Raw genomic sequence first — 51,884 nt, 5'->3', positions numbered from 1 at the left:
TTTTTTTTTTTTTTTGCAGTACGCGGGCCTCCCACCGCTGCGGCCTCTCCCGTCGCGGAGCACAGGCTCCGGACGCGCAGGCCCAGCAGCCACGGCTCACGGGGCCAGCCGCTCCGCGACATGTGGGATCCTCCCTGACCGGGGCACGAACCCGCGTCCCCCGCATCGGCAGGCGGACCCCCAACCACCGCGCCACCAGGGAAGCCCTTTGCTGTTTCTTAAACATACCAATCGGGTCTCCTCCTGAGGGCCTTTGCACATCCTACTCCCTCTGCCGAGATAATCATGAGGGAGGCTCCCTTGCTTCATGGAGGTTTCTGCTCAAATATCACCTCCTCGGAGAGGCTGTCCCTACCATCCTGGCTTCCTTCCTGTCCCTTTCAATTCTTATATGCTTTTTATTTTTCTCTGAGCACTAAGTATTCATGAAACCGTCACTATTTATCTGTTTGTGTGTTTATTGCCTGATCTGCACTCGGTAGAGTCAGCTCCATGAGGGGAAGGACTGTGTCTCCATTCACTGCTCTATCCCTGGCCCTTAGCACCATCTGACACATAAGGAGCACTCAGGAGCACATGGTCAATGAACGAATGAATAAGCGAATAAAGAGGTCAGCTGTTTTTGTCCATGCTGCGGACATGTTCATTCACCCAGCTCTTAAACAAGTACTATGTCAAACACCTACTGTGTGCCGGGCACTGTGCTAGGCACTGGGGATAGAGTGGTGAGCACAACAGACCTGGTGCTTGCCCTCAGGAAGCTCACTGTCTGGTGGGAGAGACAGACTCTAAAGATGCAGCTTCACTAATTACCATGTAATCACAGCGCATATCAACAAGCATCTCTACCTTACCACTCTGAAACTGAACTCCTGATTTTCTCCCCAAACCTGTTCCTCCACACCGTCCCTGTCTCAGAAAATCACAACTCCATCTGTCTAGCTACTCAGAACAAAACCCTTGGATGTGTCTCCTGCCCTTCCACCCCAGAGCCATCATATCGGGAAATCCTATTGGTTCTATCCTCAAAATCTGTGCAGAATCCGCCCCTTCTCTCCACTCCACCACCACCCCGAGCCGAGCCACGGCCATGTTGCTGTCTTGTGGAAAGATCCTCTGCCTGGCCTCTCTGCTTCCATTCTTGCCCTCCCGCAGCAGCCAGGGAGAGCTTTCTAAACCTTAGAGCAGACCATGCCTCTCCTCTGCTCCAAACCCTCCAGTGAGTCCCCATCTCACTCAGAGAAACCCCAGGCTCTTCCAGAGAATCTGCATGATCTGACCTCACCTCCTGCCACTCACGCTTCACCCACAAAAACCCATCTGGGTCACTCCCTTACTTCCTTCAGGTCCCGCTCAAACGTCATCACATCAGTGAGACCTTCCTGATACCCTTAATAAAGCAGCAACCCAGCCCTCCTCAGCATTCTGGCCTGCTTTATTTTGTCCCTTAGTATTTATCTCTACCTGACATATTCTATATTTTCCCTCTGCCCCCAGCTATAATGTAAGTACCCTGAGAGCAGGGACTTCATCAGATTTTCACATGATGTAACCCCAAATCACCTGGAACCAGTCCTGCTACAAGAAGATACTACTGGGGGCTTCCCTGGTGGCGTAGTGGTTGAGAGTCCGCCTGCCAATGCAGGAGACATGGGTTCGTGCCCCGGTCCGGGAAGATCCCACATGCCGCGGAGCGGCTGGGCCCGTGAGCCATGGCCGCTGAGCCTGTGCATCCGGAGCCTGTGCCCCGCAACGGGAGAGGCCACAACAGTGAGAGGCCCACATGGACCAAAAAAAAAAAAAAAAAAAAAAAAAGGAAGATACTACTGGCTGCCAGAATGAATGAGGAAGGAAAAGGGTAAGGTGCTATGGGAGCACCTGACCAGGAGTGCCAGTTAAGACCTGGGCATCAGGGAAGTCTTCCCTGTAGAGGTGTCATGGGAGCTGAGCTGGAGCTAACCAGGTGAAGAGAGATAGAAAGGGCAGTCCGGGCAGGTAGAAGGACATGGGCAGAGGCCTTGATTCCAGAAGGGGTTTGATTTATTTGAGGAACAGAGAGAAGGCCAATGTTGCTGCGGCTTAAGGAGTAAGGAGGCTAAAAGGGCAGCAGGACCCAATCATTCAAGGCCCAGAAGTTCACATTACAGATTTTGATTTTGTCCGTCAAAACAGTGGGACAAAGGGTTCTAAACATGACTTGGTTGATGTTTTTAAAAGGTCACTCTGGCTGCTGTGTGATGAATGGATCACAAGGAACAAGAGCCGAAGCAGGCACCAGTGTGAGGGCTGCTACGACTGTCTGGGTGAGAGACAGCAGGGGCTTGGACCAGGGGCTGGCTGTGGGGAGAGAGAAATGGACACATGTGAGATATGTCTGGGGAGAGGCAGAGGGCTGGGGAAACAGATTTTCCTAATGCTGCCATAGAGCCCACTTACCCAGACGGGCTGGGAGACGCCCTCCACGATCTTCCTGCAGAAGAAGCCTGGGTCGGCCTGGCGCTTCTCCTCCCCCCAGCGGATCATGTCCCTCCGAAAGGGCTCCTTGTAGGTGCTGGCATCCAGGAGTCTCTGGAAGTCTAAGCCGTGCTCCTGCCCAAAGCACATTCTGTTTATGCCACCACCCTCTCAACCTCACTTAGGTCTTCCCTAAAACAGAGGGAGGGCCACCCCTCCCCTCACCTGCCCTCCCTGAGGGCTGCCGCAAGGACTCGTGAGGTTGCTGCCAGGCCAGAGGCCTGCAGGGGAATGGGCCCTTGAAACTAAGAACTCCCAAACACTGGCAGATGGAAGAAACACCTTGGGATAATCCAGAGATTGTTTCAGTTTGTCTTTAAATGTGTGATGTGGTTTTCTCTTTTGCAACAGTTTTACCTTCCCAATTATCTCTGGCTTAAACTAAACCTGAAATTAGTTTACCTCCCTTGGGCACAGGCTTAGTCTTCAACTAAAGTGGAAAATCTGAAAACATCACATTCTGTGTCCTTCCACAACCCCTCTGGGATCGTTTGTCCCCATCCCAAAGCCCAGGAGACTTGGCTTCCCTGTCTCTCGCCCCTTCCCCTCACCCCCTTCCTCATCCCCAAATTCCTGCCACCTTTGCTGCATCAGCATCACTACATTTGGCTCTGGGCACTCCTGGACCCCTGGAGCAGGAGGAGCTATTCTGACTACCCGAGGGAACCCTTCCAGACCCAGCCTTCTCTTCTCCAGGGACACTGACAAGCAGGAGGGTCCATCCAGTGGGCCCAAGGATGGGAGGGGGTCTGAAAAACATCACTCAGTTCAGGTTTCAGCTCCCCTGGCATTCACTGCAGCAAGACCCTCTCCCGAAAGACTCAGTTTCTTCATGTACAAACTGAAGGGGCCGTGACCCAGCAAGTCAAGTCACCTACCTGCACCCTATTCCAAGTGGGGCCAGCAGCCATCTCCCATTTATAAACTATAAACTACTTTGCCATGTACTTTTTTTTTTTTTGGCTGCTTTCTCTAGTTGCGGCGAGCGGGGGCTTCTCTTCGTTGCGGTGCACGGGCTGTAGGCGCATGGACTTCAGTAGTTGTGGCACGTGAGCTCAGCCGTTGTGGCTCATGGGCTCTAGAGCACAGGCTCAGTAGCTGTTGCACACGGGCTTAGTTGCTCCGCGGCATGTGGGATCTTCCCAGACCAGAACTCGAACCCATGTCTCCTGCATTGGCAGGCAGATTCTTAACCACTGCACCACCAGGGAAGCCCTGCCATGTACTCTTTACCACAGGGGAAGATTAGCCACCAGGAGCATTATGGTCTGCTTGTCAATTATATTCCCCATTGCAACTTAAAAAATCAATGCATTAACATGTCATTTTGAATTTGTTTTCAAATGGGAGTAATGGATGAAGTGGTGCTGGACTTAAAAACAGCGGGCGCAGGCTGGCCTATCCGTCTCCTACTGGGGTTTTAGAAATGCAAACTCCTGCCCACTCACCTTACCCCACGCTCCAGCCTGGCTCACTGGTCTGGAGTGGGGCCTAATTTGGGAAGTTTGGAAGCAGATCAGTGGTTTTCAAACTGCTCCTCTGAGCCCTGGGGTTTGGAGGTGCCCAAGCCCCACTGGGGAAGGCTGAGTGCCTCCGCTCCACTCAGAGTCGCTCCCAGTCTATCTACTGGATACAAGGAATTTCTGCATCCAATTTCATTTGGGAAAGGTTCCCACTAAAAAAAAAAAAAAATTGAAAACCACTGAATCTGTTATTCCCAGGATCCCCCAGGCTGCCATCCTACAAATGGGTCTGTTTAGGTGGTGGGAGAAGACCCGATGGTACAGGAGAATGCTTCCCATGGAGGTGGGGCTGTCATATGGAAGGAGGGGACAAATTCATTTTGTGTGGACCCAGAAGTTCAGTCTCAGGCCAACTGACCAAGGGGCCATGAGCACAGGTCCCTGGAAGGGTGCACCTAGAGGTCAAGGACAGAAATGTAAGCGAAGATCAGGCTCTTTATTGTGTGTGGAGCTAATCCCACCCTCCAGGCTCCCTTTCTGAACTCTAAGATCCTGAGAGTTCCTATTTATTTTTTGCAGTCCTATTTTTTTTTAATCTACATGGTTCAAAATTCAAAAGGTAAACATCGTTTACAGGGAAAAATCTCTCTCCCTCCTCTGTTCCCCAGCCATGTAGGTCCCTTCCCTGGAGGCAGCCAATGGTCCAGTCTCTTATGTATCCTGCCCAGGCTTTTATACATCCCAAGCACCTAGAACGGTGCTGAATGCACCCCATAAATATTTGTTGAATGGCTAAGTATATGAGCAAATATATTTACAATTTTCCCCATTTTTATACAGATGCAGCATTCTCTATACACTGTTCTACATCTTGCTTTTGTCATGTGATTAAATTTCTAAGGGGAGAATTCCAAGGGTTGTTGCAGGCCAGCTTTAATGTGGGGGAGGGGGGTGATGTGTGTCATACTTTTTGAATAAGGGGACAGACCCTTACCAATAACACGGCATCATGGCTGCCAACTTGCGTCTACAGCCTTTTCTGGACACACTTTCCTGAACACGCTCTAGGGAGGTGGCCTGAAGTGAGTAAGGCCAATGGGAAAGAAACTTAAACAGAAGATGCCCCCAAAAGGTCCACTTATAGAAAGCGGAGAGCCGTCTGCCACCCTGCCAAAAGGAGTCAGAGAGATGCTGCTAGTGACTCAAGCAACAGCACAGCAACCAAAGCTCAGGAGCTGGCTTCTTCCAACCCACCAGATGCCACAGAACCACCACCTACCTGAGCATACTGCTCCTTGAGTGGACCGGAGAGCCGGAGGACAGCACACACGTCAGCTCCAAGTCTGTGAGACAGGGAGATCCGAACCCCGTTAACCTAAAGCTTCCAGGCCCCAGAACAGTGAAGCCCCATTTCTGCTACTGGCATCTATATAACTTTGTCAGGTCTCAACTTCCCTGATTTCCTCATCTGTAAAATGGGGATAACAATTTCTTTTCTGTCTCCCACAGGATTATTATGAAACTCGAATGTGAAAGAGCCCTGAAACTAACAGGGAAAACAAATAAAAGCATAATTATAGTGTGAACATCCTGGCAATATTCTGGCTGGATTCAGTTACTGCTGGGCCCCTGAACTAGTTCTCTCACAGCCAGGGAGGGGTATCTCAGTCTCAACTGACCTGGTCACCACACATAAATAACTCATTCATTCAGTTGTTCAATTTACTCAGCCAACCATTTGTTGGGTTCTATATTTGGATCCAGGTGATATGAATGTGAATAAGATACATGATTTCTGCCCTGACCTTGAGATGCTTACAGATTCACTTAAACACTGACATGGTGAGATAGATGTTCCTATTTCCATGTTTCAGATGAGGAAACTGGGGTTGAGTGAGGAAAACTGACTTACCCAAAGCACCGTTGCAAGTAACAAAGCCAATATGGGTAAAATAAATATAAAAGCCAACATTTAGTTCCTATGCCTTTACTAAATGCCGAGAATTGTTCCAAGCCCTTCATGTGCGTTATCTCATTTAATCCTCACAATCACCCTATTATTATCTCCATCTCACAGATGACAAAACTTTCACATGAGAAACTTGTACAGGCTTCCCTGGTGGCACAGTGGTTAAGAATCCGCCTGCCAATGCAGGGGACATGGGTTCGAGCCCTGGTCCGGGAAGATCCCACATGCCGTGGGGCAACTAAGCCCCGTACGCCACAACTACTGAGCCTGCACTCTAGATCCCACATGCCACAACTACTGAGCCCGTGTGCCACAACTACTGAAGCCCACGCACCTAGAGCCCATGCTCTGCAACCAGAGAAGCCACCGCAATGAGAAGCCCGTGCACCACAACGAAGAGTAACCCCCGCTCGCCACAACTAGAGAAAGCCCGTGCGCAGCAACGGAGACCCAACAGAGCCAAAAATAAATAAATAAATGTATTTATTTTAAAGAAAAGAAAAGAAACTTGTACAAGATCACACTCGAATAAGTAGTTGAGTCAGGATTTGAATCCCAGCAGTCTAATTCCAGAGCCTGTGCTTCTGATCGCGAATTGATTTATGTGTTGGGTGGTAAGAAGAAATGTTACTTAGGAAAAGGTGGTAGATACTTAGTGGTGAAGGATTAGGGTGGCAAATTCTGCCCTGGGCTTTTCTGCAACCTCTTAGAACCCCCATGGTGCCCCAAAGCAGCCTCCTGTTACCCTCACCACACTGGCTTTCAAGAGGAGAGGAGCCCCACTCCACGTTCTCAGGCTTCTGTGCTCTCCTAGCCCAACAAAAATGCTCCCACACAGAACACCTTGCTTTGGGAGAAAACCTGAGCAAAAGGTATTATTAGGAGAAGCAGTGAGGTAAAGCAAAAAGAACCCATTCCTTGGAACCCATTCCTTTGTGTTTCTGACAAGTTTGGGTTTGGGTTTTTGTTTGTTTGTTGTTTGTTTGTTTTTAACTTTTCAGAGTCTCAGTTTCTTCATCTGTGAAATGGAGATACTGATTAATAATACCACGCAGTACCTAACAACACTGTGTGACAACACAATAAAGGCTCAGTAAACCGCAGCGATTAGGTGGTATGTTGGGCAAGGATTCGTCTTTGAAGTCTGATATAACTGAGGTGTGGTCTGAGGCAAATCCTTTATCTGTGACTCAGTTTCCTTTTCTGTAACCATCACCTCGCAACACTGTCTGGAGGATTAAGAATGATGTATAAAAAGTGCCTTGGTAGTAACTGTTACTAACGCTTCTTGGAGAGACCTATAGCTTACAGTCTTCGGAGAGGTGGCCGCCTGGTTCTTTGAGGCGGGCGTGTGCAGACTGCTGTTTTACGTGACGGTGACAGTCCTTCACTTCTCGCCGCCCAGCGCTCCTTTTGCCCTGCAACCCGAGGACCTCAACTCCAAAGCTCACTCCATCACACCCCAACATACCCCTCGTGTCACGTGATTCGGGGTCGCCCCGGTCCTCCCCCTTCCCCGCCCCGCGGACACCTGCTCTGCAGCGCCTCGGTCACGAAGTCCTTCCCGGATTTCCTCTTCCCGCTGAACAGCAGCACCAGCCGCGGGGCGCCTCCCAGCGGGGCCATGGGGCCGCCACCCTTTGAGATCCCTAAAACTGACACTTTTCCCTACCCCCTTAAATCAGGCCACCGGGCCCAGAATGGACGCGGCCACTCGGTGGAGTGGCAACAAGGAGGGGTTCCGCCCCCGTCTTCTTCATGGCCGTGGAGAGGACTGTCAGCCCGCACACGTGCTTCCGTGCCTTTAAATTAAAGCCTGCACAAATGGATTATGGAGAGAAAGAAGGTTACTTCCTAGGGCAGCCTTCTAGCCTGAAGAAGCTCCCCTACCAGAACTCATTTGGAACCGTCCAACCCGCCCAGACTCTGACGTCACGGCCGCCTTCTTGGTCGCCCCGGTCCTCCCCCTTCCCCGCCCCGCGGACACCTGCTCTGCAGCGCCTCGGTCACGAAGTCCTTCCCGGATTTCCTCTTCCCGCTGAACAGCAGCACCAGCCGCGGGGCGCCTCCCAGCGGGGCCATGGGGCCGCCACCCTTTGAGATCCCTAAAACTGACACTTTTCCCTACCCCCTTAAATCAGGCCACCGGGCCCAGAATGGACGCGGCCACTCGGTGGAGTGGCAACAAGGAGGGGTTCCGCCCCCGTCTTCTTCATGGCCGTGGAGAGGACTGTCAGCCCGCACACGTGCTTCCGTGCCTTTAAATTAAAGCCTGCACAAATGGATTATGGAGAGAAAGAAGGTTACTTCCTAGGGCAGCCTTCTAGCCTGAAGAAGCTCCCCTACCAGAACTCATTTGGAACCGTCCAACCCGCCCAGACTCTGACGTCACGGTCCCGCCTTCTTAGCCGACACGCGTGACACGTGGGGGGGGGGGCGGGAATTGAACGCAACTATTTTCCCTCCGAGGGGGGGGGGTGACGTCTTAAAATTTTCTAAGTGAACCTCACATTGCCTTCCACACAACCCTACAAACATGAAAAAAAAAGAATAAACGTGTTCATGTTGAGAAAGTTTTCAAAACTGCCTGTTTGTGCATTTTAATGCATGTGCTAAAGCAAATCCGTATATGCCCCACAGGGAAAATAGGTCTTTCTGGATATGAAATGAGGCGAGGACTCGAGGGGTGTGTCTGGTGACGTCATGCTGGGGAGGGGCTTAGACAAACGAGTTATTTTTTCGTTAAACGGGTTTTGTAATTGGAGAGGCCACTACAGTTCGACCTTTAAGCCCAGAGAGAAGATTCACATAGCTTTTCTAGCCTCAGCCTCCTTTCCAAAGGTTTTCTGAAGCGAGAGCTTGGAATGACATCAACAGAATAGGTTTAAAAGGGACTTTGAAGCCACCCGTGGACGAGATTACCTAGTTGGGTTTTTTTTTTTTTTTTGGTTTTGGTTTTTTGGTTCTTTGTTTGTTGAGATTACCTAGTTTTATCTGGAGTCTAGCTCTCAGCCAGGAGTTCAAGGGGCAAAAATAAGTGGTGGTGATCTGCCTCTTCCCTGAATTCCCACTTCTGCCCACAGCAGCTGACAGCTAGTCCCAGTTAAGTAAGTGGAGTCATCTTTAGCTATGACTCGCTGCCCTGTATCTCTCTGAGCTTGTCAAGACAGAGCCTGCAACCCATTACTGCCTCCATTTTACAAGCTATCATATCAAGATAAGTGAGGTTTTCTTTGGGAAAAAACATTAATTCTCTGAATATTGAAAAGATGGCACAGGAGAAGCTAAGGAAAGTAGAATGGTCAATGGTCAGGTGCACAAAGAATGGACTTCAGGAAGGTCTTTTTTCTTGTAACTCTGAAAGCACTGTACATATCCATGCACTTAGAAGGCAGCATGGAGTTGTAATCCCGGCTCTGACACTTCGCAGGAATGTAGCCACCTCACAGGGTTACAATAAGAAGGAAATGAGGAAAAAAATGATAAAATACAATAAAAATGCTTTGTATATTCTCGTGTCATCCAGATATGGAGTTATTTATTCTGAGCATTGTGTGATTTCAAAGTTTATACTCCAACACAGGATCAGATTTCCCAGCTCACCTTCAACAAGCATTTATTTGGGACTCCACTGAAAGCACCAATCCCACCTCTGCCAGCAGAGACTAGGAAGGATTAACTGCACTCACCCTCCTGCTTTCCTGAGTCATCACTAAGAAGTCAGAACTCCCAGAGTCTCTTCCCTCACCTGACCAAACTACACCCCACCCCTTCCCCACACCCCACCCCTTCCCTCACCCCTCCTAGAATAAAGCCCCCTGGAATTCCCAGTGATCAGAAAACATCCCCCACACCCCAGCCTCTTCTCAGTAGCTCTCTCCTGCTCCCTGCCTCAACTGAACCTCACTGTCCCCTATTACCCTCCCAGTGGAGGCCTCTTATTCTCCCCCAGCCCTCAGACCTCAGCATACATAAACTTGGTGTCTGTCATCTCCCTCTCGCCCCATTTCAGCTTCCAGACCATTCCTCCTCTGCTTCTTGGAAAACTCTGGCTTCTCTAAGACTCATACCACCTGGCTGAGCTACCCTTTTCCCCTCTTCAGTGTTGACAACCACCAATCCTGATGCTCGTTCTCATGTACTGAGACTCAGCCACTGGCGCCTTGTCTTCTTGTCCACCCGGTTCCCATCGACATTCTCAGTGATTTCACTATCCTAGTGGTCAGCCCATCCAACACCCTGACAGCCCAAAGCCTTGACCTCAGATGTCCAAAGTCTTTTTTCTTCCTCTGCTCCTCAGACACCAGCTCCCATGGACACACCCTGGGACTTGTCATCACCAGAAACCATTCAACCTGCAAATTCACACACCCATCCACCCTACCCTCCAAGGTCACTTGCTCAAGCACTCCCCAGAGGAGTGCTTCCCTCCCAGGGCCCATGAAACTCTTCATATGTTATATAACATCGGCTCCTCCTTCCTTCCACAACCAAAGGGAACATCAAATAAGTGAATATGTGTGGAAAGCTTTCCTGATCTGTACAGGACTGCACAAATGTGAGGCACTATTTTTAGGGTAGAACAGGCTGGTCTAAAGGCCAGGCTGCTGCAGAGGGTGAGGCAGGAAAGGGGGAAGGAGCAGGAGTGTCTGACAGGAGCAGAGACCACCCAGGAAGGGAGCGGCCAGATTTCTTGGGGACTGAGATTGGAAGCCAGAGATGCCGGACACTGCTGCCCAATGAGGGTTCCGGAAGATGACACCTGAGGAAGCCAGTGCTGGCCCCCAAAGACAGAGAAGTACCCCCAGAACTCAGGAATACAGTTACCTCTGAGAGTCACCCCTCACTAAAGGGGCAGACCATTTAAAGAGAGGTTTGCCTCACTGACCCAGAAGACAGCTTAGAAGGAAGCCCTGTTTGAAGGAAGCCTGCTCACTGTATTAACACACCCAGAGACAGGATGAGCCTGCAGGGGAGCAGCTCATACAGCTCTGCAGAGCCTAGAAGAGGGAGGAGCTGGGCTTGTCAGTGCCCCTCCAACCCTGCCCAGGCAGAGGAAACCCCGAACAGGAGGTACCAAGGTCTGCCCGTCCCGGGCAAGCCTGTCCCACAGTGGAACCAGACGCCATCCTGGCTCAGCAACACCACCAGTTACCCTTGCTTCAGCTCCATGCTCTGGTTCCAGTTTATCTTCCCATGATCGTTGTCCAACTGACCCAAGCATTTCCCTCTGCTGGCGTGGTCAGTGTAAATGTGACTTGTGAATCAGTCCTCATGTGTTTGACGATCACTGCTTCAGGGGCAATGGAGCCTGGCAGATGAAGGTCAGAATGCGGTGGGGTTGTAAGAAAGTAGTACAACAGGGAAAGAAAAGAGGGGGAGTCTGAGTCTATGAGAAGATGATGGAGAGAAGTCCATTCATTCATTCATTCAACATGTATTTAAATTTCTAAAACGTGCCAGGTACTGCTAGAGATGCAACAGTAAACCAAACAGAGACTACTCTCAGCATTTATTCTCATGGGAGACAGGCAATCTCAAGACAGCTTAAAAAGGGAGCATGAGGGACTTCCCTGGTGGTGCAGTGGTTAAGAATCCGCCTGCCAATGCAGGGGACAAGGGTTCGAGCCCTGGTCTGGGAAGATCCCACATGCCGCGGAGCAACTAAGCCCATGTGCCACAACTACTGAGCCCACGTGCTGCAACTACTGAAGCCCACGTGCCTACAGTGCGTGCTCCACCACAAAAGAAGCCACCAAGATGAGAAGCCTGCACACTGCAACGAAGAGTAGCCCCTGCTCGCCACAACTAGAGAAAGCCCTCACGCAGCAACGAAGACCCAATGCAGCCAAAAATAAATAAATAAATTTATTATTTTTTTAAAAAGGGGAGCATGAGAGGGACTTCCCTGGCAGTCCAGTGGTTAAGACTCCGCCCTTCCAATGCAGGGGGTGCAGGTTCGAGCCCTGGTCTAGGAACTAAGATCCCACATACTGCTCAGCATGGCAAAAAAAAAAACATGGGGCATGAGAGCCTTCATCCCAGAATTGGAGAGGGAAAATTGATATAAATTACCACTTGCAGGATGCTCTGGTATAAACTGGAAATGGCTCTATGCATCCTCATAGATGTTGTTCCCTCTGCCTGAAACATCCTTCCCATCTTTTTGCCGTGAAACAAACTCCGACTTGTACTTTAACACTTAGCTTGTCTTGCGTCCTTCAGTGAGCCTTCCCTGACCTCCCATCCCATCTGACGTAGACACCTGTTTTCTATGCTCCTGATTGACATACCCTATGCTCACTCCTACATAGCATCTTACACTACATTGTAACTGTCAATTTACTCACTTCTCTCCCCCTAGATAGCTAATAGTTAATATTTATTGAGCTTTTACTATGTGCCAGACCTTTTCTCAATCATATGACATAAACAATACTACCCCTACTTAAAAATGAGACAACCGAAGCTCATTATAACTAAGAGATCTGCCCAGGCATTCACCAAATAGATTGCTGTACATTGCCCCCAACCCTGGGATCCCACACCAAAGAGAAGGGGCAAAACAACTTCCAAACAAACAACTAAAGAATCTGACACTTAGGATCCCACTCCTCTCATGAACCCCCTCCCCCAAATTCTTTAAGTACCCAGTGAGGATGAAGCCAGAGAAAATATAAGGTATGGCCAGCTCTCACTTTGTCTGGTTCTCTAACTTTAAGAAATGCAGCAGGCAGAAGATGTCCCTGGAGGTGAGAGGCTGCTTGCTCAAGGGGATGCCAAGGGAGCAACCAACCTCCCACCAGACAGTGTGCCCCCTCCAGCAGACCAATGGAAAGTTGGATTCTCCTGTTCAGTCCTTGGTCTACAAATTATTTCCATCACTGTAAGGTAGAGATTTTACCTTCATTTTTATGGCTAAGGAAACTGAGGCACAATTCAATGAATATTGTACAGCCAAGATAAAATTTGAGCAATCTGTAAATTAATATATAGAAAAACAGGGGCTTCCCTGGTGGCGCAGTGGCTAAGAATCCGCCTGCCAGCTCAGGAGACATGGGTTCGAGCCCTGGTCTGGGAAGATCCCACATGCCGCAGAGCAACTAAGCCAGTGCGCCACAACTACTGAGCCTGCGCTCTAGAGCCTGTGAGCCACAACTACTGAAGCCCGCGCACCTAGAGCCCATGCTCTGCAACAAGAGAAGCCATGCAATGAGAAGCCCGCACACCACAACGGAGAGTAGCCCCCACTCGCCACAACTAGAGAAAGCCTGTGCGCAACAACGAAGACCCAATGCAACCAAAAATAAGTAAATAAATTTTAAAAAATAATAATAATAAAAAATTGATTTTAAAAAAAGAAATTATTAAAAAAATATATATATAGAAAAACATGCCTCTAGCATTCAAAGAGCATCTACAACAGCCGGTAAATACTTTTAACTTCATACTCCTGTTTTATCATGTCCATAATGTAGGCAAAGCGCTATGCAAAAAGTAAATGAAACATAGAATGACCATTTGATGAGCAAGTCCACTTCTGGTTATATATCCAACAGATTTGCACGTAAGTCTCAAACAGATATACAACTCTCGTTCATAGCAGCACTAGTCACAATAGTCAAAAGATGAAAACAATTCAAATGTCCATCAACAGATGAATGAGTAAACTAAATGTGACACATATTTACAATGGAATATTATTCAGCCTTACAAAAGAATAAAATTCTCATACATGCTATAATAATAATGATGCTGACGATGATGATGATGTAGGCAAAGCAAGGATCCTCCAATTTTCAAAAGAAATAAGCTCCAAAAATTGAACTAGCGTACCCAAGGATGGTGGCTACATCTAAATCTTGAATACAGTGAGAGAACAGAGATTCTTCTTTAACCAAAGATTCATGACTTTGAGACATAGTTTTGTTTTTCCATTAGATTATTTTGTGGTGAAGGTAACCTTGTAGCTGGGGAACAAACACCACTTCAGCTACTATGAAAGAGTGATTTAGGGGAGTTCCCTGATTGCCTAGAGGTTAGGTTCTGGGCTTTCACTGCCGTGACCTGGGTTCAACCCCTGGTCAGGGAACTGAGATCCTGCAAGCTGCGTGGGGCAGCCAAAAAACAAAAAAGGAGTGGTTTATTGATTTCATCTGATTTATTTAATAGTCAGTGATAAAGGTTGATGTTTATTTTCTCTTTTTTTGATTTTTATTTTATATTGGAGTATAGTTGATTTACAATGTTCTGTTGGTTTCAGGTGTACAGCAAAGTGATTCAGTTATACATATACATATATCCATTCTCTTTCAGATTCTTTTCCCATAAGGTTATTACAGAATATTGAGTAAGAGTTCCCTGTGCTATACAGTAGGTCCTTGTTGGTTATCCATTTTATATATAGTAGTTAATCCCAAACTCCAAATTTATCCCTCCGCCCCCACCTTTCCCCTCTGGGACTGTTATTTAACAATCTTAGTGATAAACGTTGATGTTTATTTTCCAAAGGATATTGAGACACGTGCCTCAGAGTCAGGAGCTAGAAGTGGTGGAGCCAAGTCTGTGTGGCTCCAAAGCCAGCATTTTCCCAGCCAGGGCAGCCCCCTGGACCTGCAGGTCTGGCCTCAGCAGGCAGTGGCCACTCCTTCCCATGTTCCTCCCCCCAACACTGAACTCAACACCCACCAGGTTGCTGGAAAGAATATCAAGTGGTACCAGCCCAGGGCCAGGCACAGAGTATAAGTGCTCCGAAAGTGATTGACAAATAACTAAATGAGTGAATGAATGGGGGCTCTTAGGCGGAGAGTTGGGGGGCCTGGATTCACTCCTGAGGCTAGAAGGGCCCTTTATGGGTATCCTCAAGCCTGAGACCTCATAACCCCACACTCAGTTGCTCTGGTTCCAGGGCTGCTCTCAGAGGTCCCTCTCTCCCTCTCAGCCCAGTCCACCGCAGGGCCACCTTCCTGTCCCTCCCGCTGCTGCCCCCCTGTGGCCACCACCAGGCATCTCTGCAGAAGAAGCCATGAGTGAAGTCAGTGCTCATGGGGCAGCAGAGGAAGACCTGCCTTGGAGCAAGCCGCCCCTCCAGACCTCACCTCAGAGCCTAAGTGCCAAGCACGAAGAGCCAGAGAGAGGAGCGGAGGCAGGAAGAACAGGGGACTCTTAGTCAGGCGTCAGCAGCCCTGGGCTCCGGTCTCCACTCTGTCCCTAGCAAGCTTTGTGACCTTGGACAAGTCACTTCCCTCTCGGGGCCTCAGTTTCCACCTCTGAACAACAAAAGAGGTAGGACTGATGCCCATGACAGGCCCTTCCAGGGCGGGCCTTCTACCCACTAGCTGAGGCCAATCAGGTGGCAGCTGGTGGTCAGAGAGGAAATGCCTCCAGGGCCAGGTGCCCCAAGTAGCTGAAGTAGGGGACACACAGGCCCAGGGAGGCAGAGTTGGTTAAAGGGACCCACAGATGGGAGCTCAGATATTGTTTCCAACCCCTGGGTCAGCTCTGGGGAAGGGGGTGTGGCAAGCAGCAGTTCCAGACACTTCAAATGCCCACTGGTGTCCTAAGGGCTGCCCAGGGGCCAGTCTTCCTCCACTGTCACTGTCCAGCTATGATGGGACCTGAGGCAAGTCACCTCCTCTCTCACTTTCAGTTCTTCATCTGTATAAAAGAGAGAGATTCATGGCCTTCCCTTCATTAAGGTCTACTCCGTGAGATAAAAGGTAGAGAAAAGGCTCTGAAAGATCCCAGCCCCAGGAGATGAGAGGGGTGGCCTGTTTTTCTGCAGACCTCATGCCACGGTTCCTGCACTGGGCCCTCCCTACAAAACTGCCCCAACGAGGGCCCAGGCCACATTCCAGATGAGCAAGCATTTCTGGCGGATCCGTTTGGCCCACGAGTGACTGAGCTTCCAAAGGGGGCCATCTAACACTTCCCTCTGCACGGTGCATGGCTTCAGGCTTCTGCCCATCCTGCCCCACCCAATGACCTGTCTCTGACTTTGAAAAGGGTCTCAGTGATGACCTCAGTGGACGACTCACTCCCCTCTGCTGTGTGTCTCCCATCAGGCCCAGTAAAGGTAAGTGTACAGACTGGTAAGAATTTCTCCAAAGGGCCCCTGCCCTGGAAAGGAACGTGGGCGTGGGGTGGGGGGTAGGAGGGACACAAGGACTGGGAGGTGGGGACGTGCAACTTGATGGAGCAGAGGGGAGACCTGCCGGGAGGCTGGCTCTATCCCTATTCCATATCCTGTACAATCAAGCCCAGCAGCTTCCCCGTCCCCACCCTGCCCACACACCCCACCTCCACTTCACCCCCATCCCCGCCCCTACAAGACCAGCTTCGGCCTTTCCTTCTTTCCTGATATTGCACGAGGATGCAGTCATCCACCTGTCATGAGGCTGGGAAGCTCCGAGTGTCCTTGACTCCTCCCTCTCCCTTGTCCTTGCCCCATCCAAGGCCAGTCCATTCTAATTCGCAGCTCTAAATCAGGCCTGTGTGATCTCCCTCCTGAGCTGCTGGCTGACACCTCCTAACTACCTCCAATTTCACATCTCTCCATTCCACCCTTCCGGCTGCCAGCTGCCCTGCACCCATGTGTATCTCCCTTTTCGTGCCCCCTGCCCCTCAGTGCCTTCAGTGGCACCCCTCCCCATTTGCTATGGTAAAGCTCCCTGCTTAGACTTGCAGGCAGGCCTGGGGGAGAACTTGCTTCCTTACAGAAACATGAACTTAACACCGTCTGCCCACCGGGCTGTTCCACCATCTGAAATCCCCTCCCCATCACCTATCCTATTATCTTCAAGGTCCAGCTCAAAGGCCACCCCCTCTTTCCTCTCCACCACCCTGGCACCTTTAAGAGAGTACTTTTAAAACTCTTCTCGGTGTTAAACTAATCCAATTAGCCTCAGGAGCAAGGATTGTGGTGTTGGGTCTTGAATGCTAGTTGGCATCCCCCCCCCCCCTGCCGCCAGCTCCTACCACATGGTTTGGGAACCAACACCCTCTGCTCCCATATCAGTAGTTCACCCCCCCCCCCCCCCTCCCGCCAGCTCCTACCACATGGTTTGGGAACCAACACCCTCTGCTCCCATATCAGTAGTTCACAGAGGCCTCGGCTTCCCCTTAGAGGTTAAGTAAAATAAAAATAAAATTTTTTGACAGTACTCTATAGTTTAAAAGTCTTTTCCTTTGTCTTTGGGTGACTCACTCCATCATCACAACAACCCGCGAGGGGGGATCCACAGTCTCACTTCAGTGATGAGAAAGCCTAGCCCTAAAGCGAGGAGGCCCATAGGTGCACAGTGGTGGAGACCAGAGACGGTTTCCTGATTGAAAGCTTGCCCAGGCCACAGGTCTAGCTAGTTAGAAGAGACCTGGCCCAGGATAAAGAACGGGTGAGCGGGGAAGGGGCCTGCTTTGGTTCTATATGGGCAGGGCCTATTCCGGAAGCCAAGGGCTACCAGAGAGATGGGCAGCAACCTTAAGGGAAGGCTCACAGAGGAGGTATAGGGAACTCGGACAACTCACCAAGAATTAGTTATAAGGAGCTTCTGTGGCTCAGATGGCTAAGTGGTGAAAGCAGAGAGGAGGGACCAGATGTTATCTGGGTTCAGGGCAACAGCCCCATACCCACACCCAGACCCTCTGTGAGCATGTGAAGTGTGAAGGGACTGGGAACGTCTGTGACCCAGAACAAGATGGGAGGAGGAGACGTCCCGACACCAGGGTGGCCCTGGGAGGTTACCATGGCAAGAGCCCACCAATCCAGCATGTCCCTGGGCCCAGCAGAGAGGGCAGAGGAGTGGTTCTCAAAAGGAACACATGCCTCTGACCCTCAAGGAGCTTATGGCGTGTTGCAGGCCTGAAGGTGACCACCACCGCACTCTAGCCGCCACCCCCATGCCCCCATTCACCAGGATGGGTGGGAGTGAAAGGCAGGAGGGAAAAGCCGGGGCCTGGAGGAGCTGGGGAGGCAGGAAGAGACGGAGAAGATCCTGGAGGAGGTAAGGGCTGGAGGGGGCAGTGGTGAGAGAAGGCTGAGCTGAGGGCAATGGGAAAGGGGGTGAGGCTGAAGAATGAAGGGCAGGGATGGGAGGGAGGAACAGCAGGTTGGGGGACAGCAGGGAAATAAGTTTGGGGAACTGGCCAAAGGAAGCAGAATTTTTCCATTTGGGAGGGAAAGGCCCAAGAGGACCCGCTGGGCCGCAACTCCAGTGATTCCCCGAAGGCACCCCAGAGCTGAGCTCTTAGCTGGGGAAGTTCCCAGAGGAAAGGGCAGAAGAGCCAAGTGCTTAAAATACCAAGTGCTTAAATTGGAAGGGCCCAGACCAGACCCTGGAGGCCAAGCCGGGCCGTGTGGCAGAGTCCAGGGGGTCTACACACAGGCTCTCCCCGCCCCTGCATGGCCAGGAGCTGTCCCCCGGCCATGTGGGAAGGAGGGAGCACTGTCCCCCAGCTCCAGCCTCCCTTGGCTCATCTCCACATACTGGGCCTATCACCAGAGAGCATCCTATGATCTGGGACTTGGGGTCCCCCCACTTTACCAGTGCTGCTGTGGGTGCATGGGTGTGACGGAGAGGGTAGCCTCATGGCCTGTGATGGGCATGAGGATCACCGAGACAGGGTAACCAGAATGGCCAGTGTCCCTGGTGTCCTGGCCCCTCCCCAACATACCCCTTGGGTTCATAGCTTTTTCTTCCTGATTCAGCAGTGTCAGAAACCTCCAGCTCAGCATATCTACTTCCTGAGTGGCTAAGAAAGAGGAGGGGGCTTGGGGGAACTTCCTAGCGTCCCTGAGAGTTCGTTATGCAAATGAAGGAAATGGGCCCTAGAAATGAAACTGAGAAGCCCCAAGCAGCCCACACCCTCTGGGAACCCAGGGGGCCAGTTTGTGTCCCCTCCCCTGAGCACAGCCCCCTCCCAGGACACGGAATACTAAGGCCTAGCCTGAATCCAGGCAGCATAAATTTTGAGCACCTGCAGAAGGTGAGCAATGTGAACCGAGTAAAATCGGCCTGCTCATGTGGACAATGTTCCACAAAGCCAGGATGCCAAATCCAGACCCTGGCCCCGGGCCAACCTGTACTTGCTCCTTCTGACCCTCTCTCCAGAAATAGAAGCCTCCTTTCCTAAAGCCCCCTTTCACTGACCCTCTGCCTTGGAGGAAGTTCTTCCTTAGGTCTGACTGCAGTCCCTCATGCTGCAGAAAGCAGGCTCCACTGGACTATAAACTCGTTAACACGCCTCTGTATTCTCAGTGCCTCACTGCCTCTGGTACACAATAGACTGCAAATGTTTGCTGAATGAGTGGACCTCATTCCATGCCCAGCCAGCCCCACCCCACCCCACAGCTGAATTAAATGAGCTAATACACTTAAAGCCCTTTAACAGTGAGTGGGCCATCAGTCGTAGTGTTACAGAAGCACTTGCTTCCCTTACAGACCCCTTCTGGGCAGGGCCCCTCAGCTTTACTAACACACTCCTCTGACCTGGCCTGAAGTCACACCATCATTCTGTCCCCTACACTCCCAAGGTGCTTTCCAGGCCAATCAAGAATCCCAGTCAGGAAGGACTTCCTAAAGAGAAGCCCAGAGGAATCTGGGTCTTCCTGGGAGAGCTAGCCAGAGAGACGGCCCAAGTCAGTGGAGTGGTGGGGGTCCAAGATCTGGGGTACTAAAGTAGTGAGGGAGGTGATGTCTGGAGCAAATGTGGAGCCGAGGCACCACCCAGTGTTTCCCTCACCTCCCCAATCCTGGGGGAGGTGCGGGGGTGGGTCGGGGGTCCCCTTCTCCTCCCTCCTCCACACCCTGAAGGGAGTGAAATCACTTTTGAGTGCCAAATACAAGACAGGTATCTGGTTTACACTGCTTTATTTAATCTCCTCTCCAGCCCCTCAGTCCCCTTTTTTGAGGGTTAGAAACCCAAGGCTCCCAGGGATTAACTTGCCCAAAATCACTCAAACTGGATTTGAGCCCGAGGCTCAGACTCCAAAACCCATTCGCATATTTCTACATCTCCCAGGGGTGCAGCCAAGGCAGCTGTGAGCAAAATGGGGAGCTCCAGCCCAAGAGGGCCTGAGGTTTGCTGCAAGGGTGAGGTGACTGGGAGAGGAGTATATGGGAGAAGGTGAGCACCAGTGCCTACAAGGCGGTGGGTGTGGTTGTCCCTTGTGCTTAGAAACAGACCCAAGTGACAGAGCCTCCACCCAATGTCGCAGCTCCAACAGCATTTTATTGGGATCTGAGTCTACAGTTCACGTGGGGAGGTGAGCAGCAAGGTTTAAAAGGGGGTTTTACACCCCTGGGGACAGCTCCTTCCAAATCTAACAAAACACCAGGGGAAGCCCTCATGCTGGGCCCCCAGCCAGCCAGGCTAGTCAAATCCCAGGGGGCCCGGGTCAGTGCGTGCAGCCAAGGGGCCCACTCCCCCCCTTCCCCTCCCCTCCCCGACACACACACACACACACACGCACACACACACACACGCACGGAGGAAAGCTCTCTGGCTTCAGAATTAGAATTGCCCCCATCCCCCCTACCTCCACCCCACCCCCAAAAAAACAGGCTTCTCTCCCCTCCCCGCTTCACACTGGCGTGACACAATCAGGCTGCAAGGGTCACGGCCCAGGGTCCTGAGCATTTGCATACATTTGCATAGATAGCAAGGCAGGTCCAGCTAAGACCTTTTTCTAGCAAAAGTGGTTTCAGTTTGGGGCTGGGTGATTTCCGCTCTCCTCGGTGAAGGATATCCAAGGACACCAAACGAGCCAAGGGAGGTGGCAGTTTAACGGTTCCCAGGGGACAGACAGCACGGGGCCTCAGCCCTGGCGCTGGTGGCTGTGTTCCTCCCTGGGCCCCACAACTCTGGGGTTCCGCCAGTGTTTCTCCTTCCCAGACCTGTGGAGAGGCATGGGGGGTGAGGTGGGCATTAAGAGGCCTTTAGACAACAACACCACATCCACATGATGAGAAGGCGCTCCCTGAGGAGAGGGGACCCTGTTCCTCTTAAGACAGGCGACACAGGCAGTCACCATCAATCATAGGGGGGGCGGGGGAGGGGAGTGTGGCCAGACCTGGTCTCCCAGGATGAAGGCCCCAGCTGGGCAGGCGGGAAGGTGGGAAGCAATCTCTCTTGCAGGTATGGGCAGTACAGGGTAACTCGGGAGGAAAAATCCCCCCCAGCGCAAAAGGGGACTCCCCAGGACCACTCTGGGGTGAGCACAGGCAGCTTCCTGACCCCAAGGGAAGACAGGAAAAGTACTGGCTAGGGGGGAGGGGAGACCTAAAAGCAGAGATAAAACCTCAAACTGAAGAACACCCCGCCACCCCACCCCGACTCAGGGCCCTGGCTCCTCCACACCCCCTACCATCACCTCCTGCCTCCTGCTCCCACCGACCCAACTCCCCCACAGCTTGCCCACCTCTTCTTCAGTGCTTTGTCTCCAAAGAAGTGGCTGAAGATGAAGTCCTCAAAGTCATCCACCTCATCATCATCACCTGTCTGTCTCACTGCCACCTCCTCCAGGCTGTCCTCCAAGGCATCTACAAAGTCCCGGAAGCGGAGGCGGTCGTGGCGGAAGATACCATCCTCACCAAAGTAAGCAGGAGAAAGGGGTAGCTCCTCGGTCAGTTGCCTGGCCCAGGGCAGCCGCGCCAGGTACGTCCTCAGCAGAGAGGCCAGCTCCTGTTGCCGCACAGGGGCCAGCTCTATGCCAAAGGCCAGGCCCTCCTGACGGGCACACTCGTGCACACCCGAGCAGCCCTGGGGTGCCTGGTACTTGTGCCTCAACAGCTCTGCCCAGAGTGGCAGGGGGTCATGCCTGTCTTTAGCCCCCTCCTTCCACTGAGGGTGTTTCTGCCTTTCTCTTGAGGAGTGGGGGCTCCCACTTTTCCTGGGGGCCTCCTTAGAACGCTGTTGTTTGCCGTCCTTCTTGCTGGCCCACTCCTCCACCCATGGCTTGCCCTCCTCCCACCTCCCCGCCAGCTCCCTGTCCTCCTCACCCCCCCAGCTCTTCTTTTCCCGGCCAGATTCCTCCTTCTTATGTTTCCAGTGGTCAGTCTTCCGGTCCCTCTGCCCATCCCACCACTTTTCCTTTCCGCTCCACTCCCTGGAACTCTGGAAGTGAGGCTCCTGATGCCAGGCCTCTGAGGCATTGGCAGGGACCCCAGGGCGCTGGCCCCAGTTCTCCATGCCCTGCAGCTTCTGGGCCAACCTGTGACCCACCTCAGCCAGGCCAGCATGGGCTGGGTACCCTCGGCCCACATCCCTCAAGCTCTGCTCCAGGTCCCGCTGCACAGACCCCAGCAGCTGCCGCTGCCTCTCCAACTCTTGCCTTAATGACTGGGCCTCAGCCTCTAGCTGTTTCTTCTGCTCCAGGAAGCCAGGGCTTGGCACCTGCCCCCTTGGGCCTTGCTCCTTGGTGACCTTGCCAGCCCGCAGGCCTCTGCCCCCATAGCGACACACCCCATCTGTGCCCCGGTCACAGTCAGCCTCCAGGCCCTGGAGCTGGGCCCGCAGCTGCTGCAGCTCTAACTCCAGGGCCCGCTGGGAGGCCTCGCCCTGCTGTAGGGCCCCTCGGAGCCGGGCATTCTCCTCTTCCAGCCCTTTGGGCTGATGGATCAGGCTCTGAAGCTCTTCCTTCTGGGCCTGGAATGGGAGTAGGGATGGAGAGCACAAGGAGGAGTCAAGGACGGCCCCAGTGCCTTCTACCCTGATTCCATTCCATCATAGACTTTATGGCCTGGGAAACTCAGAGGATTTGGTTCTCATCCCCTGCCCCATCTTCACCCTTCACCAGACCCTGGGATCCCCAAATTCCATCACAGGCCTCAGCTTCTATGTCCTTTTAAAGCACACACTTCTCCAATTCACCAAAAGATAGCCAAGATGTGGTTGTCGTTGCCCAGTTTCCACCTCCCATACCCAGAGCAGACATTACTAACTGATCCCAGCACTTCTTTCCCATTGAGCTTTGGCATGTTCTTCAAATCCTTCTCCACACAATGCTCCAGGCGGACCATGCCAGTCAAGCAGAGGAGGCATGCCACGTGAAGCAGGTATGCCAGTCCTGGCCTAACCCTTAGCATGCAGGACATGAACAGAGAACTGAGAAGATGACTTCACTATAGTGGGAAAGGGAGGGGATCAAGGTGTGTGGGTAAATACAGGAAACTTCTTTTGGGGGAGGACACTAGGACAGACAAACCCCTGGCCTAGGGAGGATGTGTAGCCCACCCCCTCCCGCTTGTGCCCACCTGCAGCTGGGCCTGCAGCAGCCGGATATCCTGGTTCTCCTTGGCCAGCTTGTCCAGCAGAAGGGCCATGTTCTGCAGGCTGGGAACACTGTCAGGGGGCGCTGAGGTCTGCAGCTGCTGCTTTAGCCCATCCTAAGGGCAAAGGAGCCAGTCACCCCCGCAGCCCTGAATCTCCCCCACCAGGCCCCTCACACCATTGGAGAGTGTCACACATGCCTGCCCGTCCCCCTCAGCCTCCAGCATCTCAGTATCCGAGCCGGTATCTGGGAAGACCTGCAGGTCTGCTTCCTCCATGGGCCCTGTGGGAAAGTGAAATCCTGAAACTGGCCCCAAGGCACACAGGGCCCTCTCCTCCCCCGCCACCTCCCACCCCCCCAACACACACAGTCACCCTCCTGCCCTGGACCCGCCCTATGGCTGAGAGTCCAGCGAGGTGAAGGGTCAAGGGTCACCCTGAATAGCTGACAAGACCTATAACTGAGCAAAAAATGTACAGCCCCCAGCATCCCTACTCCTGACCCAGAGAACTGCCCCCATCAGCCTCCCTCAGGGCTGGAAGGGGACAGACACGAACCAGTCAGGGCCCGTCCTCACTCACCACTTTCAGCCTCTGAGAGACCACCTGAAATGGAGACAGAGGAGTCTGGTCAGGCCCTCAGAGGAGGGGGTGGAATGGAGTGAAAGTGCGGCAGGAGGGCAGAAGGGGCCAGAGTGGAGGCTTAAGGCCTCATCAGGAGAGGCACCACTCACCGGAGAAGAGGAGGATCCCCAGGCCCAGCAGAACCAGGGCCCCGAGGAGACACATGTTGAGGGAGATGCCCAGCTCCCTGCCCGCACCCTCACCCCCGGCCTGGTCCTCCACACCCAGGGGGGCCGCAGGCTGAGGAGTGCTGGGCTCCCGGCCCCGCCGTCTCCGCAGACCCTCCACGTCCATGTCGGTGTCGTCCTCACTGCTGGAGCAGTGGGCCTCCTCCCTGATCCAAGCTGGAGGAAGGGATGGGGACAGGGCAGTAAAGCAACGGAAGCGATGGGACATACAGAGAGACGGGAAACAGAAGCAAACACGAGAGGCCCCCAGCCCTGACCACAGAGGGGCCACGTGGAGACCCTGCCCACGTCTGCCAGGGCATCAGTGACCACCCCCGCCCAGTCTGGAGGCGGGAGACCAGTCCTTTCTTTTTTTTTGAATTTTATTTATTTTTTATACAGCAGGTTCTTATTAGTTATCTATTTTACACATATTAGTGTATATATGTCAATCCCAGTCTCCCTATTCATCACACCACCACACCGCCACCCCACTTTGCCCCCTTGGTGTCCATACGTTTGTTCTCCATGTCTGGTGGGGAGGAGACCAGTCCTTTCAATCTGCAAACTACAAGAGCAGCTTTCACCCTAAAAGTGCACTCCTTCCTCCCACACGTGCCTCACATGGAGCACCTTCCCGGCTCTGGGTTCTGCCCGAACCCTGGCCACTCCTTCCCAGTGCCTCCGCTCAGTCCCTGGCTCTTCCTGGTCATAGAGGCAGAGGTCCCCCTGGCACCATTTCTGCTTTTCTGCTCTTCTCACGGTACACACAGTCACCTGCTATCTCACCCACCCCACTGGCCTCCCCGCAGAGCAGATGAGTCCCTCATCAGTAACTCCCAACCTGGCCTCCCTGGAGCTCCAGGCGTGGACGTCTGTCTGACCGCCTCCTGGCCACTCCCACCTGGGTGTCCCTGGGGACCAAACACTCAACACATTGCCCTTCAAACTGGTTATTTCTGGTGTTCCCCCACTGCAGGGCAAGATGCCACTGCTCCCACCTAGCCAACCTCAGCCCTCCCTCTTCACCCCACACGCAGACAGTTCGACAATTTGACACCTAATCATCTCAACGTCACTCGCCTTGTATCTACCTTAGTTCAGGTCTTCCTCGGCTTTGTCAGTTGCCCCCTAAATGGCCCCAGCCCCCGGCCTCCCCCTCCACCCTGTCACCCCTCAACAGAGATGGACTCATACACTCCTCTGCCACCAGCGCTGGAAGCAGCCTCCTCAGCACAGGACAGGGGGCCCCAACCCGTTGTTGATGATGCAGCCTTGGCCTGGAATGTTCTCTTCCTCCTACCCTACCGACTAAAATCCTACTCTTTGCTCAAGGCTCCACTCAAGTGACACCTCCAGTGTGGCCCTTTCCCCAGTTGTCCCTGCCTCTCCCTTCCCCTCGACCTGTCCCGTGACTGACCACCCTCCCCCTCCTTTTTTGCGCCCCTCATAGGTCTGACTTGCATCTTGGCTCAGTCTAGTCCACCTCTTACATAGGCCATGAAGCCAACCTCCTTCCCCAGAGCTGACACATGGAAGGGACTCAGGGAATGAGAGTTGCATCTAGAGGCAAGAAAAGAGGAGGCCCCACGGCAGAGACAAAAGAGTTGACCAGACCTAGGCCCTGCCACTTACCTGCTGTGTGACTTAACCTGAGCCTCAGTGTCCCCAGGGGTGGTGGTGAGGTTTCACTGATACAATTTAAGGAGGCCACCAAGCTGCTAAGTCCTAGGGCCTGGCCCAGAGCTGTGCTCAGTAGCGATATCTACTCCCACTCCCACACCTTCTAGAAGGATAGTGACAGGGGGAGACAAGGAGAACTCTCACCTGTTTGGGGGGATGAGAGCAGGCTGTTGGGGGGACTCTGATCCTCCAGGTCCTGTGTGTCCAGTCCCAGGCCCACCGCCTCGGGGGTCTCCTCCAAGTCTCCCTGGACCTCTGTGTCTCCTGAGCCAGGGGACTCCATTCCACGATCATCACCTTCCAGGACACCCTGATGCAGACACAGCTGTGAGCAGCTCCCAGCCCTCCCCATTTCCTCCCCTTCCCCCAGTGAAGGTCCTCACCTTGGCCTCAGTCTCCTCTGGCAGAATGGGCCTGGCCTGGGAGCTCTCACTCTGGAACAGGGTCTCTGTGGCAGGAGAAAAGGCTAAGGAGAAACACCACTACCCTCCGCAACAGAATGTGCTACACGGCCCTCTGGCTCCCACAGGCCCCAACCAAGTTGGAAGGGGAAGGAGAAAGCCAGGGTAGAATGAGGGAAGGTTTTAAATTGAGATTAATGCCAGAAATAAGACCAACCAGCCTCCCTCTCCCTGAGGAAACTGGGAAACACCAGAACATGGAGGAGAGGTGGCTGCACCCCACCCTCAGTAGGGCCCTGTTACCTTCTCCATCCAAGGTCCCAGCTAATTCCTCAGCAGCTGCCTTGGAGGGGCTCCAAGGGGCCTGGGGAGCTCTCTCAGATTCTAGGTCCATCCTGGATTCAGGGCCCAGGGTCTCCACAGGCAGGTTCTGGGGGGAGGGGCAGAAGCAGAAGGGCTGCTCCAGAGGAAGGACAGCAGGACGAAACCAAGGGGTGCTCTACTGGCGTGCCTGGGACCAGCCGCACTGCTCAGGGACCTCAACCCACATCTCACAAAAATATAATACACTCAGTAGTGGGCTGCTCCAAAGTGGGGATGGGGCGGGGGTCAGCTGGCACTGCAGCATCTCAGCTCTACGCAGTGTTCGGCCATTCCCTAACCTCACTTGCTGCTCTGAGAACTTTCGGAGGCCAAGTTTCTGTTAAATGGGGAAGCACCACTGGATCAAGGCGGTGGACCACTGTACAAACCTGGTGCCCCCCACCTCCCCAGAGAAGCCGGCTAGAGCCTGGGTCTCCCTCCCCACAAGTGACCAACTCAGTTATTGGTTGGAAGGTGGGAAGATGGCAAGACAACAAAGTCCCCTGGATGCCTAAGGATCACGGTCCCGACCGCCGCAGGCTTCCTCACAGTTGCCCTCAGAACGGGCCACCCACTCTAGTTACATCTTCCAAGCTTTTCTGGCCTTTCCCCCCTCCCCACACACTCCTCTCCCAGGAGCTGACAGAAACGTGACTCACCCCAGCCACAGCCAGACTGTCTCCCAAGGTGCTCTCGGCCCGGCCGTCCAGCCACGGCCTCTCCTTTCTCTGCCTATGCCCCCTTGACAGGCCCACCGCCCGCTCATCCCATCCACGGCTCCCGCTATCCTTCCAAGAATAATTCTTGACCTTAGTATGTTTCTTTACAATTTTCAAGTCACTTTTTTCTCATGGCCCCTCCTACCAGGCAAGAATCACAACTCCCCTTTTACAGGGGAGGACAGAGAGGTGAAACGACTGGCCCAAGGTACCCCAGCTGTCAGCAAAGGCACCTCAACAGGGCGCCAGGGCTCCCGCTGGGAGCATGGTGTCCGTCCCCTCTGCCGGCCAGCCCTAGTCCATGGGTCCTGCTCCAGCATCATCCTGAGGGCAGCTCCCTCACCCCCAACTGGTCTCCTCAAGGCCACTCAAACCCGACGCCTTTAACTCAAGCTCCTCACCTTCTTCCCTCCCTGCGGTACGAACATACCAAGCCCTTGATAAACCTTCACCAGACACTCAGGCCCCCAATCCCGCTGGCCCCCTTCTCAGTGGCTTCAGGGCACAGCGGTCTACTGGGATCCCGCTCCGCCAACTACAACCTGGACTGCAGGACCTTCAAAACGCTCTCCCCCAGTTCCCGCCCAGCCCACACAGTGGCTGCACCCTCTGCCCAAGGCAGTGATGGTACTGACTCCCTCCAGCTCAGAGCCCTTCCATGATTTCCCATCAAAGAGGAGGCCTGAATGCCTGAGCCAGGCCTCTCAGGCTTCTTCTGGTGGTTCCCAGGCTCTGGCCCAACCTCACTTCAACACCGTCTGACCCATGTCTCCACCTCCTCCAACGGACCTCCTTGGTCTCCCCCAACACGGCTCTCCCATTGTTGCCTCAGAACCTTTGCTCATGCTGGTCTCCCCACCAGAATATCTTCCCTGCTCCTCACAGCTTACCCCAGCAATTTCCTTCTTTCAAGGCGTGGTCCAAGTCCCAACACCTGACTCCTGGGGCCTGATGGCCTTCTCCCTGCCACTGGAGTTCCTCTCACAGCCAGCAGGAGGTGATGCACATGATCACCAAGACCAAGGAAGGGGACAGACCCAGCAAGCAGCCCAGCCCTGCAGGAACCCCCATTCCATGTGGCTCCCAGGCCTGCTTTTCCTACCTCTGAGCCGGCAAGCACCCAGCTATTGTCCGAGTCTGGGCAGGAGGCCATAGTTGCTGAGGTCCCCAAGGCTACTGAGGCTGCCACCTGCAGAGAAAGTCTTTCTTAAGGACCCCAGCTCCCTTCAGGGGAGGCAGGATGGAGATAGCAGCCTCAACCGGGTTCCAAGGTTTAAGGGCTGGGCAGCCACTTCCACAACCAGCCTGGTTCCAGTCTTCTGACCCCAACACCTCAGCTCTTCTGGGCAGTATTTGCCTTTCAAAGCAGAACGTACCAACAGCCACAGTGAAGCCTGCCTCTGCCAGGGACCGAAAGAGCCCTTGGTAAACTGGGAAACAGAACTGACCTTGAAAGGTCAGAGAAGCATAGGGCTGGAAGGGCTTTGGGAAAAATCCAGGCCAACTCTCTCATGTTATAGTCAGGGAAAATGAAGGGAAATTAAGGCCAAAAAATTGGCTGACATGACTTGCCAACGATGAACAGCTAAAAAGAGTGAGGAACAACCCAGCCCTCCCTTCACCTCCCCCATAATCACCACCTTCTTCCCCAGAGCCTAGAAAAGAAGACTCAATGGCCTCCTTCACCCCCAAGTCACCCACCCATCACCCACCATAAGTCCTTTCTGTGGTCTAGTTCAGGGGTCTTGTACACTGGCTGCACAATGGAATCACCTAAGGTTCTGATACAACTGTGTTCAAGGGTCAGGCTCAGGGAAGGATTTTTTTTTTAATCTCCCAAATGATTCTCATTTGCAGCCAGGATTGAGAACTGGCATAGCTTAGATCCACCTCAATGTACCTTTAGTAAATCTCTTTGTCACTCTCACTCTCCGTTCTAAGTTGTTTCCCTTCTTAGTAAACTTCAGAATTTCATCTTAGGGAACTTGAAGGTGACTGGCAAAAGGGATTTATGGCAGCTATCATGTATAAAGCAGTTTACAGTTTGCAAAACATGGACAAAAATCAGGGTTGTGGTCCTAACCCCTGCTAATCTGCTCTGACTTGGCCGGGTGGGCGTGGGAAGTTACTCCAGCTTCCAAAGCCTGACACAAGGCAGGATAAGAAGAGAAGGACCTACCCCTCCATCCATGGCCTAGACTATTCCCCCAGGCTGGCAATTGGGACCTGGCATAAAGGTGGAGGGATAGAGGAGCTGACCCCCTCGAATCTGGGATTGTGATCCTTTAGAGGAGACTACACGACTGCTTGTTGACGGACTAGAAAGGTGGCAAGTGGAAAAGGACTCTGAAAGGAAACCCTGGGAAAAGGAAGTGAGGCTGGGGTAGAAGTGTGGCAGTTCTACCTTGGGAAACCACCACAATTCCCCCTTCTGTTTGAGCTAGTGTGAGTCCTACATGGTGCCCTAAAAACCTCCTGTGGCCCTTGCCAATCAAGATCCAAGCCCAGGACAGATGAAGGACCCCTCACAGCATCCCCCAATACCCATGCCTCCCAGACACATGCACCCATCCCACAAGGAGACAGGAGAATGGCTGCAGTGACTTCCCCACACCACGTCCAACAGGACACCCCTGGCCGGTTTCTACAGGCATCCACAGAACCATCACTGTGCTGCCTTCTGGTCTCAGGCCCCAACCCCGCCATTCTGTCACCATCTCCCCATCCCCAGTTGCTGCGTGTGACTCTTAACAGGTGGTGGCAGGAAGGAAGTAGCAGCAGCTTGGTCTGAAGTCCCTGTTTATCCCTGGCTGTGTACAGCCTGCTCAGGTCCTCCAGAACCAGGCACCATGGCAACCAGGGTGATGTCAGACACACTGTTTCCATGGAAACCAGCAACGGTATTTGGGTCAAGAAGACAAACACTTCTGAGACCCGAACAGAAGACAGTCTGTTCCAAACCCTGGTTGATATCTCTCTCTTGGTTGGGTTCACCCAGCATTGCAAAAGATCTCCCAGTTCTCCCAAGCCAGCATCTCACTGCCTTATTAGGAAGTTCCTTCTGCTGTTTAATCTCCACCCTTCCCTGCTATTTTCAGATCTCTTTCTTCTCATCAACCTCTTGGAAGAAAACCCACCTCCACCCCCTCCTCACTACTCCCTCTCTTTTCATTCAGGCAGGATTCAACAAAAACGTCCTGTAAGGACTGTCAGGGACTTGTGCTGTTTCTAAAAGACAGCTAAAGGGGGAGCTCTCCCTCTCTGTACAAAGCTGGGAAGTCTCATCCGGCTAATTTCAACCCCTCTAAGAGTTGTGCCCCCAAACCTCTAATGCAAAGGACCTAGGACTTGTCTGGGGGAACCAGAGCAAGTTTCTGTTTTGGAGACGGCCGCCCATGATCCCCCTTCCGCCGGCCCAGAAGTAACAAACAGCTCTGCAGATCCTCGGTGGGGCCCAACCCTTCAGAGTTCTGCCCTTCCTCTCCTCCATCCTTCCTCTCTTACGGAGATCTATGGCCCCTTCCCCGCTATGGCATTACCTGACCCAGCTCTTGCTTCAGTCTTCAGCTGAACTTGTTGCTGGCTCTCCAGCTTCACAGCCCCAAGAAAGGAAGGTCATGTGACTAAGGACTGGCCAATGGAAAGTCAAGTTCCCTGAGGGGGCGGAAACTTTTGGCCAATAACAGCTAAACTTGAGGGCCAGGGGTGGAGAGGGGGTACCTGCCGAGCCCCTAAACCTGGGCTTACCTCCCGGTGGGACACTGGACTTCCAGCAAACTGAATCCTGGGTCACCTTCCCTCCTTTCCCAGTGTCTAAACAATTTCTGGAGGGAAGACCCAAAACTGAAAGGCAAGGCGTGACATCTCCAGGAGAAGGAGCCAGGTTGGTTCCAGGACAGACAGAGACAGCTGCAGGATGGGGGAGGGGAGAGTGGCAAATTATGGGTTGGAAATAGCCCTCCTGCCACTCTCCTTACCCTGCTCCGGTGCAGATTAAGGATGCCGCTCTTTTTTTTTTTTAAAGGGGGCTGGGGGCGCTGAAAAGCATCCAAAATCGAAATCTGCTAGACCAAGGCAGCCCCTTCCCCCACCCCTGGAGCTATGCTCTGACCCCTAAACCGAACAACTCGGGAGTGGGAGTGCGGGCGCTAACCCCAGAAGCTCTAAAGGCAGCTGTCTCCCTGAAGCCTTGGAGCCAAAGCTCCTGCTTGGCTCCAAGCCTGGCCCAGGAACATGCTCAGAAAGGAAACTTGTTTCTCGCAGCAGGGACACAGGGGGAGAGGTGGAGCCGAGAGGCCTCCCTGCGCCCTGCGGCTTGTACCAGGGTCAGCACAGGGCCCTGAGTCTTTCTGCCATTCCCACCTCCAGGTACCCTGACGGATACATATCCTCACCCCGCAACCATCCTGACCAGCAGTGACTGCTTCATTCCAACCCTGTACACCCCAACAGTAAGGAGTCCTGGTCTGGATTTTCCAAGTCATTTTATTAACCCAACCGTACAAAACTTTCCCCACCACATCTCTGCCACCCCCGCTTCCTTCCAAAAAGCAGTGGACTGAGAGGGGGAGAGGGACTGAGCAGACACGCCTCCACCCACCCCGGCAAGAGCCATCTTACCAAATGCAGAGATGGGCGAGGCCACAAAAATAGCAACCGATAAAAGAGGGGCAAACAGAACCACAAACACAACAGAAAGCTCAGCAGTGATGGGGGGGGGCTGCCATCTCTGCTGTTCCATGGCAGGGAACACTGGAGGAGAGAGGCCCAGAGGCCTCTCCCTTCTTTCTCACAGCCTCAGAGGCTGCATGCTACACCTGGGCAGGCAAAAGAGTTCTGCAGTATACCTTTGTCTTCTCTTCACACCCTAGGGTCCCGGGAGAAGTGGGGTCGGAGGAACACCAGCTCCTCTCAGGGCCACACCCCAAGCCTGCCTTCCCCACCCCACTGAGGAATGTGTGCACAAGCTGTAAGAAAGAGACAGCAGCTGTGAGGGGCTCCTGCTCAGGCCGCTGGCCCATCTCTGGCAGGCAGTGCTTACAAAATAAAATAAAAACAAAGCCCACTGCAGGACCCTGGCTGACAGGAATGAGAACAGCTAGATCACCAGGCCAGAGAAGATATAAAGAATAGCCGGGAAAGAGAGAAACAAAAAACATCCAGGCTCTGGATTGCATTTTAGTACCATGGCAATAAGGGTCCTGCCACCTCCCCACCCACAGGCAGGGACAGGGATCCTTTCATCAGGAGAAAAAATGAGGTATAAGGGCTCTGCACCTCTTCAAGCTTTCCTTCAATCAAGCTAGGGAAGCAGGGAAGTAAGGGCGCCAAAAGTTGAAGACCAGCGCTGCGAATAATGTGCAACAGAGTGGAGAAGGTGGGGGGGGGGGGGTGCGTGTACAGCCAGAGTCCAGGCTTCCAGGACAGTCCAAACATCAAATATTCTGCTCTGTCAGACCACATACCCCAATTTTTAGCAAAAATATTGTCATTAGGGAAAAAGCACAAGAGAGTCTGAGAAAGGACCAGTGACTTTGGTATGAGGAAGATATGTCCTGACAGCATCTCTTACCAACTGTCTTGAAGCCCCAAATTACCAAGAAACTGCCATAGCCACGTACTCTCCTGCTTCTTCAAGCTATTTGGTTCTCTGAGGGGGGAGGAGTTGGGTAGGTCTTGGAGGAGGCAAGGGGAAGGTAAGAAAAGGGGAAATCTCCATTTATTCTCTAAAGCTGTTTCCCAGCACCCATGAAAGGGCTACTGCAGAGATGGGAAGAGACCCCCAACTCCTCTGGCCAGAAACCTTTAATACTGGACTCCAAAAACTAAGGCTGGGGCTGGGGGGCTAGATAGGAGCGTTAGGCACAGGTGTTGGGGGTATCCATCATCTGTAGAGGGGACACCCCTGCCCTTCAGATCTTCCTCCAGCCTCTTTTCTCTTGCAGCCACACCCCTAGGCCTCCAGATAGCCACCAAAAATGGCTCTGCTTGGCAGGGCTTTGGTTTCCTGGACCTCTGTAGATCTCAACACGTAAGTTTCCAGAAAAGTGAGCAATCCAGGCTCTTCTGCCTGCCCATCTCAGTTCCTTTTCTGCCCCATGGGGATGGGAAGCCAGTGGAAACAAGGACCAAGAGCCAGACAGGAAAACAACCACCCTGGAAGAGCAGGGAGGAATGTATGCACTTCCTGGGCACCTCGCCAGCATCACCCATCGTTAGCAGCCACCAGCTGCCCCATGCCCTCGCGGATGTAGACAGACTGGATCTCCTTGGTCTTGAGGCAGAGATCGCAGGCCCAGACAGCAGAGGCCTCAGTGGTCAGCAACCCATAGGCGCTCTCAGTCATGCCCGTGCACTCGCGGTGGAACCACTTCTGGCAGGAAGCCTCACACAGAATGGCATCTTGGTCGTCGTTCACCTCACTCCGACAGGCACCACATGGATACACCAGGCCTGGGGGAGGCTGGGGCCCTGAGCCCGCACTTGTCTTGCCAGGGGGTGCCAGGCTATTGGCATCTGGGGTGCCCCCACCCCGCCCACTGCTGTTTGGGGGGAAACTGGGCTGATTTCCATTAACAGCAGCAGCCGGGGAGCCTGAGTGGGGCTCCTGGGGAAAAGCAGTGGAAGCAGGTGGATTTAAGGGTTTCCCCCCATCCTCACCACCAGGGCCAGGAAAGCCAGGGTCTGGACCAGGGAAGGGACTTGTGTTGGGGGGCAAGCTGGGGAGGCCCTGACCAGGTCTCTGGAGAGGAGAAGGACCAAAAGGTGCCCCTGGCTGGGCAAAGCGTTGAGGGAGAGAAGGGGGGCCCAGTTCCCCTCTGGGAGGCTGTCCCATGGTGGGTGAGATCATGGGGCCAAATCCCCCCACGGGGCCTGGCATCATCTGCCCACCAGGCGGGCTAAAGTTTTGACCCAGAGGCTGGTTGAAGGGTTGGCTGGGAAAGTTCATGTTGCCTGGGGGAGGGTAGCCAGGGCCCTGTGGGGGCATGTTGAAAGCAGGGCCCATGGGGTTGGGAGGGAAAGGGGGGGGCTGTCGACGAAGAGGCTGGGGGCCTCCTCCAGCCCCAGTGCCATAGCCTGGGGGTACCTGGCCTGCCATGCCCCCCTGTACACGGAAGCCCCCAAAGGGGACAGGACTGCCCAGGAATGGAGGGGCTGCGCCCCCCACCTTAGGGGCTCCGAAGTCATCCTCAAAAGGGTTGGATGCGACCAGGTGATCGACCATGGGAGTCGGGGGTGGCGCAAACTCCGTCAGATGTGAGTATGCAGGGCCCTGGGGGGAAAAGAGGGGGGAAAGGGGGTCATGGAGGGAAAGAGGGTCATGGAGGGAGACGGAGAGCTAAACCAAGAGAGCATCAGAAACACAATACACATTTTTGGAGGCTGGTACTGGCCAGCTCAGAACTTAAATCAAGATGGACCTTAGAATGCAAGAAAAAAACTGAGAGTGGAGAGCAGAACCAGCATAGTGCAGTAACTGGGTTTTGAAAACAGGCAAAACTATGCTGGAATCCTAGCTCTGACACTGAGTAACTTCAAGGCCCTGGCACAGGCATTTAACTTTTTTAAGCCTCAGATTCCTCATCTGTAAAATAGTGACAGTGCCCATCTCCCCAAACTGTTAAAAGCATTTTAGCACAATCCCTGACACTTAGAAAAGGTTCAGTAAGTGGTAGCTGTTATCATCATGTGGGAAACAGGACAGCACAAACAGGGGAGAGAATGATTCTAATCCTGACTGATAAGACCTTTGGTCAAACCATCTCATCCCCACCCCTATCCCTAAACTCTGTTATGAAGTTGAAGGAAAGGACCAGAAACAGAACAAGAAAGACAACTTTCTCTTCTCCCCGCGGTTTACGCAAAGTAGAGACATTGGAGGGGCAGAGCAGAGCACCCAAAGGGGCTACTAGGAATTACCCCCACCACCAACCACCATTCACCTGAGTATTTGACTTCCTTCGCTTCTTTTCTGGGCTCTTCATTTGCAAACCTGGAAAAGTAGTAAAACGCAGACACAAGTTTCCCTGAAGTTTCCCCAACCTCCTCTCTCGCAGCCATGATATAAGGAACTCTTCTAACTTCATTATACTCTTGTTTATTTACTTCACAGATACTAACAATGGTACACTTTGAAAAATAAATTGGACGCTACACTCTCAGCTGCCTCTTCCTTCAAATGAGACGCCCCATCTCTTGATACCCTCAGACTCCCAAGTGGCTCCTGAACTCCAGGTGCCCCAAACTCTAGGATCCGCAATCTGTGAACCCCTGCCCGCAACCCCTGGAGGGCTTCACCCACCCATCCTTTTCACCTGAGCCTCCCCTCCCTTCAGAGCCCTCAGCCAGAGGATCACCACCTCCCCCGCCCGCCAGCCCTCCCTCCGAGGTCCCCGACTTCTCGGCCTCGCCAGCCCCAGGCCCCCCTCAGCGCTCTCACCGGCCTTGCCCTGCTTCCTCCCGGTGCTGGGTGGCGCAGGGGGCGGTGCGGGGCCGCCACCTCCCTCCAGCTTGTCCGGTGGGGAGGGCGCCGAGGCGGCCATGGAGTGGGGAACCGGGGTCAGCGGCGGCGGGGGACGGACGCGCCCTGGGGTTGCACCATGGCCCGGAAGAGAAGGCTGGGGCGGCGCAGGCCCCCGCGCGGCAGCAAGCCGGAGGTGCGGCGAGGCGGGGTCGGCGAGCCCGGGGTCCAACTGCACTCTCGCCCAGCCTCACCGCCCGCCCGCGGCCGCAGCCACAGGAACCGGAACTCGGCGTGGCAGCCACCACTGCGCACGGCAAGGAGGGGGAGCGAGGCCCGGGTCACACCCTCCCCCGAGCGCCGGGCGGGCAGGGCGGTACCAAGGCACGACGCTGGGGCGGGGGCTGTCCCAAGCCCGGGAGCGCCGCGTGCCCGCTCACTAGGGCAGGCGGCGGCCGTGGGCTCTGCGGCTGGGCCGTACCATCCCCCGCCGGGGGGCCGCCGCAGAGGTGCGCGAGGGCGTGAGCGCGCGCCTGGGAAGCCCGAGCCGCCTGGGGTTCGGCCGGCCGCGATCCCACTCCGCCGCCGCTGCCCCAGCCGCAGACACGAACATCTCCTTGGATGATGGCCCCGCCCTCCCCACCCCGCCGCGCCCTCCCGGCGCCCCTTCTCCGCGAGGAGGTGCGACCCGAGCGAGGCCAGGTGGACCCGGCCACACCGCGCCCCGAAGCGGCCTCGGCCTCCTGCCGCGGGGGGCCCACAGCCAAGAATAGGCAGCGACAGGGACCTGGAGGCCGAGGTAGAAGAAATATGGACTTTAATGAAGATTCTTTCCCTTTGGTATAAGTGAGACCCGTGAAAACATCCAAACAAAAAGAACAGAAGAAAAAGGGAGGTGAGGATTTAGATAGTCCACACTCCCTTAACCACAAGGCCTAATGACAGAGCAGGGCCGGCTCCTCTGTCGTTGCGGCAGGACCCGGCCTGGAGAAGGGATTCAATAACTGCAGGTTTTAAGTGTCCCCAAGCCCCCGCCCCCGCCCGCCCCCTTGTGAAACTAACATCCATTCAGCCAAACTTCTGCCTCCCAGCCTCGCGGTGGGAGGTCCAAGTTTCTCTAGTCCTAGCTCACACACGGCCTCTAGTCTCTCAGAAAAGATAACGCTACCGGCAAAGGCCAGGGTGAGGAAAATGCCAATAGTTGTAAAAGGGCTTTGAAAAGTCAAAAAGGTGATGTATAAATCGATTATCATTTTGTGCTCAGGAATAAGCTATGGAAAACAAATTAGTAAAGTAAATCTACAGCCCTAAAATATATGCATATAAAATAAAAAATAAACGCAGTTCCAAATCTACCGATGGTATCTGGGGATTGTCTACTGCTTTAGAGTCTCAGTGCCCCTGTTCCCACCTCCACAAAATCCACCTAGGATGACACTTCAGTCATCCCCCCAGCAGGGGGAGGCAGGGCAGAGGCTACAGGAGGAAGGGCTGTACTTTGGCTCTAGAGTATAACATGCATGCAACATGGAGGGGGGGGGGGGAATGGACTTGCCAAATGTATATATAGACCCCCTGGGGTGAGGGGCCCCACCCAAGAGGCACTGAGCAAGAAGCGGGTCCATCACCCCACTGGCTGGGAGGGGGCTCTGAGGCAATCTCTAAGGGCTGCATATCCCGGTGGAGAGGGGACAGCTGCCACTCCTGCCTCTGTTCACCCAACCTAAACGAGAGGGGGTACTGAGCAAGGAGAGGACGGGGTCCCAGAAGCCAAGGTGTCAGCACCCCCATGCTTGACTTCAGGGGCCCAAGAACTCTTTGCATAAAATATCTTCAGACCTAGCAGATGGTCAAAGGCACAAAGTTTAAACGCTGGGAGGGAGGGTTGTTGAGAGGGGTCTGGGGTACCCTGAGCCCAGGGGTAGACTAAGGGTGTGATTCATTCCCCTTCCCTGGAAGGGTGATTGCTCCACTGGGCCTATCACCACAGGACATTTTTCATTACAAGGAGGCATACTGCCCAGGCCTCCAGCACCCACCTTGGGGAAGGGGTATCAAGTTGGCACAGGAAAGGCCCAGGGAAGGGGGCCACTCTGTACATTAATACTTTGGTGAGGTTTGGGGAGAAGCAGGACTCTACCCCTGGCTCCTGACTCAAACCCTCTCACTCAGCTGGATGCTGAACCCAATGTCCACACTACCCCCATCCCTACACAAGGCCAAGCCCACAGAACACTCCCAAGTGAGGTCCTAAGAATTGGGCAATACGGTGGAAGGGGTCGCAGGGCATCTTCTAGGAGACAGCACTGGGACAGATCACAGTTTCCGCTCCACAGGTTGCTGGAGACACAGTTCGCTGCCCGCAGAGATGATGGGCAAGTGATTGTCCATGTGGTAGCTGATGAGGTGACTGACACTCTCAAAGCGGTGATCCTTTGTCCGAACCTGGGAAGTGGGAAGGGAGAAGGTCAATTCAGGTGAAGAGTCAAATAAGACCTCAGTCCCCAAAGCTGAGGAAGCTGGAATATTCAAGAGGGTTGAGGCAGGAGAAAAAGATGGCAGAAGAGGGAGGGCCGTCAGTCCTGATCATTGAGGCTTCTCTAGAAAGAGAAGCTGGAGATAGCCGTGGGAATGGGCAGGTCAGTGAACTGGGAAAAGGCAGAGGGGACATCAGCCCAGAAATCATGAGGCTGAGGGATAGCTACTCCTCCCCTGACCTGGAAGAAGGTGGTATGTCTCAGAAGAGGATATACAGTACAAAAAAGACATGCAAAGGAGGCTGAGGTTGCTGTAGAAAAAAGACCAAAGTTATGAGGGGCAGAGGGACAGTGCAGACAGGAGACGGAGCGCTGGTCTGAGCCCTGAGTCTGGAGAAGCTGGGGAGGCCCCTGGCTCCTCTTGAGAGAGGAGATTTGGGGTGCCTAGCCTCTAACCATCTGACATTGAGCATCACAACCTCTTAAGGATGGTTTTCTCATTTGTGAAAAGAGGGACTCAGGTGACATGAGCACCTTCCAGCACTCGTGGGCATAAAATTTGGGGATGTGAGAAGGGAAAGAACCCTAAGCCACTAGAGGGGGAATGCCAGGCACCTTGAGAGCAGGGGAGGCTCAGATAGAGGTGCCCAGCAGGTGAAGTCTAGGAAGCAGTGAGGCAGGAACAGGGCTGCACAGGAGGGTACTGCACCTTCCTTGCTGCCTCACCCACCCTTACCCCTGCGATACTCACCACACCCTCAGGGTCCACCAGTAGCAGGTGCTTGGGCTGCCCACTCTGCAGGCCAGTGAGCACATACTGGCCAGGAGTGGTCGTGCTTTCCCGCACCAGGAAGTCCCCGTTGAGCTGTAGCAGTGCCTCGGCCTCCCGCCGGCTCAGCTTCCCGTGAAACCAGGGCTCCCCTCGGAGCTGCTCAGCCATGGCCACCAACTGGGGAGGTGGAGGCACCCGCAGGGCATCTTCAAAGGGCTCTGGGGGTACAGAGAGAGGGCTAGAAGAGGCAGCTGGCACAAAACATGCTCAAGAGCCAGACCCTCAGGGAGGGGAGGCCAGGAAGAAAAGAGGAGGAACCAAGTGGGAAGACGCAGATGCAGGAAGGAGAGGGGCACACTCACTCATGTCAAAGAGGTCTCGGGGCGCGCTGCCATTGATGGCAGGATTGGGGGACCCGGCCCCACCGCCTGCTTGCCGTGCCTTGTCTAGGTTCTGGACATTGACATAGGAGGGATCATCAAAGAGCTCTCTGCCTGCTGAGGAAAGGGAGGCTTTACAGTGATCCCCGCCCTGCTTCTCACACCCCACTCTGCCCCTCTCAGCTCCCTTCATACCTGGGCAGGGTGGCGGGGGCAGCATCTGTTTGCGGGCTTCTGGGTCTCCTCCAACAGGCTGCCCCACTGGCTGAAGGGACAAAAATAGGGTGAGACCAGAGGCCCTAACCAGACGTTGCCATCCTGGGCCCAGCCCACCTCCATGCAAGCAACTTACCAGTGTGGCTCCCAGGTGGCTAGGGGTCTGGGCACTGGGTGGAGTGGGTCGAGCAGCCCCCGGGGGGACTCCTTCCCGAAGCCTCATGTCCACCACCCCCCCAAGAGGGGGCTCCTTCCCAGGGAAGTCATTATAGTACTGATGGTCAGGTGGCTCTTCTTCCTCCTCATCCCAAGCTGAGCCATCAAAGCCAGCCATCCTGGGAGGGACAGGAGGAAGAGAAGAGCATGGGTAAGAGGATGGAGAACAGACAGAACAGCGGTCACGTACTGGGCATTCCCCGAGGGGTAGGCCTGAGGCTGGGTGTTTCATATATATAATCATTTCATCCTCCTGGCAACCCTATAAGGTAGGTATTATTTCCTTCTTCGATTTTATACATGAGGAAAATGAGGGTCAGGGGTAAAAGGATTTAGGTCTCACAACTAAAAGGTGGTGGAGCCGAGATGTGAATTCAGATTTGTCTTTAAAGTCATGCCCTTGATCATTATGCTGTCTCCCAAGAGGGAGGGGGAGCAGTAAGTACCGGGGAGGGGGGTGCTCCAGAATAGTTTAACCTCCTCTAAATACTCAATACTACTGGTCTGAGGTGGGAAAGGTAAGGATCTCAGGAAAGAGCCATCCTCCCTCACCCAAATTCTTGACGGCTTCTAGAGGCAAGAAAATGAAAAACTAAACTGAATATGGAGAAATGCACAAAAGGACAGACCAGCAATGAGATGGCTGGGAAAAGAAAAGCCCATCTAGCCAGGGAAGAGCTGCAGCGTGGACGTCCTGGACTACAGCTCCACCACGGGCACACGACAGGAAGAGGTGGCCCTGCAGCAGGCAGGGCCTCAAAAGACCTTCCTGATGGCCACAGGAAACTTAAGAATAGCAGGAAGTGGGAAGCAGGGGCGCACAGGTTATTTCCTTCCGTGCACCTCTCTGAGCTCAAGTGTGGGAAGAGCAAACCTACTTTTCCAATTCCGGTCTGGGGCCCAAGAGCTGGCCGCCCCCCAACCCTGGCCCACTCACCTGTCATGGGGGGTGACCAGCTTGGGCGGGTTCCTGAGGTATTGTTTGAAACGCAACTCGAAGGCCTGGCCAATGGTGCTGATGACGTCCTGAGCAAGCCCTTCGGGACACTCCAGGATGTGGCAGGCTGGGGGCACAGCAGAGGCCGTCAGGGAGCTCGGGAGCAGCGTGGCCAGAAGGAGGCGCAGACAGGGGCCCTTGTCGTCTGTCCTCCACAGCCAGGAGCCGCCGGGTCCTGCTCACCTACCTCTCGGACAGCTGGCCCCACCCAGTGCCCCCCACCACGCCTCACCTCTCTGATTCACCGGGTCTTTGGCAACATAGGCGACATACTCGGCTGTGTCCTGGGGTAGACAGAGTCAGAGGAAGCCAGTTAGCTACAATTCATAGCCCCACCTCACTCCTGACCCCTCAAACCCAGTCCTCTTCAGATGTCACCTCAATCCTAGCAGGCTCTATTCTCTAGCCAGTGTCTTCCCAACCCCTAGCCCCGTACTCTTCTCCCACCACCCGTGCTCCATTCCCCAACTCACCGGGTCCCCGCCGGACGCAAACGAGATGGACTGCATGTGGTGGTTGGCGATGATCTGAGGGTTAGGGCAGGCAATGGAGAAGGAAGGGAATGACGTGTGTCAGGCAGCCTCAGGGCCCACTGGGCGCCCCCCACCATTGGCCCAGACCTGGGGTCCCAGTCTCATCCTTTTGGCTTCTCAACCCATGTCCTCCTAATCTCCTCCTTCCCTATCGTCCTGCTGCTCCCAAGCCTTCTGTCCGAGTTTCTTGCCCTCATAACCGGGTCCTCACTTAGCCCTCCCATCAATGTTTCTGGTCCCGCCGCCCTACTCCACCAACCTGTTTGCAGTCTGCAGCCATGAGGTTGAGGCTGCTGGTGGAGACGGTGAGAGTGATTGGCATTCCAGCAAATTTCAGGTTACTCCTCCCCAGGATGGAGCTGAGTGGACGGCTACAGGGCTAGGGAAGGGCCCGAGGATCTCAGAAGCTGGGGGCTCCCCACACACTCCTGCCTTCTGGCCTCCTCCTCGCACGCCCCACACCAGCCTTCCCCCTGCTCCTCCACCTCTCCCGGCAGCGCCCCTAGCCCCATCGACCCCAGCTACCTTTCTCCTCCTTGTTGCCCCCTTAGCACCCGGCACAGCGTCACACACCAGACTGATGGCCTCCCTGGGGAAAGAGGGGTACTCAGACCCACGGCCTGCCTCCCACCCGGCTGGAGCAGCCACAAGGCTGGGGGAGGGGAAGGCCAGGCCAGACTCCAGGGGCACTCCAGGCTCTTTGTCGTGGCGGATTGAATTAAGGGCCTTTAATATTTGATGACACTGAGAGGCCGCTTCCTGGCTGATTGGGTTAGAGCCTCAGTGGGTCTGGGCCCACCCCCTTCCAGCTACCAAATGTCCCATCCCCTTCCCAAAGGCAGCGGCAACCTTCCACCTACCCCCATTTTCCACTCAAGCTCCAGCTGCCAGCTGCCTCTGCCACCTCCCCCACAACCCCCCAGGCTGCATAAGCAAGAGGGAGCCAGGTCAGGGTTGCTTCTCTTCACTGAGACTTCGACTCCCTTCCGTAACTTTCTCTCAATCCCCTTCACCACCCAAAGATGAGCCATCACTAGTGCCACTGCCAAGTGACCCACTCCCCCCTCCCCTCACAAATCCCAGGACCCCCACACTCCGCCCCCCGCCCCACCAACCTGGTGACCTGAGTCCGGGTGTTGAAGTCCAGGGCGCGCATTGACTGCAGGACCTCCACACAGCCCATGTACTGAGGGGAGTGACGGGAGGAGAACAGTCAGCTGCCTCCCCCCACCTCTTCACAAAGAGCCCCAGGACTCTTCCCTGCTTGTTCCGTAAGGTTGCAGAAGTTCTGCCCACTGCCCGTGGATACATCCCATGGCATGCAGAACAACAGGGTGAGGAGAGAAGGCAAGCTTGGGGGACCTCATGCATGTGGGAAGAGAATTCGGAGGGGAGTGACAGGCACTGGGTGGGATGGAGTGACATCTCCAGAAAGGGGGAGGAGACTGGAGGGGACAGTCAAGAGTCACTCATTCCAACACTTACTAAGGGCTCGTGCTGGCCTTTGTGCTAAGCATGGCAGGGTGGGGGTGGGGGAGTCACAAGAAGGAAGGGGCCCCAGACAGAGCTGGAAGGGAAGGGGCGAAAGAATCAGAGAAGGGGCAAGAAAGGTTTAAGAAACAGGACACAGAAACCAAGGTAGTTGCTGGGGAAGAGCAGGAAAAAAAAGACTAGTGAGCAGAGGAACTGGAGGGAGTGGGAGGGAGGATGTTCACTCACCCGAACCAAGTAGGAAACCCCGGGTCCCATGACTTTGTCGTTGGGATGCAGCCAGCCCCGCGTGGGCTTATTGACAAAGCTCCCGTGGCGGGTCCACTCCTCGCCCCCCAGCTGGCCCCCTTCCACCCGAGTCCTGCGCCCGCCGCCTCCACTCAGCTTGTTCATGTCCTGGAGGAGGGGCAGGGGGCCTGAGTCCGGCATGGCTGCCCCTACGATCCCCTCCCCATCCTCGGCTGCCCTTCCTGGCTCCCCCTTCGGCCCCAGGCGCCCCCCAGCCGGGTTGGCCAGCTTCAGGTTGCTCATCCGGGGGAAGAAGGAGCACAGGGTAGTGGGACTATCGTCCCCAGGCAGAGGTGGCAGCATGGGCCCCAGAGACGAGGCTGATGGGGAAGGCAGCTCCTCCGGTGGGGTGGACCCTGAAGCTCCCTCCTCCAGCGATGACAGAGACTCATTCCGAAGTGGGTTGTACTTGGGCTTGGGGGGCAGGAGATCCATGGCTGGAGTGAGAGGAAGGCTGCTGCCCAGCCTGGCCCCCCTGCCAGTCAGGGCAAGGGGGCCAGGCAGGGGGCATCCCAGGCCCTTAGCCTGATTGGACCTCTCTGGCCCAGGGATCTCAAGGGTCCTTGGGAGGGAGAGGGACAAGTGGCTCTGGCTCCCCAGGCTCAGACCCAGAGAGTTTCAGGCCCCATCCCCGCCCAGCGTGGAGCCTCTTCTCTAGCTGTGAGGAGAACAGGCTGGACCTAGAGCTGACTGGCTCCTCCCCAGGGGCGGGGAGCTAAGGGGAGAGACCAATCCCGAGGACAGTGCTGACTCACAGGCTCTGAGAGGAGACGCTGCGGGCGCGCCCTTCCAACCTCTCCCGCCCCTACCTCCTGATCCAGGCCTCTCCCCTGCAGCTGACCCGCGCTTGTTTCTCCCTCCCCTGCCCCACCAAGAGGCCTGAGCCAGGCCAGTCCTGAGCAACAGGAGACGCCCACTGACCAGCATCCCACCGGCATCCGCATCGGCAACCCCGGGCCTGGGTCACATACACAGTGACAATGATGTCCCAGCCCCCCAAGGGTCACCTCCCCTGGGGGTTAAGGAGCCCCCCCCCCCCCCCCCCACCGCCCCACACCGCCCCACACCGCCCCGGTACAAACAACAAGTAATCTGGAAAGGAATAAAGTGGGAGTAGGAGGGAAGGATGGAGGAGTGAGAAGGAAAGGAGGGTGGCAAGAGGAGGTCTGCATCAATCCAAACCAGACATGGGCAGGCCAAAGGGAGCAGGAAACTAAGGGAGGGCAGCGGGGAGAATGAGGGAGGAAACAGAGGCAGCTGGAGGTGGGAAAGGGAGGGGATTCCTGAGCTCAGCAATTCCCTTCCTGTCCTAGGTGAACACTCAAACTCCCTCCTCCTCCAGCCCCCGGCCACCCCCGGCGACCTCCCACCACTATCACACGTGGGGTGGCAGCCCCAGGGAGCCTGGGCCATTAGCATCCTCTGCTTCCACAGCTGTGGAGGGAGCTAAAGAAATGGGAAAAGGAAGGACTTGGTCCCAGTGGATGCAGGGAGGGGCCAAGAGGAAGGGCAAAGCTGGTTAAGTAAGGGAAATAAAGTCCAACCTGGGTGGTGCATCAGGGAGCCACCAGGCAGGAGCTGGAGCAGAGGACAGGCTGGTGGAGGCTTGTTCTCCATGCATGGCGCCTACCATGCCAAGGAGCAGCGGCCCATGCCAAGCACTCTTCTGTCCCCCTTTCCACAGCGAAGCAAGCTGTCAAGGGTAGAAGGGGTGGGGGCGGCCAGGGCATTGACACTAAGGTCAGCTCCCTGGACCTGCGGGTAAGCTCATACCCCTCCTCTTGCAGTAGTGACTGGGAAGGGTGCAGGTGTCCACCACAGAGCATGATGCCCCTCACACCAGAGGCAGAGTCTGGCTGGAGGAAATGGGAGAGTGCAACAGTTCTCCAAGAGAAGTGGGGGCTACAGGCCATGAAGGGACAGAGCAGGCAGAAGACAAATCTGCTAAGGAGAAAGGGGTGCCAGGAGAAGGACTGAGGATGGACACAGGGAACAGTCCCAAACCCATTCCTTCCGCCCACAGCTTCCTTCCACAGCTCTGCTCAAGGGGGCCATAAAGGAAGTTGGAAAGTGACCAAAAAAAGTAGTTGTAAAAGATACATATAACCCCCCAGGATCACCCCAGAATTACCTATCCTTAAATTTACTTCAGAATATAAAAAGATGCAAATTATCATATGATTATAGCAATGAACAACACTAGCACTTAAAACATGTTAGATACTGTGCTTATCACCTCCCACTTAGTCCTCCAAGGAGAACTTTGCCACTCCATGCACCACTCCCGAGAAGAAATTCTATCACTCTGTTTCCTAAAGACTCAGCGCCCAGGCATAGAGAGAATGAGGAAAGTATTCTGCCAAAGCCTCACACCCCCATCACACACAAACACACACCAGGATGTCCTCATCTTTAGAGGTGGGCATTCTGTGGGTGCCTGCAGGATCCAGAAGCAGGGAATGACCAACAGGTGTGAGCATTGTTAGAAAAGAAAGAGGAAGGAGAGCTTTTTAAATTTATGTAGGAAGAAAGGAGATTGCTACTGGGAATCCGGGTGACTGGAAGAAGCTGCGTGTGGCTTCTCAGCCCAGGGAGGAGGAGGAGGCAAGAGCGGCGGAAAGTAGCAGGAAATGGCGAAAGCTCAGGAATGTTTCCAGAAGGGAAGGCTGGGCAAGCGGGACCAGAAGGAATGCCCAGACTAGAACTCCGGTTAGGGGGAGGGGAAGAGCCAGAGAAGTGGTGGGGCCTGAGGAGTCCCTTAAAAAAAAAATCAAACAGCAAAAAGGACACTATTACCTACACCCACTCCAAGCCACCGTTTTCTAGTGTGGAAAATTTTCTCTCCTGTCACACCCACATGTCACACACCAACAAATCCATGGCCCTACCCAGCTCCCGACGCACAGGTATGAGACAAACAGCTGTTTCTGGGGTGGAGTCGGTCCTGGAAGTGGGGCTGGGAATCTATGAGCGAGTCTCCCTCCCACTCTCGTACCAAACCCCAAGTCCAGCCCCCTTCAAGTAGGTCCACCCTTGGAAGGGGGTAAGGGAGAGGAAAAGGGCTGCCTCTAATCTCTTACTCCTCAGAGCCAGAGATGTGAACTTCTGACTTCCTACCCAGTGGAGCATGAGAGCTCAGGAAAACTGAGCCAAAGGCCCCAAAGAGAAAAAGAACAAGGAAATGTTAAGCAGGTGAAGTTTCTGGGATTGAAGACAAAGCTTCTGAGGCGATGACCCGGGTCCTACAGGGATAACGCTTCTGAGGGGGCGTGGCCCTCTCAAGACGCGAGCATCAGAGAGACTCCCAGGAGGCAAGGCTTCTGGACAATCAGACGTGGATTAAAGAAAGGGCGGGGCTTCTAGAGGGGAGGAACCCCTAGAGAGGCGTGGCTTCTTGAATTCGAATAGTTCTTTGAGGGGCAGGGCTCTGCCCTTTTGGAAGATAGGCTTTTTGATAGACAGGAGTTGGCGGAGAATCGTCGCTAGGAGGCGGAGTTTCGGGGAATTGGAAGGACTAACGTAGGGTTTCTAGTAGTAGGGCCTGGAAGCATGTCTGGGGGTGGGCCTTCCAGGAAAGTCGGGCGACAGAGTGGGGTCGGGGACAATAAATAGAAAACAAGTCGGGGTTCGGGGAGCCCCCTGAGGTTGGGAGGTGGGACTTCCGGGGAGGGGGTCGCAGGGGCGGGGCTTATAAGTGAAGACCGGAAGTAGGGTCCCGGGAGAGGGGTTCCGGGGAGGAGGAGTGGGTCACCTAAGGAGAAAAAAAGTCCCAACTCACCAGGGCTTCATGGAGTCTCCGCACCGCACCGCGGGCCGATTTGGTTCCGGATCACGCCACTGCCTTCTTAGGTCGCCGCTCCAACTTTCTCCCCGGGCCCGGCCTCCCTGGAGAAACTTTATTGCACTCACTTCCGGCCTCACTAACCCCTGACCCTCTACCTCATCGTCCCTCCTTCACCCATCCCACTTTCCCGTGTCAGCCAATGGCAGCATGATAACGCGCACAGGAGCCGTGATAGCCAATAAGAGGCCTATTTTTGACCTACGTTTGTTCTTGAGCAACGTAAGCAGTGCACTCCAATAAGGACTCAAGGAGAAGCAAATCTAAGCCAATCGGAGGCTTGAAGGTGAGGTTGTCCCGCCTTCCGCCTGAAGGACCAATAGAAAGCGCGGGCGGTGTGTTTGAAAGCGAGGCCAAAGAGGGTGGGAGCGCGTGCTGCTGGAAGTTGTTTGGAGGTTGGCGGTGTGGGGCTGACGGTCCTCAGGCAGGGTGATTATGTCGCACAAGCAGATTTACTATTCGGACAAATACGACGACGAGGAGTTCGAGTACCGGTTAGTGCCGGCGCGGGGGCAATAACAAGATCGTGAGCTTTGAAAAGTGAGGGCACGAGGAGTTAGTAACGGGGACTGAAGCTACAGAATGGCGCATGCGCGGGAGATGAAGGGAATGGGTGCGAGCAATGAGAGCGTAAGCGCATGCGCGAAGGGTAGGGGCGATCGTAAAAGAAACCCTAAAGTGGTAGAGAATTTGGAGTAAGCTCTCCTGTTGGGAGGAGGCGTGGGTGGACGTGGTTAGAGTATTAGAGTGCCGACCACCCTCAGCTTTGCGGGTTTCTGGATCATTCTCTCACCTTTACTGAGAAAGTTGAACTTGCCTTCTTGAGACTACTTGTATCGTGGCAACACCGTAGAGCCTCCTGGGAGAAGGTGGCAAAGGCGGATCCCGAATTTTCCTCGAGGCTTCAAAGTGAGGGGAGTTCTGAGAGAGCCTGAGTGTTGCTTATTAATTCATGGAAAGGGGGCGTGGTTGTCTGGCCTGTTTTAGGAAGTGGGCTTCGAAGAATTGGAGTGGAATAAAACTGGCCAGGAGCATTGAGAAAAGACTTAATATAGACCTAATAGATTCCCGTCAAATATTTGAAGGGCATCTACTTAGGAAACAGTTATGGAGTGCTTATAGGTTTCAGGTGTTCTACTAAAGTGCAAGGATAAGCCATGGTCTGTGCTTTCAACAAACCTAAAAATCTGTGGAAGTAATGACAGCAGAAAGAAGGTGATAATTGGTATGATAGAACCATGTACAGATTGTGGTGGGAGCACGTACGACTTGCCAGGCATGGTGAAGAAAGGACTCCCTATAGTTTGCATTTGATAAACCCTAAATCCATAATTCTAGATTAGAAAATTAGGGAAGACAAAGAATTCTACAAATATTGGCATTCGACCAATCTATATGAAGCGTAATACTTAAAACAACTGGAAGCTTGCTTTCCTTGTGTTTCTTCAGCCTAGTGCAGGGCTCTGGGCCTTCTGGAGAACTCAGTGTCTGCTGACAAACACACTATTTGTATTTTTATGCCAAATCCTTGGGAAAGGCCCCCCGGCCCTGTTTGGACCCAATTAACTTTTTTTTCCTCAGCTGTTTTCCTCTACATCTGAACTAGGCTAACTAAAATTAAGTGCTTATAATGTCTTTGCAGGGCTAGGGAAACATCAACTAATTTCATCCCCTGGAAGATGTAAGTCTTGGCAATGATATTTGGTTTAAGAAAAGGGTTTGTTTGTTTTTTTGGTCTAAATAGGTATGGAAGCCAATCTTTATGCCAGGGGCTTGTTAAGATGTAAGCTATTTTCAGACATTTAGACTAGAATTGACTCTTTGGGGGAAAAAAATCCCTTTTACTTAGCAAAGAGAGAGCATTCAGTACATTTTCATTGAAAATGATGAAGTCTGAATCACCCCAATTCATGTCAGAGTAGTAATTTCTTTGCCATGAAAGGAGACTTATCCTTGGTTAGAAAAGCATGGAGTTCCCCCCAAAGAAGTCTCATGGCACATCCCTTCAGTTAGGAAAATGAAGTTAGGATAGATCTTAAAGGATAAGATATATTTCACCCTTTGTTCTGACTCTTCCCTGATAGGCCTTTCCTCTCCATGAAATTATTCTCTCCCTTCCTCCTTACAATTCTGTTCAAAATTGCCTTTACTTATTAACTGTGTGTGTGTGTGTGTGTGTGTTGTGGGGTTCCCATTATATTATTTTAGGGTCATCAACTAGAAGACTATAAGCTCCGAGAAGGCAGAGTCAATATATCAACAGTGCCTGGAATTTAGGTGCTCATTCACTGGTGTTATTCATTGATGTGTACTTTTTAATATACTTTTGTGAGAATGTACGTATCTTGGCCTTTATTTCTAGCTGCCTCTGCCCCACAATAAGATTATATAAACTCCCTGCCATTACGAACTGGTTTGTCTTTTCCTGCCTCTCTTGGCTTTATATGCAGGCACTCGTCTGACAGACTGTACCCAGTACTGATACAGATTCCCCACCTTCCCATGTTTCTGTTACAGGCATGTGATGTTGCCCAAGGACATAGCCAAGCTGGTCCCTAAAACCCATTTGATGTCTGAATCTGAATGGAGGAATCTTGGCGTTCAGCAGAGTCAGGGATGGGTCCATTATATGATCCATGAACCAGGTCAGTGCAATGGCAGAAAGCAACCATGTAGGACTGAGGAAATGAAGGAATGATAAGGTTGCATAAACCAAAGAAATAGGGGGAAAGTGGGGATGATTTACTAGTTTCTTAACTCACCAGCCATCTAGAAAAACAGGAGTGACCAAAAATAAGAAAGTATCTGGGAAGTTCAGACACAACCTGTCACTGAAAGAACCTCCTTTAATCTCTAATTTGGTTGAGGATTTTTTTTTTTTTTAAGGCTACATATACGCTGGTAGAGGTTATGGCCCCTGCTTCATTCTCCATCAGAAAGTGAATTTTGGGATGTGTTCCAAATAAACCAAGGAAAGTATATTTCTTGATAAGACACCAGACACCAAACTGCCAGACAAAACTAATAAAGGACGCCCCGGGGCTGCACAAACATAGCAAGAGAACTGATACTGACAATTCTGTACTTGGCACACAGGCCAGGCTTCGGGGTCTGCTTCTAAGGCCATATGCTTAAATCTTAATTTAGTTGTAAAGATCTGAGTGGGTGATAACTGGGAAGTGGGAGTGGGAGATACTATAGGTTGTGCATAGGATGATGTGAGCTTGTCTCTTAGATTTCACTCACTCTTTCAGAACCTCACATCTTGCTGTTCCGGCGGCCACTGCCCAAGAAGCCAAAGAAATGAAGCTGGGGAGCCACTTTTCAGCCTCATGCTTTATACAGCTGTCCTCATTTGCTAACATCTTTCTGATGACATTATTATGTTGCCTTCCTGTTTCTCACTTTGATATTTAAAGGATGTTCAGTACACTGTTTGAACGTGTTGGAGACTGCTTTGCTTCTTTAGCAGAACCAACAGGACCATGGCCCAGCCGGACAACTGCTCTTTGGGTTGCAGCCTCAGCTAAGTGTGACCCCCAAAACCAATGTGAGCTCTGTATCCAGCAGAACACACTTGGCAGATGGAGGAAGCATCTAAGAATAAGACCGTGGCTGTTACAGGGATGGTGTAAACTTCCTGTTTTGTTTTTTTTCTGCCAGGTGTTGTATGTATGGTGATTTGTGTTTCAATGTGTTGGAAACTTTCCATTTTATTCAAGAAATCTGTTCCATGTTAAAAAGCCTTGATTAAAGAGGAAGTTTTTATAATCTAATTCTCTCATTGTAAAGGTTTTTCCCCCTCTCAGGGCAAGCATCACATTCACGATCATGGTTCTAATTATATGCCCTTCAGTGAGATAATGAAGTTCAGCTCTTTGTTAATAATGAGGTTTATTTCAACATTCAGGTAACTGGTTTTTAATCTACTTTAAGCAGACTTTGCTGTCAAACATCTACTGAAATATATTTCACTCTAACTACAGGCCTAAGAAAGAGGTTATATGGGGACATCTTCATCTCATCAAAACAAATGAATTCTTTTCTACAGTCAGGGATGCTGCCATTAACGTAGTCCTGATTTTTGAAGGGTACACAAGGGTAAAGGGAGGAGGTTGTCGGCCAGAGGCTGCTAGTGCACTCCACTTCCTGACCAGCCTAAGGCTCAGGCACACCTATGGCCTGTTCACTCCGCACAATGGTTTGGGGGTGTTTTCAGTGGTTCTCACTTTGGCTGAACATTGGAATCACCTGGGTAGCTTTAAAAGTGCTGATGGCTAAGTCATTCCCAGGGAAGTTGACTTAATTGGTCTGGGGTGTGGCCTGGATGAGGGAATTTCAAGCATTCTTACACAGGTAGTTACAGCACTAACCTTTGAGAAAACAGTTGTAAACTGTGGCTATTTGAGAAAACATTTTGCCAAATAATAGCTTACCCTCTACTTTGAACAGAAGTGCTAAGTAAGGGAGATTAATCTTCCCACTTCTCTCTGTCTTCCATTCATTTTTTCCTTAGAGCAGTAGTAGTTCAAGTGTGGTCCCTGGACCAGGAGCATGAGCATCACCTAGAAACTCCTTAGAAGTGTCCATTCTTGGGCTCCACCCTAGACCTACTGAATCAAACTCTGAGGGTAGAACCTAGTGACATTTTAACAAGCTCTCTAGGTGATTCTGGTGCATACTTAAGCTTGAGAACCCACTGTAAAGGATCAGACCAGAGCTGATGTTTCGGGGAGGGGGGCGGGGCTTGTCAAATACCACCATTACTAAGAAAGATGATGTAGCATATATGGCTTATGTCATTAGGAAAGCCTGACTTTGTTTTTTTAGAGCTGAGACTCTCTTAATTGGAAAAAACACGGGGCTTATTATTTGAGAAAGAAGGGTCTAGAAGCCTGGCTCTACCATTCACTGTAGTTTTGTGGTGGTTGTATGGCATCCCTTCACCTTTTTGAGCCTGTTGCCCATCTGTAAAATGGGCATCATATCTATCTTAGAGGGCTTTTAGGAGAGTAAAATGAGGCCAGGTGTGGTTCGGCAG

The 51,884-nt window shown here is 53.3% G+C and overlaps 5 protein-coding genes across 8 annotated transcripts in view; 1 reads left to right on the top strand and 4 right to left on the bottom strand.

The window, feature by feature from the left end:
* PMVK (phosphomevalonate kinase) overlaps positions 1–7,650 on the bottom strand; it is a 10,134-nt gene extending 2,484 nt beyond the window's left edge. Inside the window, exons 1-3 of the mRNA XM_007457985.1 lie at positions 7,478–7,650; positions 5,257–5,320; positions 2,437–2,589 (exon numbers count right to left, since the gene is read on the bottom strand). Of these exons, the coding sequence (XP_007458047.1) occupies positions 2,437–2,589; positions 5,257–5,320; positions 7,478–7,572 (312 nt within the window). The 5' untranslated portion in view covers positions 7,573–7,650. The remainder of the gene's footprint in view (positions 1–2,436; positions 2,590–5,256; positions 5,321–7,477) is intronic.
* A 13,111-nt stretch (positions 7,651–20,761) lies between these two features.
* PBXIP1 (PBX homeobox interacting protein 1) lies at positions 20,762–28,324 on the bottom strand. The gene is made up of 10 exons (XM_007457983.1): positions 28,274–28,324; positions 26,393–26,519; positions 26,072–26,136; positions 25,833–26,013; positions 23,949–24,182; positions 23,797–23,820; positions 23,415–23,497; positions 23,199–23,330; positions 21,365–22,590; positions 20,762–20,840 (listed from the first exon to the last, which is right to left on the bottom strand). The coding sequence occupies exons 1-10, from the start codon at positions 28,322–28,324 to the stop codon at positions 20,762–20,764; spliced, it is 2,202 nt and encodes a 733-aa protein (XP_007458045.1).
* A 3,752-nt stretch (positions 28,325–32,076) lies between these two features.
* On the bottom strand, positions 32,077–35,916 carry PYGO2 (pygopus family PHD finger 2). The gene is made up of 3 exons (XM_007457984.1): positions 35,612–35,916; positions 35,115–35,164; positions 32,077–34,444 (listed from the first exon to the last, which is right to left on the bottom strand). The coding sequence occupies exons 1-3, from the start codon at positions 35,712–35,714 to the stop codon at positions 33,377–33,379; spliced, it is 1,221 nt and encodes a 406-aa protein (XP_007458046.1). The 5' UTR covers positions 35,715–35,916; the 3' UTR covers positions 32,077–33,376.
* A 768-nt stretch (positions 35,917–36,684) lies between these two features.
* Positions 36,685–47,008, bottom strand: SHC1 (SHC adaptor protein 1). Of its 4 annotated transcripts, none has more exons than XM_007457981.1 (13): positions 46,781–47,008; positions 42,943–43,110; positions 42,339–42,409; positions 41,749–41,812; positions 41,483–41,602; positions 41,164–41,217; positions 40,923–40,974; positions 40,631–40,757; positions 39,614–39,812; positions 39,457–39,526; positions 39,244–39,378; positions 38,861–39,099; positions 36,685–38,077 (listed from the first exon to the last, which is right to left on the bottom strand). In XM_007457981.1, exons 2-13 carry the CDS (start codon positions 43,105–43,107, stop codon positions 37,949–37,951), a joined length of 1,425 nt encoding a protein of 474 aa, XP_007458043.1. In that variant the 5' UTR covers positions 43,108–43,110; positions 46,781–47,008; the 3' UTR covers positions 36,685–37,948. The 4 variants fall into 4 exon arrangements, with proteins under 4 accessions (XP_007458043.1, XP_007458044.1, XP_007458041.1 ...); XM_007457982.1 differs by having other exon boundaries at positions 39,244–39,375; XM_007457979.1 differs by lacking the exon at positions 46,781–47,008 and having other exon boundaries at positions 42,943–43,658.
* Positions 47,009–47,174: 166 nt separating this feature from the next.
* CKS1B (CDC28 protein kinase regulatory subunit 1B) lies at positions 47,175–50,619 on the top strand. The gene is made up of 3 exons (XM_007457978.1): positions 47,175–47,337; positions 49,361–49,488; positions 50,098–50,619. The coding sequence occupies exons 1-3, from the start codon at positions 47,279–47,281 to the stop codon at positions 50,148–50,150; spliced, it is 240 nt and encodes a 79-aa protein (XP_007458040.1). The 5' UTR covers positions 47,175–47,278; the 3' UTR covers positions 50,151–50,619.
* The last annotated feature ends 1,265 nt before the right edge of the window (positions 50,620–51,884 follow it).

The sequence above is a fragment of the Lipotes vexillifer genome, unplaced genomic scaffold, assembly GCF_000442215.2.
Source record: "Lipotes vexillifer unplaced genomic scaffold, Lipotes_vexillifer_v1.1 scaffold238, whole genome shotgun sequence".
Lineage (NCBI taxonomy): Eukaryota > Metazoa > Chordata > Mammalia > Artiodactyla > Lipotidae > Lipotes > Lipotes vexillifer.
This window is presented reverse-complemented; position numbering and strand designations above follow the sequence as displayed.

Excerpts from the sequence above, each read along its gene's own strand:
- PBXIP1 (XM_007457983.1), bottom strand. The coding sequence starts at position 28,324 with ATGGCCTCCTGCCCAGACTCGGACAATAGCTGGGTGCTTGCCGGCTCA. Across the intron at positions 23,498-23,796 it reads TCTCTCAGAGGCTGAAAGTG|GGCCCATGGAGGAAGCAGAC; the intron begins GTGAGTGAGGAC and ends ACTTTCCCACAG. Across the intron at positions 20,841-21,364 it reads GACAAAGCACTGAAGAAGAG|GTCTGGGAAGGAGAAACACT; the intron begins GTGGGCAAGCTG and ends GCCTCTCCACAG.
- PYGO2 (XM_007457984.1), bottom strand. The coding sequence starts at position 35,714 with ATGGCCGCCTCGGCGCCCTCCCCACCGGACAAGCTGGAGGGAGGTGGC. Across the intron at positions 35,165-35,611 it reads GAGGAAGCAGGGCAAGGCCG|GTTTGCAAATGAAGAGCCCA; the intron begins GTGAGAGCGCTG and ends CTACTTTTCCAG. Across the intron at positions 34,445-35,114 it reads GAAGGAAGTCAAATACTCAG|GGCCCTGCATACTCACATCT; the intron begins GTGAATGGTGGT and ends TTTTCCCCCCAG.
- SHC1 (XM_007457979.1), bottom strand. The coding sequence starts at position 43,437 with ATGGATCTCCTGCCCCCCAAGCCCAAGTACAACCCACTTCGGAATGAG. Across the intron at positions 40,975-41,163 it reads TTGCGTCCGGCGGGGACCCG|GACACAGCCGAGTATGTCGC; the intron begins GTGAGTTGGGGA and ends TGTCTACCCCAG. Across the intron at positions 39,379-39,456 it reads GCCCCCGCCACCCTGCCCAG|CAGGCAGAGAGCTCTTTGAT; the intron begins GTATGAAGGGAG and ends CCCTTTCCTCAG.
- CKS1B (XM_007457978.1), top strand. The coding sequence starts at position 47,279 with ATGTCGCACAAGCAGATTTACTATTCGGACAAATACGACGACGAGGAG. Across the intron at positions 47,338-49,360 it reads GACGAGGAGTTCGAGTACCG|GCATGTGATGTTGCCCAAGG; the intron begins GTTAGTGCCGGC and ends TTTCTGTTACAG. Across the intron at positions 49,489-50,097 it reads TTATATGATCCATGAACCAG|AACCTCACATCTTGCTGTTC; the intron begins GTCAGTGCAATG and ends TCACTCTTTCAG.